This window comes from Chelon labrosus, assembly GCF_963514085.1.
Source record: "Chelon labrosus genome assembly, chromosome: 4".
NCBI lineage: Eukaryota > Metazoa > Chordata > Actinopteri > Mugiliformes > Mugilidae > Chelon > Chelon labrosus.
In genome coordinates this window covers 16,323,819-16,387,565 of record NC_140340.1, presented here as the reverse complement: position 1 = coordinate 16,387,565, position 63,747 = coordinate 16,323,819, and the positions used below count along the sequence as shown (strand labels likewise).

The following is a 63,747-nucleotide window of genomic DNA, read 5'->3' as shown; positions in this document are numbered from 1 at the left end:
GAGAGAGGGCATGAGACGGTGAAATTGAGAATTAAAAAAAAATAAAAATCCCCAAAAAGTGAGAGTGAAAACTGTTATTGCTGAAGACGTGTATGGTGAGGCGGCAGCTGGCGTGGACACCCAGGCTCTTAGCTACCGTTGCTGCCAGGCTTCAGCTGCTACGTGTGCTTAGTCTTCACCAGAGTACACAAGGCAGCCACAGGTATGTCCCCATCGCCTCAGGCCACACCAGTCACAGCCAGGATACTGTCAGAACCTTTCGGGTACCCCGTCAAGCTAATGAGTTGTGACTGAGTCTGTGCTGCCAGTGCACAAGCAATTGTTCCATTCATATACCCTTCACTGATGTATGGAGGCTTTCCTTACCCGGTCATAGCCATTGCAGAGGGACCCTGAATCATGTCTATGTGTGTGTCTGTTTATACAGGCTGTACATATATATTTGAATCTGAGCTATGTGTGCGTGTATGCATCCATTTATCTGTTGGTGGGTTTGTGTCTGCGGGTGTTCAGTCTGGTTTGCCACAGTGGAAAAGATAATCATAAACTGGCGGACCTATGGTAAAAACGCATCCAGGTGGATTGCGCGTGTGTGCTGATGCGTGGGTCTGTGCCTCGGCTTGGCTGGGCTCACAAAGGTCCCAGTGCTTCATGGAGTTTGTGGTAAATAAAATGTTGAGCTCCACACTTCTGCGCAGCCAGTGGATTAAAACTGTCACATAGCAGGCCAGGGCAACAAGGAAAAATGGCCCACAATCATCCGCTCGAGGAATCACGGCAACGTTTCAGAAGCTGAGCCATACACACAATCCCTGACTCATCTGCAGTGTTTCCAAATCCATTTGGACTCCGTTAAAAATAATAATTCCTTTAATTTGGCATTTTATTCTGATCACATAAACAATGACAATAAAAACAAATCTTCTGCTCAAATTCCCTGTTCAGGACCCTATGCCAGACTTCATGGGGTCTTTGCAGTACAAGCAAGCAAAAATCAGTATCAGTATGTGGCAAAAACACAGGAGGGCTAATAACACTGCTCAGACCGAGAGGATAGAAAAAATTAGTTATGGGCAATGTTTCCAATTGACATAATTTTAGCAATGTGAGTTTCAACATAAACAGAAGAAGGAATGAGAAAATAATTGTGGTCAACTAGTGTGTGCGGTAACCCGTTTCAGTCTTCATGTTGGATGCGGTGCGCTTTTTCCAGGGTTTTGGATTTCTCATTATATGTTAGGTACATGAACTTGCACATGGCTTGATGCATGGTGTTAGAGTTGACTGAGTACAGCAGCCTTCCCTGTTCGACTTAAAATCACAGATATAATATTCTTTCGTATAGGAGGCTTTGTGTTGAGGGGAAACGTTGCGGTGAAGGCAGAACTCGCTGTTGAATTCTTGACGTAGATGGGGCTTCTTGCACATGGTCTGATGTCACTTTATCTACCGTAGTTGTCACTGGGAACTATGAAATCTCTTTACAACAGCATTTATATTATATAATTCCTATATGGATCATAGAACCTTTTGGTTCAAAGTTGAATATTTTTGGTAACATATTGCAACACTGAAATACACTGATCAGGCACAATATTATGACCATTTTCCTAATATTGTGTAGGTCTCTCTTGTTCCTCCAAAACAGTTGTGACTCATCAGAGAATGGACATGGGCCTTCTGAGGGTGTCCTGTGGTGTCTGGCAACATTGAGGGCCTTTGGGTTAGTGGGGGCCTTTGGGTCCCGTGGTTTGAGGGGAGGGGCCTCTGTGGATCAGGCTTGTTCCAGTCCATCCCACAGATACTTGATCAGTTTGGGATCTAGTGAATTTGGAGGCCAGCCCAACACCTTGTGCTGTTCTTCATGTGTTTTGGGTTGTTTCTATTTTATTCACTTCTCCTGTCAGTGGTCATAATGTTATGCCTGATCAGTGTAAATACATGCAACTGCAAGGTGAGTAAACCTAGATTAGATCAGAAGTGAAAAGACAATTATAATTGATAATTAGCAGAAAATTAACTGACAATAGGTTTCTTAGCCGGTCATCCAGTCTCTCAGCTAAAAGGATCGGTATTTCTCTCTCTTTTTTTTATGTAAAACTGCTGGCCAGATAAAACAAGCAATCTGAAGATTTCACTCTCTGGAAAGTTCTGGTGGATATTTTTGACTGGTTTCAGTCTTGTGATAAATAAATGCTTTCAAAACATGTTAATAATTCTTAGCAGACCCCTCCCAGGATGCATTCTCTCCTTAAAAATAATCAAATTCACGCTCTCGGCCACCACTGATTTAAGGTCAAATCTGCTAGAAAAAAAAATAGAGATTTTCCTCCCCACCATCCCCCATGATAAATCTGAGTAAATAGCCCTCTGCGCGGTTCCAAATAATTTCCTTCCAGCTCCGTCCAGAGAGATTTCAGGTTTCAGGCATTTTGTTTTTTTCCCCTACTGAGAGTTTTAGCTCGGTTGGCTGCAGGGCTAAGGGTCCGACTCTGTCAACCAGCGCCAATGTAAACACGGCAATTCCTCCCCAATTAGAAACGCTAAATGCATTGGACTCGGTGCAGTACCAGGGCTGATCTGTGCAATTAATGTAGCCTTAGTCTCCACTGGCTGCTTTGGATGGCTGGGATGGTGGAGATGTATACAGTTTCAGTTCAAGGCCAGTCAGTGGAAGTCTGATTAAGCAGGTTGGACTCATCATGGAAGTATAAACATGAGGTTGGACGGGCGCTTGGTTGCTGGGGTGTTCTTTGGGTCAGCCGTGCTGGGTAGCAACACCGAGATATTTGTGTGGTGGGGAGGTCAGTCAGAGGGGGCGATTTGGGGAAGAGGAGGATGCATTTCAGCTGTGCAGATTGTTAGGATTGGGTACAGAGGATGTGATCGTTACAGTGATTACAGCTACTAGCCACTACAGTACTTGGGCAATTAACAGAAATCAATTAGTCCAAAATCTCATCATGTAAAAGTTTCATGAAATACAAACACGCTGTTTTTAAGTGTCAAATTTCATCTTCATCTTTCAATCTTCAAGCTGTTCGGAAATTAGTGCTTAAAGTAGATTTATAACACAAATATTCAGTATTTAATGTTGCTTTTTATTTTATTTTATTGTCAGGTAAGTCAATTAAATATAAGGCAGCAAAAGAACTCTATCTGGCTCTGCAGCAAAACATACAAGATAGGGATAAAAGATCATTGCTCTAGTTCTCTTTTGTCCACCAGCAGCCATTGTGCATTGTGTGTTCCTGAGGTGTTAGTCTCCACTATCAGCTTGGGGCACTGTACTCTCTCAAAGATAGTTTGCTAACAGAGCTTTCACTCCATTGCCTCTAATGAAAATCCATACTAAACATTTAGCTCTGTGTGAGAAAGGGGGGAAATTCAATAAGACACATAACGCAATTTATAAATTACAGGAAGAACCAATCGAACCGACAGACCAAATGGAGAAATGTTTCTGTGTTTATATTTGTTCATTCTGCTGCATTTTGGGAACCTCGTGTAGCGGCTTGCGTGTGGTGAGGGTAAAGAGGTTGGGATCTATTTTTCTCGGCCAAAATGAAGTCCAGTGCTGTGTTATTACGGAGTTTTCCCTTCCACACGGATTATCAGTCATGCCGCCAGAGATGTCTCCACTGAGGTATTCCCCAAACTAATGGTCGCTCTTGGACAGCGCCATCGATAGTAAACTAATCTGCAGCCTGCAAGGCACAGGAAACAGATCTCATTAGCCCTCATTGAACTATCTTCCAAGGAAACTTTCATCTTTAGACCACTCTGACAACAGGCCTGAAAGCCAGACTAATGTCACTTACTAGTTCTAGGTTTAATGGCTGACAGCAAATGTCTACTAGATGGATGGGAGCAGGGTTGTAAAAGAGTGAAGTGAACTGTGGAAGTGAAGTTTTTTTTATGTGTACAAGGAGTAAGGTGCAGAATATATATATATAAAAAAAATATATATATTCATCATATTTTGTGGCTGAAACTTGCGATTGAATTTATAAAAAATATTTTAATGTTTTTAATTGCTTATGTTCATTGTATATTTTTTTTGCTTAGAGTAACAAAATGTTCTTTTCTCCTATACTTTTCTTTAATAATTTATTATATTCTCCTCTAACTTTGCATTTATCTTATCTTTCTATTGTTCTAATATTGTAACCAAACAAATAAACAATATATATATATAAATATATGTAGGCTATGTACTGTATATTCTTAGTTCCTTACTAATGAGGTCACTATGCTTATGTACATATTTCAGCATCCTTTTGTCGGATTATCAAGTCGGAATATTAAGTATTTGTATTTTTCAGAAGAAATAACAATTTTCTACTAGCTCTCCATTCCCCTTGAAGCTGTCTGAACTGATATTTGGGGTGATGCTTCCACGCTGTGGCCGGAGCTACAAAACACAACGGAAGAGTCTGAAGTTTTATTCTTTCAAACCACCAGGGGGCGACATCATATAACTGCCACATCCCGCGAGCTTTGCAGATCTCGTTGTTTGTTTACAACCTCGGAACTTCCTGGCTGCTGAGTAGCTTTGTACGTTTTAGCCTAACTGGTTAGATTTAGCTTTCAGGATGGGATGTGATGGCGGTACGATTCCCAAAAGACACGAGCTGGTGAAAGGCCCCAAAAAAGTAGAGAAGGTGTGTTATTTGTCTTTTATAAATGTATTCGTGTTGGGGACGTGTCAGTCGATTGCTAACGCTAATGTGCTAAACATGTTAAATCATTAGCATGCTAAAAATATTAAGAGGCGAATTCAGTTACTTCAGTATGTTTTTTTTTTTTGTACTTACTGTATGATTATGTATTATATTTGCGTTTGTTTTCAAACAGGACAGTTGGGTTAATCTTAATATGCTAATTCGGCTAAAGGGAGCTAATTAATCTTAACTAGCATTACTGTACGAGTATAAGGCCTCCTCTTACTTACCTCGGTTAATGTCCAGGTTGATAGAAATGCTGAGCTGGCCGCCAAGTGGAAGTACTGTGCCTTAAGCCAGGAGAAACTCAGACGACCCATCGTTGCATGTGAACTGGGAAGGTAAGAGCCATTTTTGTATTGTTAGGAAAATAAGATGTGTCTAGGTACAGCTGTAGCTGGCTAATGATGCGAGTGTACACATCGATGTTGCCACCCACTTGTTTGAAAAATGTATAATAATTACCCAACTAATGTTTGTAAAACACGTGTTTCAGGCTGTATAATAAGGACGCTATCATTGAATACCTTCTGGATAAGACGGCTGAGAGACCCAACGCTGAGGCTGTAGTACACATCCGTGGGATCAAGGTATATTGACACTGTTATACTCTCAGATATTTAGCCATGTGTTTTTCAGAACTGTGATCTTATTTATTACATCGGACCATGCTGGACTTTTATACATTTACAGAGACTGGAGCCCATGCAAATGTTTCTGGATACCTGCTGGACAGCATTTATTTCTTGGTTTCAAACAGTAAATCGGTATTTCTATCCATCTACTTCTTGTGCAGGATATAAAGGAGCTGAACTTGACTGATAACCCTGAATGGGAGGGAGAGAGAAGAAATACTAAAGGAGACAGATATGAGGACATCCACTGTGGCATGTTCATTTGCCCTGTTGTTGGGTTGGAGATGAATGGCAAGCACAGGTAAACAATGGTCCCAAGAATAAATAAAGAGACAGCTGCTTTTTTTTTTTTTTTTTTTTTTTTTTTATAAAATTAAAATAATCCAAAGGATTCTCTGTGTGTTTTGAAGATTGTCTCCACACATCTCATTTGTTAACCGCACAAACATATGGCAGCCTTAAGATGTTCTCATTACTGCAGTGATGAGATTTAATATCATGATATTAAATCTCATACGGTTTAGATCAAACAAGCTTAGAAAAAAAACAGTACACCTCATGGCCAACAGAATCCAGTTAAAGGTTTTGAGTTCATTTTATAAATAATAAGAATAAACCCTTTATTATTATTATTATTATTATTATTATTATTATTATTATTATTATTCTCATGGGGAAGTTCTTATAGTACCTTATAAGCTGCTATAGCTGCTTCTCAAACCACTATGTCAAAGCTCCCCCATATAGAAGAAAAGAGGGCACACAACAGAAAAAAAATAAATAATTGTATCCAACTGTTTCCCTTTTTAGGTTCTGTTACCTGCAGAGCTGTGGCTGTGTCTTTTCTGACAGGGCCCTGAAGGAGGTGAAGACAGAAATCTGCCACAAGGTGAGCAATATTTAATAATTTCTAGACTAAGGTTGTTTCCCCTGTTGTTAGCTACAAGCTATTTTTCCATTTTCTTGTAATCTTTCCGACCATTAAACTGTTCTCTTTCAGCGGGCCTCTTGGTCATTCTTCTTGGTTGATTCACATATGGCAAGCGCTCTCTGCTAATGCTTTCCAAATATGCAGCCTTGATACTAACGTAGATAACGCGATAGTGGTCTGGAAATGACGTTTTTCCTTGTGAGCAGTTTGTTGCTCAGATGCATAAGAATGTGAGTTTAAAGTCTGAAGCCTAATGATTTAAAAGGTTTTGAAGTGTTAAAACATTGCATATTTTAATTAATTGCTTCAGCTATCCAAAAGTATTTTAAAAGAAAACATCACGGTTAGACTGTTTTTTAAAAAAAAAAAAAAAAAAAAAAAAAAAAAATAGCTAGTGATACATAAACCCGAAGTTACAATCAGCTATAAATGTTGGCTTTTAAAAAATAATCTTTGTTTGTTGATAAAAGGTGTCTTGAGCCAATAGACCTGCTATAGTCTACTACAACGTAGGAATGTTCAGATCAGTCAGGTTTTCTAAATGACTGAATGGGACTGATCCTGTAGCTAAGCCTGGTCTTTTGTATGTGTTTCAGGTTCTACATTACTGAGAAGAGATTTGTGTAATTTTATAATACTGATCGAAGCAGCTTGATGTAGTATTTGTTGTGACCGTGTGGATGTTCAAGTTATACACCACAGAGCTATTAAAGTTTGTTAGCTGATTGTTTATTTTGCTAAAACCATCCAGCTCTAAGTGAAGTGAACATTCTCTTTTTTTTAGTGCATATTTATCTTTAGTTTCTTTACTTTTTATTTATTTGGCACAACAAAGAAGGCTCTACTGTTGTGAAATGAGGCATTGATTTTAATACATTGCAGAGCTATTCAACTGTCAAGCATATAGGCCTGCATTGATTTTGAAGTTTGTCGTATTACAGTTTCACAGCGCACATGTGATCTAGAGGAATACTAGTAACATCAGAAAAGCCTTTATGTATCACCAGGGTAGGGCGACCGGTAGTCGAATCAGCCTGTATTCAATATTCAACCATCGGGATCGCATCAGAGGCAGAGAATTAATTGGGGCATCCATTCTACAAAGTATATATATTGCCCATATTTAGCTTGACTGTTTCTCTTTTCAAGATGTTTTCAAGAGCGACCCAATTTGGAGCCACATGGGGATGTCACAGAAAAAGGCCTAAAACCTATTTTGAGCCTCAAGTTTAAGTAGCTTCAAAACTATGCTCAGTGTTTCTCACGCATGGGTTTGGATTAGGGTTAGCAGCAGAGCACTGTTGTGGTATTTTTCGAACAAGCAGAAGCATCACAGATGAGTATGAGATCTGTTGTTTAGCCACAAGGAAAGTCACCACCCGTGGGAAACTGAGTCTCTAGAGCATACGTGTGAAACATACGGCCCGGGGGCCAAAACTGTCCCACCAGAGGGTCTAATCTGGCCCACAGGATGAATTTGCGAAGTGCAAAAATTACATTGAAGACATTAACTGCAATTTTTCCAATAAAAGTAATTGCTATTCCTAGGGTTCACACAGATTTAGTAAGAGTTGTGGACATAACACAACACTGAGACCTAGAACTAAACAGAAATTGCATTTCTTTTTCTTAAGAAATTAAATGTCATTAAATGTAAACATTTTCATAATGTTCTTCTTTGCACTAAAACAAAGGGAAACATTTGGAGTTGTCGTTATTTGTAGGTAAATACGCTATTGGTCTGGCCCCCTTGACATCAAACTGGGCTGAACAAAAATGAGTTAGACACCCTTGCTCTAGAGCCACTAAGAATTTGGCAGTGGTTTACAAGTTTGGTGAACATGTAAGAATATGTAGTTGTTTGACTTCACATTTCAAAGCAAAATCCCTAAAACTGGTTAAGCTGTATGAACCATAGTTATGTTTAACTCCCAGAATAAAAGTTTTATTAGGTTTTTTGCACTGCTTCTGTAAGAAGTGATATTCATTCAGGTTTTCACTTTTCTTTGCACTCAGAAGTTCACATTTGCATCTCTTATCCAGTAATTGAGAATGTGAAGGACTGATCAAATTAATTTGAAACTACTGGGTAGGCCTCTGAGCCATATTCCTTTATTTTCTTACTTTATTTTAGTGCATTTAGACTTTTAGGTTGTTATTTAATATCCAACATGTACCTTGAAATGGCATGATCACACATCTGTTTTCAGTGCTACTAGTGGTTCATTATTCACTTTGTGTGGATTCACCTTGATTATTTGTGTGAGAAATATGAAACATACAGGTTTCTGCCCAGCTTTACCCTGCACACATCCAAATGTCAATCTAGGCTAATTTCTAACCTCTACCTAATTTAACAAAGCAAGTTTTTCTTTGTTTTATGAAGAGAAAACAAGTCTTGAGTTTTTTGTTCATGATAATTTTATTTATTTGTCTACACCTGCCACTAAATCATTAAATAAGAAAAAAACATGTTTCTTTTAAACTGTACAACATGCTGAACAATATTGAATAATTAGATATATTTAATCTATAGTTTATTAAATACTTAGTGTAAATACCAATGGACTTTCATTGAGACGACTACATTACACAATCTTGTCATAAAAAACAGCTACTTTTCAGTCATAAATAGATAAACACAGTAGCAGCTCACAGCATTCACCTCTTCACATTTTGACATAGAAAGCCACGGAATGGTAAAATGACCCACATGTATCCCGACAGCAACTTCATGCTCCAGCATTGCTGTCGAAGTAGCTGCTGTTGTTGCTGCTGCTGCTGCTGTTTGAGCTTCTCCATGTGGCCAGCAGCCATGATGATTCTATGGGAACAGCTGTCTGGTTCAGCACTTTGTTCCTGTGCCACTGCTCCAGGCAGTCTAGTGCCTCAGGGAAAGTATTACTCTCAAACTTATTGGCAAACATGCTGTTCTTATTGATGATCCACGGCAGATCTTGAATTCCGTAGATACAGATGTCTCGTACGTAATACCCTGGGAAATGACAGCAATTTTAGAGGAACAGGTTATTATGCATTAGGCCTCACTTGTGAACATTAAAGCTTTCATGATGCTGTGTGTTTGTTGGTAGGATTGTGGGCTTGTAGATGTATGTGTATATTACATTATTGTTAGTTCAAAACTTTTTAAAAACTCTTGAACCTGTTGGGATGTATGCTATATGAGATAAATCTATGGTATCAAGTAGATCTTGGTTCGCAGTTGGCCAGTAATCCTGTCTGCAGCAAGAGATGCAAACATAACTTAAAACAAGGACTAGAAAAGAAAAGGATAATGTTAAGAAAAATGACAATTTTTAGATTTGAAATGCTGCATTGACATTTCCAAAATACCTGGAATTAGCAGTGCTCAGGTGAACACGATCAAAGGAAGTTAATCTGTGGTGCAGTATCAATCCTTGCATACTCTTCTGTACTGTACCTTTGCAACCATTGTGCGTACGTCCTTCTTGATCCCTCCACTTGATTGCCCGGATATCTCCTTCCCAATCTCCATCAACGTGGCTGCCTGGAGCTTCTTCAAACATAAAATGGGGCCAAATTAATCATTATTGTGTGACTTAATTGAATAGTATAGCCCTGTTTGAGGCTTCTCCAACAATGCTGTGGAAGGTTAGGAAAGTGTTAGTGCTCTTTATCGGAAGTGGGGAAGGTTCAGCGGATGTTGGTTTGTCAAAAAAAAACAGAGAGCAAAAAATTCCCCCGTGCAACTGTGGTTAGAACCACTGTTAGTTCTAGAGTTCTCTTTCTACCGTCCGCCCCAAATGACATCAACAAGCACACTACACAGGCATAAAGCAGAGATATATATTAAAGCATGTATTTAATGAGAAAAAAAAAACAGGGAGCAGGGGTTTTATCTTGTGAGGTACCTGGATTCTTGCAAGTTTTGTGAGATCACACGCTCTGCTTTTATCAATACAGCAACCTTTTTACCTTAATGTTAATGCACACATTACAAATGCACATACAAACTGTGGATGTGATCTTGCTTTTTGGATTGGCCCCAGTCATACTGTAACTCGCATTAAGGGCAACCCAGGACTCTGGATTCTATTGTTTGTCTATTCTATCGGTGGCACTGTTATCAGTTTCTCTCATTTTTGAATTCAAATGGAAATTTGACTCCCACAAGAATGTGCCGTTTGAAAAATGTATTTACTCGGGTCTGATTTCTTACAATTTCCCTGTTTTTGGTGGCATTGGCCGTGAAAGCTTGAAATTCTTAGTGGTGCCATAAAAGCACAGTCAACAAGCCAATGTAAAAAAAAAATTGGTCCGACATGCTGTTTGATCTGGTTTAACCTTGTTGCATTGATTGTCTCTTTTTGTTTAAACATCATAATCACACTGTTAATAATTAATAGTTCTATAGCAGGCTTTGTGTCGCAGAAAAAGGGTTAGTCAGCAGTAGCAGGAAATAGTTGCTTGTCTTTGTACCTTTTTAAAACCTGCACTTTACCTTTGAGGTGGTTGAGGGTCACCCAGAAGTGTTCATCCGGACTGAATGTGTCTTTGGACCATTCCAAGAGGTCATTGGCTATTCGGCTTTTAAGAACAAAGTCTACAAAATCCCTTGTGAGAGCATAGTAAGCTGTTCCAAAATAAATTTGAAGGTTGTGTGGCGAAGGGCCTTTCGTCTGTCCAAATCCTTTCCGAGCAACATGTGACCCGATGATCTCCCTGTGCTGTAGTCGTGTCCTGCTCCTCATAGATGCTGGCTGCTTTACCCCTGGCGTCATATTTCTGTCCCTCCACTCTTTGCTTTTCATGTACTGCACCAGTTCCAGGTTGCTCTTGACAGGGAAATCCTGTCCACACAGATTCACCACCTTCCTCCAGCGTATCTTGGACTTCGCTAGATCTTTCATGCAGTTCAAATCCGCTTGCAGGCGAGAAAACCCAGCATAAGTCACTATCTCACTCTGGCTTGAGAGGAAGGTATTTTGAAAGCAGCCGACTAGCTTTCGTACGGCCGCCTGGTACTCCCATGGAGCCTTAGCATCCACGTGAATGCAGTAGACATTTTGTGGCATGTAAATGGCCCTCAGTAGGCGCACAAAAAGCTCCAGCTCTTTGTGAACAGTTATAATAAAGGCTAAAGGGTAGTCCTCCTCCTCACGACTCAGAGGTCTTGTGATAAAGTGTAGGTCTCTTGTCAAATTAGGACACTGCAGACGGCTGTTCAGAATATATTTTTCCACCTGTGGACAGAACAAAAGATACATTAACACAGCTGCTGTTTATAAAAAAAAAAAAACCAAAACAAAACGCTTTTATTCTTAATTTTTAGAATCTGTATTCATGTATATAGACGGTTACTTGCTCATCTTAATTTCTTTTTTTTTTTTTTTTTTTTTACTTTATTTTACCATGTTGCCACTGCAGATTCTTGTAGATCCTATTTTTGCAAACATACTGAACAAAATATTGTAAATACTTTCTCTAAAATACTTGGAAGTCTTGCTTTTATTTAACCTTTTGTTTTTTGTAGAGTTAAATAAATTTAACAGAGTGAATTTGATGTACCTGGCAATCACGACGGTGCCATTCTTCTCCTTTCTCCGTGCCGGGCAGAAAAGCTTTACATTCAGGGGAGAAGGGTCTGCAACTTGAAACCTGTAGGGGCTTCAACTCAGTTGGCATTCTAGTCTTCAAATAAATGAATGAACAGATAGCAATACTCATCACCAGACACCAGAGGAAGCTGCATTTTGTCCCTTCAAGTCTGCGCATAATATCCCAGTTTTTCTGTAGTCTGCCAGCACCACCACCACAGATAAAGTTCCTGCAATAGAGACATCCAGTTTGGTTATTTGCAGAAGGGTCTCAGACCCCTGAGGAGTATTAAATAGGGTTAAGTATGTGGGTTACGTCTAATTGATATATAATTGATTTTACTAGTTTAGTGTACCAGATCTACTCTATTAATAACTGTCATCTAAGCCGTGCTATTTTAGCTGGCGACACATTGTCTCTGCCTCCTGTTTCTCATATAGTTATATGATATGGTATTGCACAAGTATATGACATTTTAACATAACTCAGTACAGTGTATTTTTATAATAATGCTAGAGTAATGCTCTAGGAAGCTATTCTGACACTACATCCCATCCATACCAACGAAAAATAAAACCAATAAAAGAAAACTATTCAGCCATATTTGATAGATGGCAGTGCATAGAGCTTTAGAACTCTTTAAATGCAGTCATCAAGGTTTTTATTTGAAATACATACATTCCTGATAGGAACATATATTAGACAGAAAAGGATGGTTTGCTCAATAGAAAATGCGCTACGTATAAATTTGCCGTGTGAAACTTCCCGACTGTTGCTCTTGATTTAATATAATGTATATGGATAGATCAATGTGTTTTCAATCAAAAGCTATTTTACTTCAAACATAAAGCTTGATTAATTACAGTTGAAAATACTTGTAAGCAATCATGAAAGCAGTTGAGACTTATTGAACAAGCCTTAACCGATCATCTGGACAATCACTGGAATTCACAGGGATCTACACGTACAAGGTACAACAGATAGCAGTAAGTAAACAAGCAACATTTTGGGAGATAGAAGAATACACAAGCAGACTGTCTAGAAGTTGGGAAAAGGTCGGTACCTTCGTAAATGTGTGTAACTGCTTGTCCTCTAGAGGGTCGCAGGGGGGCTGGAGACTATCCTAGCTGTCATTGGGCGAGAGGTGGGGAACACCCTGGACAAATCTATCGCTGGGGTGTATATTATCAAATTATTATTATCCTTATACAATATTGTTCATTTTAATGTCCAGTAGAATTGGGTAAAGAGGCATTTGTCTGTACTTTTGAAACATAGTAAAAACGTTGTACTCTTGATACTGAAGTCTTTATAGATTTATTCCATGTAAATAAGGCCTCTATTTGACAATGACCCTGTCAAAAGACATTCTTAAGACATCTCAACCCTTTTGTTTCTTTCCACTACCCATTTGACACAAGCTGTCAGTTTGGCGATATACTGTATATGTTTGATTATTTGTAACGGGTAGAAGTTGTATAGCGTAGCCATTTAATAGAAGACCTCAAGCTTGCTTTCTTTTTAGATGTTAGATAAGTTTTCCACAGTTTGCCCTTTCGGGTGTGCGATATTGATATTGTAGTTCAGTTTTGATTAAATTAAAATAAAAATGCTGGAGATCCTTCTTTGTCATGGAACAAACTAGACAAGAGGCAAAAAGTACCCAAGAGAAAAGAGAAGTTTTTTTTTACATATCGGTGACATGTTTTCTCTCGGAAACCCCCAGATGTTGAAACCATGTTGAGAACTGTGTCATGGATAAAAATACTGATATGGGGTTCCGCTGAAATGTGTATGTTTGATCTGTGTTGAGATTCTCCCCTCACAATCCTTTCCTTTTTTGGAAACGGAGTGAAAAAACAACAACTCCCATTTAGGCTGTAAATAAAGAATAGCTCTCAATGTCTGTAGACAGATTTTCTAGGTCACTTGGTGTTCCTAACATTCATTTTGAGATAATGTTTGCCTGTCATTCTTATCAGCTATCTTGATCAAAGATCTAAAACGTATGCCGGTGCAACACATATGAAGACACACAAACATGCAAATAGCGTATGTAAAAGTATATGCCAAAGACGGGTCAAGGTTAGCCAGTTACCTTTGAGACAGCTTCTGTCTATAGTCCACAGGTGAAGATGTAATAGTTTATACATCGGCTCCTATTTGGTTGTTACCGAAACAGCCGCTATGAGCTCGGTTAACAGAATCCCTCCAGAGTCCATCGGGGAACGGTAGTAATTTTCACGGACTCCATCATCAGCAACAGCAGGAGCAGCAGCAGTATCTTCTATGTTTTGCTCTAGGTTCGGTTCGACCGCGTTGCTGTGTCCTGGCAGAAAGGCTGCTTTCTCAGAGCTTGAGATCAAGTCTGAGTGAGGCACAGTGTTTTGCGAATGTCTACGTGTTTTTTTTTTCCTTCTCCAGTTGTGCTCAGTCGCTCCCCTCACATCCCCAAGAGACGAGATCCGTCCCTGCTTGGTTACCAGCAGTAACACCCAATCACACACCTGACACACAAAAACATACTTGCATCTCACACACACACACACTCGCTCTCCTTTTTCCACTCTCCTCCCCCATGCAGTTTCCTACTCACTGGTGCGTTGCATCTCTCTTTTTTTTTGTCCTCTTGCTTTTCCTTCTTTTCCCTCGAATCACTTCAGGCTATTTCCAGTTAAATTCCAAATATGTCCACTTAAAGGTGCACGTAACTAATTATCCACAATGTTGCCTTGTCTTGTTCACCTTCTCGTCATCAAGTCGTTGGGTAACTGCCGAAAACAAGATTCTGGCTGATTTGCTCACCAACGTAATGACAAGGCGTGTGGCTCACTGTCGGTCTGTGTCATTTGTGGTAATGGCAACAGCAGAGTGACTGACTTCAGAGCAGCACGCACAGAGGTTGTTTGCTGCTTGGTCAGCTTCTGAGATTATCCCTCTTGTGTTGAACAGAGCACATGGCTGGTGTTCACACCCACTGAGTCTGCATTACGACCACACAATAGATCCCCTGCTGGTTGCTCACGGGTGTAATATTTGTGGGTTTTTTTTAATCTGGGTGTGTTCTCCTGCTATTATGAAACTGTAATGCCGCTGTGTGATTTTAGTAATACACTAAATTGTGCATTGAAGATTTCTGACATCCTTCCTTAGGTCAGCCTGTCTTAAATGGAGCTTTGTTTATTGGCTGGGCTTTAGGTTTTTGCCAGTGAGGATGACTGAAATGCTGCTGGTGACATCTATCAGATGATCAAATGATCTGCAAAAAATGTATGAAGTCTGCAGCAAACAAGTGAACTTTTGATTTCGTATAACCAACTAATATAGTCTGAAAGTTTCAAGGGTCAAGCTGTGGACTTGGTTACAGCATCCTTAGCCATAGTCACTCATTGATGTATGCGTGTCTGACTGAATGAATTTGCTTGTCTCCCTTTTATTGTTTGGTTTTGTTTTCCATTGTCAACCTACTGCAGCCTGCATGCAAATACAGTTAAAAATGCAGTGATGTGGCAGAGAAATAGTTTTAGATGTTGATCTCTCATATGTGTGTTGACCTGTGAGCCGAGTGTTTTGTTTGCATATTTCATTTTCACTGTAAAAAGAATATGCAGTTGCCTTTATAAAAGGGCCTGATTTATTTTACTGTATGCTTTGTCAGCCTACCTAATCCCTGCCACAGATACCTCACAAACAATTTTTTTTAAAAACTAACCCATCAGGCAGGATAAACAAACCATTGCTTTGCATGACAAAGCAGCTCGTTATATCCTTACCTGTAGTTGACCAGAACCCTGTTAGAGCAGGGTTCATTCAACCATTTACCTTGAATCTCCAAACATATTTTTTTGAAATTTATGTTTGATTGTAGGGGGCAGGGAAAAGTCTTACATTACGTTTAATGTGTTTTCCAGTCGCACGCTGAAATATAGCATTACATCTAATTACATCTAAATATGAACTGCCTTTACATTTCCCAGAAACCTTTTTTTTTTTTTTCAGTCTTATCTGGAATGTGATGTTTCTGTTTTAGTGTGGGGAACCGTTTAAATACGAGGATCTTGTTGTGCTCAATGGCACTAAGGAAGAGGTGGAGAAGCTGAGGGAAAGGATGGAAGAGAGGCGGGCCAAAGCCAAAACCAAGGTAGGATTTAATTTTAACTAATGTTGGATGATGAAATGGTACAGTGGATTGTGAGGCTTGAATAATATACTTCTCTGGTCTACTGTGTTTGGTTATTGGTTAGCGATACATCAGGCTCAGTGATTTTGTCGGCTTTGTAATGATTACCATGCCTCTGTTTTAGAAATCAAAGAAGAGCAAAGCAGCTGAGTCTGTGTCCACGCCGTCGGAATCAAAAGGTTTGTGCAAAGCTTGGGCATTATAATTGAGACCAGTGTGTTCAACATTTACATAAGTAAGACCAAGCAGCTAACCAGCCACCAGCAATGGTACATCCTCATTTGGATAATGTTTTGAATGTGCTGTAGAGTAGTAGTTGGTGTATTCAAATGTTTACTGAGAAGTTTATGATAAGTCATCTGGATTCTGGCTCCTTTCTTTGCGAACTCACGTTAATACTTTAGCTCCTAACAGCGTATGAATGTTTTTGTAAGTAGAAGCTGCTTTTGTTTGAAGTGAGTTGACCCAACCTCTGCTATATAAAGCACTGTACCAGTACCAGCAGAACACACATTTTTTTTGTACTCCCATGAGTCTTGTCCCTGTTGCATAATGTGGTGTGTCCAATATGTTATTCTAAATTAAAACTAAATTTACTCATACCAGTTTTTGGAAATCTGACGAAAACATGGGTATTTTTGGTGAGTCATTTATCCTTTTATGGAAAATAGACATCTATCATGAAGTAACCAATGACTTAGCGGAACTGTTATGGATTAGTCATAGAGCTGAAGATCTAATGCGTGTCTATTACTAATCCCAGCATTCATTTTCTCTCCTGAGCCACATAAACAAGCAAAGACATCCAATAAGAGCCATACTGGTACAGGTATGGTGGTTTTACAGGCTCCCCCTCTGTTTATGAGGCTTAGATCAGAGACCTGCACTGTTATGTGTCCTCACGTAGCATTGGTGTGGTTTCCTGTTTAGTTCTCCTTGACAAACAGGAGTTGGCTGAGAAAGACATGAAGTTTATTTGCTTTACTTAAATCCAAAGTGCACTCCTTCCTTTTCCTGTTAGTATAAAACTGTGTGAATATAAAAGTAAGTAATGTTTTGTTTCACTATTAAGCTGAAACAATGCTTGTCGGTTTGCCATTGTGTTAAAGGCCACACACTCTCCCGCCCATGTACAGGATGCAGTGGTGGAGGATAGAGTAGCTTATTACATATTTCTTGAGTTCATATTTGATTAGTTATGCTCTCTTATCTTTTTTGAGCATTTCACAATATCAAGGGTGTTCCACCCTGTCATGGCTGGTAATGGGCAAGAAATGAAGTAAACCACAGATAATTGCATTATTTTTCCCTACAGAAGACACAAAGTCGACACCAGTGGATGTAGCAGGAACGAGCTCTCTGCAAAATGGAGATGAAAGCGGCCAGCCAGGTAGAGAACCACACTTCCTGTAGCTCTCCTAAATACATACGCCACCAGAGTCGGGTTCCTTTGTGGCAAGTGATAATGCTTTTTTGCTTTTAGACAAAACCTTACTTGGTTCTTTGTTGTGGAATCCCTACAATGCAAACTATCAGTCAGTTCTAAGAACTGTTTTAAATGTGCTCGTTGTTCATACAATCAGCTGGGTAATATCCTCATTGCCTTCATGAATACCTTAAACTTTCAAAAACACAAATTAGACAAATACTTTGGTAAGCCGTTTGGTTTTGAAGCATGAATAGTATGTAAAGATGGACAAACCATGCAAGATGTCACTGAGGGGTTTCCTGAAAAGTACACAGCTAGTCCAACAATGGATTCCAAGGCAGACGAGGTCTCCTGTGGTCTCTGGAGGCAGTGCCCTGTAACTCAAAGCAGCCACACACCTGACCAAAATCCAGTCATTCAGCACTGAAGAAGCCACTTGGATAAGTGGTGAAACCCTCCGACAGGACGATGTTAAAGACCGTTAACAGACACTAGTCATGCGGGTTTCTGATAATCAACAACCACAGATGTTCCTGTTTATACTTCCCTGAATAATCTACTTGGATGAGTGTCAAAACGAAACTGGAAGCTCAGTTGCCCTTGTTCCAGCTTGTTTTTTTGTGCTGTACCATGACCAGGATGAAACCTCCACCGACATATGTCCTCGAGAAAACTCAAACAAGTCCTGTTGCCTTCATTTAAGGGCACCCTTAAATCTTTAAAACATCTTTATTTCTGCTTCAGAGTAGAACGTTTCACAGCTGGCCTCAAGTGGCCAATCCAGGAACTGCAGGTTGAATACTACACACATTAAATATAAACTCAAATGCTCATTCAACCTCAGTCTTTAATCATACTACAATTACATCTCTTGCTTTAGAGTTGTAGTAGCATAGAGCATTATCAAACTAAATGTGATCAAAGCTTTTTCAAATAACCATCAAAATCTAATGAATCTGTTTTTGTTTTTTTTGTTGTTATTTCTCATTCTACCACCAAGCTGTTGCCGGACCTTCTGGAGCTGCCGGCTCCTCCAAAGGCGCCAAGTCTTTGACATCCTCCACCACCAAGAGGTCCATCCAGAAAATGGAGGAGAAGTCAGAGGCTTTCAAATCCTTGTTCACCACCCACAGCTCTGCCAAGCGCACCAAGGATCAGACATCAAACTGGGTCACCCACACCCCGTATCACTTCTAGTAAATATTGCTCAAAGCGGAGACAACCTTCTTTTTTTTCTTTTTCTTTTCTTCTCCAGAAATGATGACCCCTTAAGGACTTGTGAACCTGCTTCTGCATACCCAACACACACACACACACACACACACACATACTCATACACACACATATTACCCACATAACCTCTAATATGTCACCAAATGTGGACTCATTCTCAACTTGACTTGTCTCATCAGTCCCCAGTAGCTCAGTGTTTACATGGTGTTAACTGCTCCCCAAGCTGCAGATCCTTTGTTTTGTAACCTAATTCCTCCCTTATGTATACCACTGTGCTCTCAGTCACTGGTGTTTAGAGAATTATTGCTTGGAGGAACGCTAATATCTCTGTCACTCTGCTGTCTCCTGGTGGACAGACGTCAGCTTCTTTTATGTGAAACTACTGCGTAAACAAGCGATTGGAGACAGTGTGTATAGGATTGATTCCACTTTTCAGTTAAGGCAAACAGGGGCAAAAGGTCTATAGCTGTCACAAGTATTGTTACGCTTTTTTTTTTTTTTTTTTTTTAGAATATGTTTAGCAAAGGATTTTCACACATCTTTGAATGTTTTTATTCCTAGAAAAGGTTAGCAACATTAAGACGACATCTGGTATAGTTATTGAAATTTGTGACGTGCACAAATAAAAGCGTGCACCCAAAGACAAGCAGTAGCTGTAATTTGTGTGTAAAGGATGATAAGAAATATATTTAAAGCTTAAAGCTCAGTGTTTTTATTAAAGCTTCTATATTTTCTTTTTTTCCTGTGATTTCTGGGCGCTTGTCGTAAACAGTTACTCTGTATTTTCTCACTGGCCTCCAATTTGACTTCTCTTATCTGTGCATGTGGCAAGCCACAATACATTTTTATCAAATTACATTTTTTTTACATTATTCCTTTATTCTGCGTTATAGAATGAATGAATGAATAAACAACAAAGTACCTTCATTTTTTTTGTCTCGTCTGTGGTGTAAACCTTGGTTGTACATTGCTACAAGGTGCAAGGAAGAGCAATAATTAGCCAAGATGACTGCAGCAACGGCAACTCCCTGTTGGGCTCATGAAGGGAAAATTCGCACCAAAAACAACCTATAAAAAGCTCCTGTTAGCGTACATCTGTTTGTAGGAGGATTTGAATATGGACTCTGCTGTCAGGTTTTGTGTTCCATGTGACTATCAGGCCCCCAGCAACGGCAACCGCTGAGCAGAAAGGCCTAGCAGTGGAGGACATATTCAGGCAATAAAACACAAAATATATTCATCAAATCTGGCTTAAGTGAATATATTTTTCTCAGTGTTATTTAACGTGGATGTTGCACAGTACAGAATTGTGTACATATGTAGAAGGTGAAGGTTCTTGTTTTCACATCTATCTGCTAGCCTTCTGAATCTCAGTTAAATCCAGGTACTGTACATACGACTTCTGCTCATATATACCTAACAACTAGTTTGGAAAGCAGCCGTGTTCAAGTACGCAATTTACACCAATGCAATGTCAAAATCCGATGCCTGTGGTGTGCAGACACTCATCTAGGAAACACCTTATGTCCGCTTGTTAAATATCTGAAATTTAAACCGTACTAGCCCGCTCAAATGTTCAAATGATACAGCACAGTTTTGTTAGATGGCTTCACACATTCAAATAGAACTTGGTTACAGAGAAGTTTCAACTGGCAATGAATTACTGACTCCATGGCATCTCTCATTTCAGGCCGCAGCATGTCTATCGACGACAGGCTGGGGTAAAACAGCCTTGTGTGCTGCAGTGTTTTGAAAAATTCTGGTTTTTACCCTAACTGCGATCAGATCTTAATGCAAGGTCTGAATACAAAAGCTGGCCACTTGCGATCGGATAACCCAGATCGCATCTTAATGCAATGTCTGAACAGGCCCTTAGATTATCTGTACCACCAGTTCTGAGGGAATGAGACAGCATCAGGCCTCCTATTTGTCCTATTACATCAATTTGCCAAACAAAGATCTCACAGCCACAATTACACTTCTAGCTTCAAAATTGTATGTACATGTTTCTCCTTCATAAATGTTGCTAAAATACGACTTAATTCAAGGTAGACTATACAAGTCAGCCTGTCTCAAGGGGTTTCTTATCTTAGTGGTGAAGCTGGACCAAAACAAAACAGGTCCACAACCAGGAATGTCTCTGACTGTATGCAATCTGATAAAAGAACAAAAAAAAAAATGTATGAAAAATGCTAAATATCAAGAACAAAATCCGTAAACAACTCATAACTTCTACCAAACATTGTCTAAAGGACAGAAAATAGTCTCACAGCAGAAAGTAGGCAAAGAAAAATTCTCCTCTATCTGCATCAAAAATGTTACATGTGATTATTATAATTATACGTTTTTTTTTGTTTGTTTTTTTGCCTGGATACAATTCATAGGTCAAAAGGCTCAATGGCAGTTCTAATATGCATGATGCTTTGTACCCAACTAATTTAAATTTAAAAAACAAAACAAAAAAACAATTGCACAGGACATGCTGTACACCTGCATTGTACAGCAAAATCAACAAAAGCTACTCTCAGGTTGGTCAGGATTCTGCATTTAAGATGGCGTAAAATGAAAAGAAATGGAGTTCACATAGAATTTATTTTTTATCATCATTATTTGATGGAAACTGGTCTTCATAATTTTTATGTGTCAAGTTCCTGCTGGGCCGTAAAGTCTCATCTAAATTTTATACAAAATTCTTCACCAAAAGACCTATGGGGTATCTTGAAGTATTTTTTGTAATAATTATGCGTCAAATGCAGCAACTGGCCTTATGCGTGCGTTATTATTATTTATTAATTATTACATCCGGTCTGAATAGCAGCACTGCAGCTGTTTATTCATTTTGGCATTAGTGAAAATTGATTAAAAAATAATAATAATATAGTCTAAAATCTATTTTTGACACCTCTTGATAGGCCTGGATCCATATTCACTGAGTAACACACCAGCAGCTCTGTGGTGTTGTTCAGATGTGGCCACTAGGCGGCAGCAGAGACTTTCTTACCGCCACCCACCCCTGATTTGTATGAACTGACACTGTGGTCGCAGTGTGAAAAAAAAGAAAAGGGACACACAAAGAGGAGCCAGCCTGCTTCTCATTAAATGAAAGTTACACCATAAATAAACCAATTATTGTGGCTGAATTTTTTAAATAAACACAGCATCGTCTTGCCTTCGGTTTGCTGTTTGTTGTTGATTTATGTATTTCTGCGCACTTAGCACATTGTTAGTTATCATAAATCTCGTTCTACTGATATAGGGAGGCCAAGAGGTGGATTTAAGAGTGCCCCCACCAAAACAAACAAACAAAAAACATATAATTATTTGATGTGGCCTCATAATTTTGGGATCACTACGACGAGACTTCCTGGATTGCTTGGAAGTTAAGAATTTATTTGGCACCGGCTTCATGACGGAGCAACAGGTAAGCACTATGAATGTTTCTTCAATTTAGACCACCTGCAGATCAGTAATTCATTTTTACATTTTACATAAATACTGGAATTTAAATCATTTTTACAATCGTTAAACAGTCGTTTTTCAAGAAATGCCACACAGTCCACACAGCTGCTACTTTGAAATAGGCTCGACCGCTTCCCATATTTTGGAATTCGTTTAATCTTTTAAGCATTATTAATAATAATAATAGTAATAATAAAAAGTTGCTTCTGCTTCTGTTTTCATTTCAGGTGTCAACTTGCGGATCCCAAAAGGTGTAGGCTGCGATTATTTTCTCAGAACGACATGTGTAAGCTAAATTCTCCACCGCACAGCAGAGACACTTTGATCTGTTCATTAGTTAAGCTAAAGTTTAGGTGGAGATCAGATAACAGGAACCATTTTCGGCCTTAAGAAGCTTCGATGGCTTTTGAAAGCAGATTCTTTTGGTCAGCCCGGGGCCATGCGGCTCAGGGGAGGAATTATCTCATCTTGAATTTTCCCCACGTCGTTTTCTTTCACCTTTTCTTAAACCTTAGCCTCTATGACACTCTCTGTTTTACTCGACAGTCGCAGATAATTATGAGATTAGTTATAAATCTTTCTTGGTTATGGGTTTAATCTTGTGAGTCATCAGCACGCACTGTTATTATTGTTATCATTATTATTATTATTTCTATCGTCATTATCATTTCAAAATATATAATGTCTTCCATTCATTCGTGCGCTTCTTTTCTTACCCTGACACTTTTTAATATTTACTTCACACAGAACAGAATCGGGGGCTTTCATCATGGAGGCGACAAGAACTGTTTTGATTTCTCTCATTCAGGTGTTGCAAAGTGAACTGCGCATGCGCACTAGGCGCTCATCAGGTGAAGTCAGCAATGTAAAACTCGCATGGTTTCACTCATTCGCCGCGTCTCAGTGGGATTGCTGCGACTGGAGCCTTGCAGATGTCTGTACTGGAGAGGATAGACTGGAGGGTGAGTTGACTATTTTCCCTTTACGGCTGATTTCCTTTTCACTAAACCTGCATCGTGTTTATCGCTTTGGCTGCCGGGCCTATATTTGTTTTTATTACATTCCGCCATAATCACCTGTTTGCAATCGCGCAGCGCCGAGTGCGCTTTGGAGTAACCCGTGATTAATGTCAATAAGGCCGGGGCTGCTTTTTGTTCTCACAAAAACTTGGAGTAATTTGGTTTGAGGCTACTGGATTATAGGAGATGCTGTTTATAGTTGAAGCAGAAATAGCAGGACTTACAGTAAAATAGTAATAGCCAGGACAGATGACTTTTTTTTTTTTTTTTTTTACATTTCATAATTTCTACAAACAAGATCATTTCTTTTTTATTTTTATTATATAAAATAATATATATAAAAAAGCACAGCCTTAGAGACACCCAAACAATTACTCTAATACACGTGCGTATATGGTGATGTGGTACCTACATCTTGAAAACAATATATTGTTGTACTCTTTGGGGCAGATGACGTTGATATTCAATAAAAGGCGCATCCTGGATGTAAAAAACGGATCCTCTTTATATAGTTGCACTGTATGAGGACTATAGTGGTTTGTCATTTGGTTTCCCATACATAAACACAAGTCACTCATTAATTTGTGTGACATTTTATTTCTTTCCTGGCACGGATCCATTCGATCCTCATACACCTGACATCAGCTGAGCCGGTTGTCACCGCGAGCAGCACCGTCATTAAAATAACAAGCTGAGCATCGGATTCAAGACATCGACGTCCGGCCAAGCGTGGCTAACTTTCTTTCGTCCCGTCCTGCATGTGCCGGTTCCAACGTTAACATTTAATCAGAGCGCATTTAATTTCTGCTTCGCATCACAACAAGCCAAGGACCAACACACACACACACACACACAAAAAGAAAAGATAATCCTCAGTCGCCCACGTCCTGTTGTTCCCATGCACAGCCTGCAGATCATCACAGCTTGGGTGGACGGACGCCACAGGCTGTTATCCTACACGACAAAAGTCTGTTCATCAAGCTCACAAATTAAAATCTGGCATTTATTGTCATACTTGTCAGAAGACACAAACCCAAGTCTTGAAGCAGCTCAAAAAAAAATAAATAAAAAATCACACCGTCGAGGAAGGAAGGGTGCGTTTCATAATGCTGGATTTAAAGGTTTTACGCACCGAAATAAAATAGACAAACTTATCAAACATAATACACGCGTCATTTAAAAGAGAAGAAAGAAAAACACTGATGCTATTTTAGGATTTGATGAATATCAAAGCTTCAAAGTAGCCCTGTTTTTGGCAATGAAAAGCTCAACAAAAAAATGTAAATGAAGTTAAGAAAGAGCTGTTTGTTGAGATCCTTTGAGCTTTGGAGGTTTTTGAGAGAACGATGCTGCTAAGCCCTCTGGGCTTATTGTGGTTTGAAACGAGCACTTAACCACCACTGTGAAACACCAACATTAAAATGCCATGGGCCTGTTTGAATACCTATTATCCTGTTTAGCCTTTCATATTAGAGACATGCATTATCTCGGTAAAACAAATTAAAAATAAACAAAAGAGCCGATTTTTAGATCATAAACTTGACCAAAGTAATTTCAATAAGCACTGTAGGGATTTAGTTAAGGGGAGTTTAAGTGGGCTAATATTCAACATTTGTAATAAAAGCGAACTACTGCTGCCAATAATAATGTAACCACAATAATAATAATAAAAATAATAATAGATAAATTAATAATCAGGATAATTGCAATGATAATCATAATAATAAAAATAGTTATAGATTACTAAGACACTGGTAAATAACAAGCTTTTATGAACTTACTTATTTGTTTTAAATAAAGGTTATTTATCTCTAATAATTAGGCTGTTCTACTCTATTTTCTGTGAGCACCATGAAAATTATGGCACAGCTCGAGCAACGACCCTGACCATTAACCTGGGTGTCAAAACTCATCAAGTAACCCATGTCAACCCGTCACTGCAACAGTATTAACTCCAGTGGGTTTGATTGCAATATATGTATACATGCAGATCTCAGTTTGTAATATGTATTCGAAAACAGGAAACGATGCCGTACAAAAATAAAGGGCCTGTGGTTAAGGTGCGCATGAGACTTGATGAGATTAAAAAACAAACAAACAAGCAAACAAACAAAAAAAAAAACAGTTATGCAAATTAGTTGGTGGTGAGAGGCTTCACTCGCAAGGAGAGCTATAGGCTTTTAAAGTTCACGGATTTCAATATCTGACACCGTACAGACAAAAGACGGCGCACAGACGGACCGAGCTCTGATTGGACCATCGTCCCGCCAATCAGCAATATTTTCATTTTCCTCCGTTTGCTGACATCATACGGCAGGGCGACGCCCACCACGAGCGCCTGTGCAGATATAGTACAGTTCACATGTTTGCACCAGTAAGACTGAACATCGCCGTTTTGTCCATAAGAGGGAGTCGAGTTTCTTATGCACCAGTTTCGCTCACTTTCACAACAGAAGTGCGGAGCACGCTGACCGGAGAGGGGGGGGGATATTGCTTGACAACGGTTATTTTCTCTCTCGGCGGCTGCGGAAACTCACATCTGTTCCCGGAGAGTCAGTCAGTCGGTCGGTCGGTCGGTCACTTCAGCCGCCACTCTCAACTTTGCCTCTTCCCTGCAGCTGAGACACAAAAAGTGTTCATGGTCACCAGGAAGCGCTTCACTTTCTCATACCTGGATTAACTCGCAGGCGGAGGTTTTTTTTTTTTTTTTCTTTCGCAAAGAGGAGCCTTTTTCTTGGTCAGAATGTTGTGGAAATTAGCCGACAACGTGAAATACGAGGATGACTGTGAGGTGAGTTTAGATAAACTTAGGTAAAAGTGGGAGAGGAGAGGCGTCAAACTAAAGTGTGCAGTTTGTCAACAATAATCTCTGTGGGGTCATCTCTTTTTTTTTTTTTTTGTTTTTTTTGCTCGGGCAAATGATATGAGAAGACAAATGAAAATCTTCAGTGGAAAAAGCTGCAAAGAAGGTCAGATTTGAAAAAGAAAATGAGAACTCAAAGACAACTTAAACAGCATACACACGTTTTAAAATAAAATCATTTGAATTGTTTGTAAAGAAAAAAATTCAAACAATACAAATTTCAATTTAATATTATATTAAGGTTTTTAATTTAGAGCGAAGAATAACACTAAAACAATAATAATATTTTAAAATAATAATTAAAAAAGCAAATTGCACAATTATTATTATCTTTATTTGTAACGTTTTTTTATGTATATTTTGTTATATATTATATTATATATTTTTAATACCAAGTTAGCTTTCCTCTCCATTATTTTTCGTGGACACCTCGCCAGCCAATAACTAACTCTTAATTCCATTGAGTGACAAAAGTTACTACCACCTGCCATCTTGTTGGCATCTCTCTAAGCTTCCTTGTCTCTTCTGTCCCTCAGGAAAGGCACGATGGCAACAGCAATGGGAACCCCCGGCTGCCTCACCTGCCAGCTGTCAGTCAGCACCTCTACAGCCCGTCTCCTTCACTCTCTCACTCGGCCAGTTCGGACTTCCAGCCCCCGTACTTTCCTCCTCCCTACCAGCCCATCTCTTACCCGCAATCCAGTGACCCCTACTCTCACCTCGGCGACCCTTTCAACATCAACTCCATACACCAGTCGCCGTCGTCGAACCAGCAGCAACCGTGGCCCGGCCGGCAGGGCCAGGAGGGGCTCGGCGCCCACGGGAGGAGCGGACTGGCGAGCCAGATCCTGGGCCTGGACGGAGGCTCGTCCGGGGTGAGGAGGGAAGGGTTCCGCCGGCCGGAGCTGCTGCCCCCGCACTCGCACAGCCTGGAGTCCTCGGTTATTGGTGACAACATGGGGATGCACGAAATGGGACACGGACTGGATGATGTGCAAGTAAGTGAATTCGATGGCTGTATCACTTGAAATTTAAAGACAAGGAGATGTCTCAGTGGCAGAGGCGTGGGTGCATGCGAGTGTGTAATAACTCTTTTATTGGATTTTGGAAAAAAAAAAAAAAGCATGCAATCATGCAGTTAGTTTATTGCATCATATCATCATATAGGCGATAAATGTGTCACTAAATGCCCATTAAACCAATGTGAAATGCAGTTATATTTCTATACTATGTTGTTTTTCAGTTGTTTGCATAAAAGAGACAGAGAAGGACAGGAATGTTGAATACCAGAAACTTATTATTCTTGTTTTATTTTAAACAATGCAAATGTTTGCTTATTGCTTATTCTTTTCTTTTTCTTTTCTTCTAATCAGCATGTAGATGACCACAGTATTATTATGGCAGATCAGACAGTCATTAAAAAAGGTGAGTTTCTCTGTGTTTATGAGTAATTTAACTGTAAAAGAGAGAGAGAGAGAGAGAATCTCTGTGGAGGAAAATGCTGCCAGTGCTACATGTGCCTTTGTACATCTAAAGATGCAGTAATTACTGACAAGGGCTGGAAATTTACTGTAAGGACTGTATTTTTTTTATTTTTTTTATGCTCTCTAAACACTCGGAAATGTCATCCGTTTTATAGTGGCATGTCAGGGCACTCAGTGAGAGAGTACAGCGAAGGAGGAGTCTCGTGTTTGTACTGTGCACGCACTGCACACAATGATAATCCTCGTAGCCATGAGATGCACTTATCTAAGCTCGACGTGATCCTCGGCCTATTCTCCCGGTGAAGGTGCTTGAATGGGTGCCCAGTGGGAAAGAACTGATCCCTTTCAAATTCGGCAGGCCACAGATGACATGACATGAAAATTGAGCAATCTCGCAGCCTCGGCGTTGACTTGCGAGAGGACAGGAAAGCTTTGGATCACCTTTAGGCTGGTTAAGCTCGCAATTGCAGCCCTTTTCTGCTCACGTTAACAGGAAATTATGAGTTGATCTTGAAGCCGTGTTTGGCTCTGCAGAACCAGCTTTTGGCGGGGTGTGGCATTAGGCTCGCATGTGAAGGACAGTTTAGTAATTTGTTCAGACATGAACTGTTTTGAGGGAGAAACGTTTTTCCTTCTGTTTTGTCATCAGGGCTCCATTAAGCAGACTGAAAGAGAGAGATCAGCCCAGGAAACGTTATGTTAGTTTCGTGTATTTAATTCAATCATAGATAAGGAAATGTGTTTCATTTCATCACATTCATGTGATAGTTTACAGCAAATAAATTGTTGAGTTTTTTTTTTTTCAAAGCAATGCTATCAACGAAAATAAAAATGACTATAACATAATTGCAAGCAGAAAGCCATTTGCACGGCACAATAAACCAACCAGTCTCCATTTGTTACAGAAATCAGTGATGGCTCATTATATTGTTCTCATGCTCAAGGGCACACTATGGGCAATCTAGGCTTTCCACATGTAAACAATGGCATGTCATTCCCAGCCATGTGCCCCAGAGGAGAATCAAAGTACTTACGTGACTCTGTGATTTCTGTCTCAGTATTAGGACTACGAGGTGGCAGGAACCTTGATCGCTTACAGAGGACTTATTATCAGGGGGGCATTCTTGCGGGTGAGGATGAAGATAGCTATGTTTTCTATTGTAGTGTGCTGTGCTGTTTTGTTTGTCTGATGACTGTCAGTGCCCTTTTCGTGGTTGGTTAAAAACTTTAAATCTGTGAAGTAAATGTAATCCGGTGCATCGAAAAAAAAAAAAGTCACACTGTCCACCCAGAACACCCAGAGTCCGCATGAGCAGATCATTTACAGCGCTGAGGTGTACCTGCGGCTTAGATGAGGGGCAGTCTGTGTGCGAGTACCTGTTTGTGGATGGTGCTTGGCATGAGGGCATCGTAGCTGTTTAACCTTCAGACATCCACAGTATTTCAAAAGGCGTCAGCAGTTGTTCCTTGCATTCTTTAGTACAGCAGTCGCGCAGAACTGCACACGCACACACTATTGTGATTAAGAAAACACACATACCCTGTTGCACAGGAAGGATTATGAAGATTATAGCTGATGTACATACACAGGAAAAATGCACATGCAGTATAAACATATGCTGTAGCCCCGGAGTGCCTCAACAATCAGTCTTTCTCGTCTTTTGCATTTCTTTGCTCTTTGACTTACACAGATTCTTTCCCCCCCCTCACCCCCCCAGGTCCCGTCACTCTACCTAAAGGCAACGCACTGGGTCTCCCCTTCCAGAAAGAGTCCCTCCTGGGCATGGTATCAAATCCCACAGAGGTGTTTTGCTCCGTACCAGGCCGCCTTTCCTTGCTGAGCTCCACATCCAAGTACAAGGTCACTGTGGCTGAAGTCCAGAGACGTTTGTCACCCCCGGAGTGCCTCAACGCATCGCTCCTGGGAGGCGTCTTACGCAGGTCAGAGCTCAAACTCATCCAGCGTGACAGCTGGGTAGGATTTAATGTTTTTCCCCCACTTCCCTGCGGTTTGTAAAAGTCTCCAACATAAGACAGGAGCACAGTGCCACTCATTCCCAAAAATTACGGGCATGTCATGCAAATTTAATTCATTTCATTTTAGCAGTGTTTCTGTTATCTGCAAACCTTTGATAGAGTTGTCTGATGACCTCGTATATGAGTAATCATCAAACTGCGGAGCTGTAGCTCAAGTGATCTGTAGTCTAAAGCTCAGCAGCCCATGGGAAAGGCGTTTTTAAAAGCACAGCTCGGCTCAGTTGTTCTGGCTCATCGTTTTTTTTTTTTTTTTTTTTGCAAAGTTCGTGACATTCTTTGTGTGGTCTGCAATTTTGGTTCGGCGGTTCCTTTGGGGATAGGTTACATCAACACAGTTAGTACCAATCTAAAGACTGAGTGGGTGTGTTTTTGCGTGTCTATTTGTGTGTTTTGTCGGTATTGGTACATGCATAGGTTTATCTATGCCAGAGCATGTCAGAGCAGTTGACCTTATGGCGCACATGTTTGTGGCACAGTCTGTTGAGGGACTGTGAGGTTACAGTATGTGCTCCGCACCCCTGACCGGAGCATTTTGTACTCGGAGTGCACGTTTGCCACTTCCCATGTGCATGTCTTAATGCTGACACGCACACACGCATCCACACGCATCGACACGCATCCACACGCACAGTCTCAGTTGATTTTAAGTAGGTCATATAGCAATAGGAGGGGGGGATCGTTAGGAGAGGGACAGGGCGGAGGGTGAAGGGGTGGGGGCACTCATACACAAATGCCCCCCCTAAAGATGCTCCCTCTCTCACCCGCCACGGAGAGGGAGAGCTTGCCTGCCAGTCATGCGTAAAACTGAATTGGGCATGGCAAGTGGGGAGTTTAAGAGCTTCTGCAAATACGTACGTACGAGTGATCTCTCTGCGCGGCCCCTTGAGTGGAAGCGTCAACTGTTTCAGAGTTTTTTAGGTCAAGAGAGGCAGCTTGTGTGATTTGTTTGTTATCTGAAGTGTTTCATGAGACCTGCAGGACAGCGTGCAGGGCCTCCTCTGACAGGTTACTTCTGCTGTACATGCACACAGAAATCCATTTATTTCATGTAATTAGGCAAATACTGGTGATAATCATAATAATAATTATTAATTGCGACATCAGTTTACTAACTCTCCATTAATCGTTATAATTTGTGAATGACTTACTTTATAACTTTGTGTTTTCCTTCTGCAGAGCCAAGTCAAAAAATGGAGGCCGTTCTCTGAGAGAAAAGCTGGACAAAATCGGACTCAACCTGCCTGCTGGAAGGAGGAAGGCAGCCAACGTCACTCTACTTACCTCACTAGTAGAAGGTATGGCATGTCACTCACTAGTGCACAGCACCTTCTCCGCTGTAATTGCTGTTTGCACTGACTGGAATGTCGCTCTAATGGTGTGAGAATGTGGGAACGTTGGCCTCATCGACATAGTATGCTTGTCTCGAGTACAGAACATTGTGTCAAGCCAATCTTTAAGCGCCATTCACTGTGGAAATACCCAAAGACATTTTTTTTTTTTTTTGAGAAACGTGGGTTCATTTTGCAGCTCGTCACCTCCTGTTCCCACAGGGATTCTTTCCATTCGCTGAAATTAAAAACAAATGAGCTGCTGTTTCAATACAGTCTAACTTTACTTTAGCATTAAAATTAGCCCTTAATCATTTCCAACTCAAATTTTTGAGGTTGGCAAATGTCTACATAATACTAACGGAGGTGCACAGTAAGTCCCAAAATATTTCAGCATTAATTCTGTCGCTGCTGTGAGTCTATAATCTTGGATTACTTTGTTTGCCCAGTTAAAGTACAAGAGGAACAAGATACACCTTACATTAATTGTTCTTTCAAATCTTTGCGTCCTGTCAACTCATCACAAAGCTTTAGACATCTAATTTAAGGGTCCAGAGTCTCTTATCTGTACTTAGAATGACAAGCGACACCTTTGTACATAAGAAATTATAGCTATATAGCCTATATTTATACACTTCTTTTAATCCTTGACTCCTTAGCAAGGCAGTGATGCTTCTTCGTGATCACAGTATCATTGCAATCACATCTCCCCGCTGCCGGGCAGAAGTCGAATATTTTTTTTCCTCTCCTGCCCCCCCACACGCCTAATTTTTTATAAATGGGCTGATGATTCTGTGCAGGAGAATGACTGGAGGCTTGTGTTATTTAGAGACCTTCAAAGCTGAATTAAGCCTTGTTATCTTGTGTTCGGCTCGCCAGGAGGGCCAGATGACCTTAAAGCTTGTGCTTCTGAATAGCTGCCTGCATCCTGAAGTGATGTGCGTGTCTATCAATAAGTGGTGCTGTTGGCGCCTTGGGCACCCTCTGCTAGCATTTATCCACATAAACCCATTATGACCATGCAAGTCAAACCACCCTCAAGATGGGAATACATTCATCTCACTGGCTCTTCTATCCCCGAGCTAGAAGACTGAGCACAGCTGATTATTCTCTAGTTCGACTGTTTTCACTTCTTGAGCCTGGGTTTTTCAGCATATAAGCTCCAAAATGGTGCTGCTAGTGTAAACTGTTCCTCTGTCCAGTGTGTCAAAGGATGTGCTGTGGTAATGTCTTGAGTGTTTTTCATTTCCTGAATGCGATTTATGCTTTTTCCTTTAGGTGAAGCTGTTCATTTAGCGAGAGATTTTGGTTACGTGTGCGAGACTGAGTTCCCTGCAAAGGCAATTGCTGAATACCTGGGCAGGCCGCATGTCGAGCGCAACGAGGTCAACTCTCGCAAGAACATGCTCCTCGCTGCCAAGTAAGTGTCTCTCCTTAATTACTTTCAATTAGCATGTATTCATACACCTCTAACAAAGTACAATTTCACAAGTTGACACATCTAGACGTATGTCAAAAGCTGGTTTCGCTGTGCTCTACTCGAGTAGTTTGCTAACCGGCTCACCTGCAGTGTTATCCATACTATTTTCTCTCATGCCACTATGAGTCGGCATATGTCCTCATTCTGGTTTTCTACCTTCAGGCAAATCTGCAAGGAGTTCACTGACCTGCTCACTCAGGACCGTTCACCTTTAGGAAACTCTAGGCCTGCTCCGATTTTGGAGCCTGGAATCCAAGGCTGCCTGACTCACTTCAGCCTCATCACTCACGGCTTTGGCTCTCCGGCCATCTGTGCCGCCATGACCTCCCTCCAGAACTACCTGAACGAGGCTCTGAAACAAGTGGACAAGATGTACCTGAGCTCCGGCAGCGACACCCAGGGATCCTCAGACAGTGGGAACAAATCTACCGACAAAATGGACAAGCACAGGAAATGAGAGCTCAGAGGAGAATCCCTATGAACTTCAGAACCCCCCCCCGAGCCCCTTAATCCTGCCGCCCTGTCTGCCCTTTTTGGACTTTTTTAAAATCAATATTTAGTATTGTCATTTTGAGAGCTGACTTTGTGGGTGAGTGTGTACGTGTTCCCGCACTGTAACCTTATATTTTTGAGAAGTTGAGGATTTTTAACACAGCTTGTTTCAAGTCAGTCGGTGTTGGCGTTTGTGGTGAATGCTGTGGACCGGTCTTAATGGGAGCCTTCTGTGTGAATGAGTAATACACACCATGTCATACTAACCACTATGCAGTTTTATACAGTTGCTAATGGGCTGATCGTACAAACATTGGACCTATACTTTTACCGACAAAAGGAGGGAAAAAAACCCCAAAAAAACACAGAGTGCATTCTGTGTTTTTTCTCTCCCTAGAGGACATCATTTCAAGATGACTAGCTGTGGCTGTGAATTCCTCTCAGCTTCCCCCCCTCCCCTGCTCTGTCTGGGGGCAAATCCACTGATTTCCTGTGTCTCAATGGACTTGCAAAGGACATTTTTTTTTTTTTAATATGAGAACGAGAAAGAAGAAAATCCTCTGCATTTTCTTTATTTTTTAGTGCTTGATTTGTACAACCACTTCATAATGGCTCCAGTGTTATTGTTCTTTGTTCCTGGGAGATGATCTGAAACTTGTGTAGGGCTGGATGAGAAAAGACTATTATTGGTTTGTCAGTCTGTGCTCGGTCGGAAACCAGAGACTTTAAAGTTGCTACAATAAAAGCCTCTTCAGTGTTCGTGTGGATTACAGGCATAGCCGTGTTTCCATTGTTACTCTATCTTTTAAACATGGCAGTGAGAATACAACAGTTTTGTGACCAACGTATTCATCATCCTAAGTATTTAAAAAAAAAAAAAAAAAAATGTTCAAACTACCAACCAGTTCAGTCCCGCCAGAGTGTATGTATGTTGTGAGAATGTGTGTAAATGTACAGATTTCTTTCTTTCAAAATGTTTTTAATTAGACATTAAATTCCAAACATAGAATTTTATCCAGTGTCTTGTCCTGGATGTAAATATTTTCTAATTTATGTTGTAATTTAATGGGCTTGTGTAAATAGCGGTATTATTCTGGTGCACGGTTTAACTTTTTATGACCATGTGTTTTATAAATGGGTTAGTTTTTTATCGAGTAGAGGTTAGGAAGTGGGCATGATATACTTTTTTGGAAAATATGTTTAAAAAAAAAAAACAACAAAAAAAAGCTGTTTCAAAGTTGCAGGAAAAAAATAAAAATAAAAACAAAAGCCTCAAGCCTGATCCAGTGAGTCAGTGATGTTGCCCGAGCCGTACAAACACACACTTATTTATTTATTTTTCGTTAATGGATAGCACTATTGTTCTGTAGCCTCCTTTTTAGCAATATTTCACAGATGATGGTTAAGTCATGTGTTGGATGATGTTCCTATTAATAAACGGCAAAGAGAAAAATCCCCTGCTAAACTAATGGGAACAGTAGCCATCATTATCGGCTCTCACTTAGCTTCACAAATAGGCTGTGGGGCTTGGTGAAGGCACAGACCTCAAAAGTGCATCATGTGATGACTAAAGATGTGCGGCTGAAAGCAAGACAAATGGCTTGTTTATGTTTAAACTTAGGAAACTATTGACACGTGCTGAACGGGCTCTACCAAGGCTCCATCGCTTGATATCCTATCTTCGTGCGCTTGTAGCTCACAGATATATAATTTCCGTTTCCTGTGTTCGGAGCGTAGGGTGTCAAGTGTGGGTCCTTTTTTGGCTTTCGATTGGGAATTCCATCTTTGGAAATGTGATGCGGCAGGTTTCTCGGCGCGGATGACAATTCCTTTGAAGTCTGTGAGAAAAAGACGAGTAAATGGGACTAACATGTGGCGCAAGGGTGCTTAATCATCACTTGCCCAGCCGGTCCTTGCTGATTCATGTGGTATGTCTGTTGGATGTGTTTCACCAGCCTCTTACTTAGTGCAAGACATTATAACACCAAAACGGTGCTGATCGAAACACATCATCGTTGGATCCAATTTCTAACGACTGCCACACTTGTAAGCCACAGCAACATATTGCGTCAGCTTTTCTCTTTATGTACTCTAGGCATGAGTCTTGCTTTAAAGGTCAGTAGGTGAAAGCAGGTATTCACAAGGACCAAGCTACAGGTTCGAAAGGCGGCAGCAGCAGCAGCGGCAGAAGATTAAACAAGTAGAAGCCTCTCCCTCAGAACCTGTTCAACCAGACCTGTCAACCCCGTGGCTCACTGCCCTCACAGCGGTTAACTTTAACTGCCTTCAGTTGCTCGCGTTAGCCTGTGTGCTGAAAAGAGCAGATAATGGGAGGAGGAGGAGGCGACGGTGAGAGAGAGGGAAGGTTGGTGGAGAAAGAGGAGGATTGTTTTAGCGCCTTTGATGACCGGTTGAACACGGAAACACCTCCCCGCGTCTGAGGATTTGATGGGAAGTTATTCACCCTGTTCGTTTTTCTGTCTCTCTTTCTTGTTGTCACTCTCACACATCACAGGGTTTTGTTTTGGTAGCCGCGAGCTATTTAACACATGCATGTCCCGTTGACTCTTTATTGTCTGTGAAGCGGAGTTACTGTTGCTCTGATGAGCAGTGCAGGTGTTCAATCATACTTTGGATTTTAGGAGCATATAGCCTGCACTGTATATACACACAGTCATAACCTGCCTCTAGGAAATGATCATGTTTTGAATCACACCACAATGCACCTGCTTAATATGTGTCATCCCCTCTCCTGTGTTTTCCACAGTCAACTCAGTCTCGGCCAAACATTTTTCTCCAAACTGTGAGACAGTGTGAGTGATTCACCCACGACACACCTACAGCGATATATCTGGGAAAAGAAGGCGAGCATAGACTTGTTGAGCGTACCTGTTACTTCACTACTTCTATGCAAAAACAGAAAACTCATACGCTTTTATTGGAGAGCTTTGGATCTCATTAGGATGCCCACGGCCTCTTGTCAAAACTTACTGAACTGTAGGTTTATTTCATGCTAGATCTGACTGAGTGACCTTTCTATGTAGGTCGCGCCAAGTCACATGACAAAGCTGTCAGGAAAGAGGAAACGTGAGACGAAAAGCCAAACTTGATGTCGCATTTAACATCTTATGTGAGCATAGCTTTTCTCTTTTTTGTTTCTCCGCGCTCAAACGACACATGTGCATTCCCTGACTCCTACACATCTCACAGAATTTCGCCCAACATGTTCCCAGCGCGTTAAGGCTTTACTTTTCAACAACTTTCTTTGAAATCTGTTACACATTAAGGCTCATTTGCAGTCAGACTAATCGCTTGCTTGCAGTTCCCAACCGCTGAAACCACTTTATGAGTTAAACCATAGCCTCAACATTCCAAGTCACAGGCGACAAGTCACACGGGCGACTGTAGTAGGTTCTCATGTGTAAATCAGGAGCCAAATTCAAGACGTGACCCCCTCCCCGCTTTGTAAATACAGGAAGCAGATGATCGAATGCTAAATGTGTGTCTCTCATTTTGGAGAGCAAGAAAAGAGGCACGGGCGAATCCACTCTGGTGCCTCAAATAAATAAGATCCAGTGGTGGAGAGATACATTAAATATAAAACGAGACGACATCAACGGTGGAAGAAAAGAAAAAACACTTGAATATTATATTAAAGAGGACATACTGGTATATTTCCTAAAATCAATCATGTAGAGTTAAAAATCACATGAAATCTTCTGCTGTGACCAAAAGAACGTATTTTACCCTAATTTAGCTTGAACGGTCATCGTGTACGGGTCAGATAAGGCCTTGCAAATTCAGGAAAATTATCGTCATCATTATCATCTTTAATGACTCATGAGCTGTTCTTTACTTGCCGGGTGTTAAAAGTGGATGGTGACTCCGTGTGTATAAATGTATCTGTAGAGCAAGCCCGTGTTCGGTTTTGTAAATTTTTAACTGTATTTAGTGTCTAGTAAATGCACGGAGCATGGACGCCACATGAATTCAGGAATTCAGTGTATTCACAAAATGGCTTGTGAATGGCAAAATTGGCTTTATTGAGACTTAGTAAGGTTGTAGGTGTAGCACAAAGAATGCAATGAACAGGTCATTGCGAACTGAGAGACTTAACGGGAAAATGTAATAGATAACTAATAATTTCATATATTTTTAAAACAAATGAAGCCTGCGTGATTCATTTCCACCAGGTCTTTTCTTTTCTTCCCTGGATTTATAGTGGGTCTAGTATTTACTTGTTGTTTTGGAGAACTTGTGCCTACTCCCAGTATGACTCATGGGCATTAAACCAACACTTGAGTTACAGTAAGTATACTCTGTTGATATTTAACTGCTGTGCTGCATTCAACGGCAGTCTCAGAACACGGGAGAAACTCTTTGGAGGTTGTGGAGGCCACAACCAGGCTTACATACAGTACGCTCATACTGTGAAATGGTTGTTGTGGTCTCCGGACAACTGTGCTATTATCACTATTCAATTCAGTAATTCTTCCCAAAGGGGTTGCCATCTTTTATTTATTAGGAAATCCTTTAAAAGATGATTAAAAGGGTCCAAATGAATGTTTTCCATTAAACAGAAAATGCTTCTCATTCCTCCGTAACAAACCGCTTTGGTCAGTGATCACTGCCACTTTAAAACTGTACGATAATTACCAATACATCTGTTGACAGCATTTTAAAAAAAGTTACAGTAACTCTGAGTTGACTCTGATTCAGACCATATTTCACCCATGAAGCTAAATAAGACATAATAGTTTCATTCGATGATCAGTGGAGTCATTTAATGACATTAAACCGTCAACGCTGAGCTTTTTTTTTGTGTTTGTGTGTGTGTGTGTGTGAAGGATAGGGGGTGGGGAGGGGATAAACGTGAGGGTAGCTCAATAATGAGAGCATTAAGCAACTGGGGGTGATGTGTGTGTGTGTGCGTGCGGACACGTATGTATGTGTGTGTTCGGGTTGGGGAGGGCGGGAGTGGGGCTGGGGGGGTTGCAGCTTAATCCCTGAGGAAAATGTGGAAGAAATTAATCTAAATTACAAGGATGAAGCTAGTCTGGAGTCTGAGTCTGGAAGGGCTACAGAGGGAAGGGAAGGAGGGTGAGATGGGGGGAAAGAGGGGAAACAGCCATTATTTCTGTCCTTTTTCTGTATTTTGGTTGCTCTTTTCTTTCTTTCTTTCTTTCTTTTTTTCCCCTCATCCTGTGGGAATGAAGTGGCCAGTCTTCCTTCCTCTTTGACTTGCCATCCAGACAGCCCCTCCTTCACTTGCTCACGCATAGGCCTCTTACCAATTAGTTAGCAGTGTAGCCACTGCCGGTGTGGACAGGACTGTGGAGACCCCTCAACCCCTGCTCTCCTCCCGGTGCTCTCTTCTCACAGACAACAGATGTCTTGGGTTCTCAGGGAAACATGCATCTCTTTGCTGGCCTCTTGCAGTCTTCGCTACAAGGCAAAGATCGTTTGCGTTCTCTCCAAACCTGCTGGTGCTCTTTACGAACTGGAAAAGGATTAGCTGCTGTGGAGGCCTTGACTCTCTCCGACAAACAAGCCCGTTTGAGTCCACCACCAGCGAAAGGCCCTTATTTTTTCATAGTCATCCTTACACAAAAACAGATAAATTACACAGGATGGTTGCCGCCGCTAATCTATCTAATGAAAAGCATCTGGCGTCTCCCCCTGCTAAACAACATATAAGCAAGTCTTGTTCACCTATGTCTGAGTGCAGTAATCAGAACAAGCTGTTTGGTCAACAAACAGGCCTGTAAACACTAAATGTACTGTTCCTGAAACACAGTATCCTTTACTGGATTACCAGAGTCAGGAATCATGAGCATAGCCTGTACATATGGTCCCACAGGTCACTCGGGGGCTTCTAAGATGAGTGTCCTGTACATCAGGGGAACAGAACTACAATGTCATTTTCTGCTCTTTGTTGTCAATGTTGATGGGATTATGTCTTAGCAAGGATTATTGATCCGTCTGTGTCTCACTGTTCATTAGTTTGTCATCGTCACTGGCGTACACATGGCTGATTCCCAAGCTCTGAGAATGGAGCCTGTGAATGCACGGCTAAAATGCAGGATAATCTCACAGTTGCTATGTTGAAAAAAAATAAAAAATGACTGAAGACAAATCGAAGCAGTTGAAAAGAATGGTGAGTTCTGGTCATTTTCCTCTATTGACTGAATGTCCTTGTTGTTTGGGAAAACAAAGTTTGGTCTTCTGTTGTGTTATCGGCAGAACCACTTTGTCAAAAAGGCACGTTAACACATATGTCTTCAGATCACTTCATTCATCATTTAGCGTACATTTAAACAGTTCAGTTGAAATCTCTAATCAGAAAGATTTGAATCACGATGGAAAAATATTGTCAATGCAAACACAATCAGGAACTGCCTGCTGTCTTCACAGTGCTCACATGCTGATAAAATATACCCTCTTTATGATAAAGAAAGAAAATATGGGCATAGAAACCTGCTAGCGTGTATGTTTAACAGCGATTTTTAGTTCACCGTGGAGGACCCTTTATAATACTCCGATCAGGCATAACATTATGACCACAGACAAGTAAACAACATTGACCATCTTGTGACAATTCAGTGTTCTGCAGGGAAACTTTTAGACCTGGCATTCATGTGGATGTTACTTAGACATGTACCACCCACCTAGACCAGACCAGGCACCCCCACCAGCAATGACACTCCTTGATGGCAGCAGCCGTCCCCAGCAGGATGCAGCCTGACACAGACACACACACAAATAAGTTTAGGAACAACTAAAAAACAAACAAACATGAAAAACAGCACAAGGACCTGGCCTCCAAATTCACTAGATCCCAAACTGATCAAGTATCTGTGGGATGATCCGCAGAGGCCCCTCCCCTCAACCCATAGGACCCAAAGGCCCCCCACTAACAACATTCTGTTCCCAGACACCACTGGACACCCTCAGAAGACATGTCCATTCTCTGATGAGTCACAGCTGTTTTGGAGGCACAAGGGAGACCTACACAATATTAGGAAGGTGGTTTTAATGTTATGCCTGATTGGTCCACATACTGACTATTCTATACATATTGAAGACCCTCAGGCAATTGCTCAAAAGAGGCAACAAGCCACATATTGTAGACTTTATTATCTTAAACAATTCAACAACAATCTTATTTATTAAATATCTGACATTTGCTGTGTGAATGCTAAAGTGTTTTTTTGTGTTTTTTTTGTTTTAGATGAGGAAAAGGATAAAAAAAAAAACTAAAATGTACCAAAAAACAATTCACATATATTGATCTCTCTTTTTTCACTTTTTTTTTAAATTTTCCTTGTCAGTCGTTCATGCATATTACATGCAAAATAAATGAAATTGCTCAGAAAGCACAAGAACAATCACAAGACTCAAGAAACAACTTAACAAACGTTGTCCTCTGACGACATAAAAATCTGCATGCATGTTGCACCTCTTCCGTCACGCTGCGCCTGCTTTATGCGCTGTACATCTCCCATTATCATCCTATCACACACACAGCACATGCACATGCTGTGTCATCAGGCGGTGAGCAGTGTTAGACAGATTTATAGACGCCTTGAAATTGAACACATCAACCTTTGTGGAAGGATCGGCAATTTATGGACGTGCTGCTGGTCACACGGTGTCGGCTGTGAAAAGAGTTGCATTGTTTTAGTGATCACTTGACGCTGTTTGTTGTTTTCGGTGCAAAGAAGGACTCCACATTGCACAGTTTTTTGCTGACCGAATGGTGACAAATGAATGTGCCGCTCAGTATATCCTCAATTCACTCTTCAAAACGGAAGCAGATTTGCAGCCTCCTCTGTGTGTGTGTTTATGCCATCATTGTTTCAGACGATCCCTTTTTGCAATGTTGTATGATCTACTTTTCATCTCTGAGTTTAAAGCTGTCAAAAATGGTCTAAAACCATTTGCTGGTGAAACCATTGTTGAAACCCTTTGTAGCGCACATCGAGTAAATTGTTTGCACCAAGAAAAACAACAAAAGAAAAAAACAGTCGTTTGAGGGAATATGAGATCTAAGTTGCTAAATGCTTGTTCACAGCTAGCTGCTCACTTTGTCTGGGTTTTTTCATCTAAAACAGCTGCGGTCAGAAACATGGTCGACGACAGCGCCGAGAGGGAATGAAAGGCTTGAAATCATAAGCTGTAAAACCAAAACGGAGAGCTAAAAGGTGCCAAAAGAACTGGGTGGGTCAATCCAAGTGACACATTTCCCACACACTTATGCATTTGAGTACGGTAAAAGTTAATGTAAAAGATTATCCAGGGTGGCTTTAATTGTCACAATAACACAATCTAGGTCATGAAACTTAAAAAATAAACCTGAAAAACAAAGATAAGAGTCAATAAAAATAATACAATATAAATAAATATATGCAGGACGTCACAGTAAAAATAAATAAATAAATAAATAAATAAATAAATAAATTCCTGCAGCAAAGTTCACTTAAAGTTCATAATGTCAAATTTACAGGGAGGCTGTTCTATATTTGAAGGCGTTTAAAATTTCAATTAGAAAGTCAGCTGAAAGCAGTGGTCTGTTAGGGCTGTGAGCTACTAGGAGGTCATGTTGCGTTCGGGAGCGAGTTCATCAAGTGATTTGAAAACGTGAAAACTGTTTTATTGTGTACAGGCGGTGGACCAAAAAAGATAATTGTGAGGCAAATTACGGGTGATCTGTCACAAACGGAACATCTGTGGAGAGTCAACTCTTCCAAATTTCACGCATTTCACAACTTGATTTTTCACCAATCAGCAACCATGACTGGGACCTTGCTGTCCTAAGTCGTACGTGATGAGGGGAAACATTTAAAAGCTTGAAAGTGGCAGTTGTTATAAACCCAGAGATGGTGCATTGAGTGCGCACGTGCATGTGTTTGCGCGTTGTCCTCACTTCAGAGCAAGAATGCCCAAAGGCAGGAACCAGCCTTTATGGTTCAGCTAAAGGTAAAGCTCATTACTCTGGCCGACAGTACCCAACCAGCTGTACTGCATGGTTTAAGCTCTGGCCTCGAGCACTTTGACTTTCCACTAATAAAGATAGCAGAGCAGAAGATAAACATGTAGAAATGTGGAGAAGGAAAGCAAGAAAAAAGGCAGAAGGAGGGCAAGAAGCATACATTTTGTAACATCTTCACTGAGAGGCGACGGCTGAAAACCTTTTCCTTCCTTTTCCTTTTTGTAGGAAAAACTTCAAAAGTCAGACAAAGCTACCAAAATTAGAGGGCAAAAATCAAAACGTGTCCCCGGTAAGGTGCATTTTAGAGGTAGGAAGCAGCCAAATGAAAAAGATATGTATTTTCCAAAGCAAGAGAAAATAGTAAACATGTGAAGCCAAAGCTGCTTTGAATGGATTTCTTTGACAACAAATGCTTCCAGTATGGAGTGAATCATTGTAAAACCACATTCATTTCCTGCCTGTGTTTATCCAAAGAGGGATGAGATACAAAGCTGTCCAGACTTGTTTGCAGTGCGCAGGATAGTGTACAGAGCAGGGGATGCGCTCATCTCTGACGGGGAAAGGCCATACTTAAGCAACTTGTTAAACTTACATGAATAGAAGTTTGACAGCTTGGTGCTACTGGGTAAGAAATTAACAGATGCCAACAAGCTGCTGCCTTCGAGAGCCAAAAAAACAAACAAAAAACAAAAAAGCAACTTTTTTTTCTTCCCAAACTTGAATGAATGACTCGTGAATGACTTAATCAGAGGACGACCGTCTTCTCCTTTCCTCCTTCTCCTCGTTGCTTCCTTTCCAGCCATTTATCCGGCCCGTGTTTGGCATATGGCAGCCACAAACTTGCACGCCTCGATTATGTTGGACGCTATTGTGTCGGAGGGAGGGAGGGAGGGAGGGAGGGAGAGAAAGGGAGCGATGTTTACAGTACCTACCCATGGCATCCGGCCACGATGCTGTTTTTGCATAAGGAGGGAAGGTGGTGATGAAAGGTGTCGGTGTCCATTGTCAGATTGGCCGACCTCCTACTTAAACAACACAGAGAGAATGAGAGAAAGAGAGAGAGAGAGAGAGGACGAAAGTTCCTGGCTGCAGTGCCTTGTGTTACAGACAGAAGCGTGCAGAAAGGACTTAACGTTCTGATATTGAACCACATGTAGAATGTAAAGTATAAACTAATAAACTTATCAAATCTGGTTTGACAGGACGTTGAAAAGACCTGAACTCTGTCACAAGTATACGCAGACGACTGGATATTTACTGGCATGAATTAAATTTCTCTTGGCTGTATTGCTGTAGTGTGTGTGTGTGTGTGTGTCTACGCTAAACCGGGCAAACACACATTTGAATAAAAGCTCTCCTCTTTGTACACATGCTTGTTTTAAATGTTTAAACAGTGTTCAAAACTGACAAATCCGTTCACACCAAACATAATTATTAGAAAAAAAAAAAAAAAGAAAAAAAAAAAACTTCCAGAGTGTGTTCTGCTTACTGATGTGTTTTATATATGGCTGTTTGTGTGTGAGACAGAGACAAAGCAAGTGAACGCCTAATAAGTACGTGTTTATGTGTACACCAACATGCACCTGCCTCTTCGGGAATAGAACACAGAGAAGCCAAATTGGCGTGACTGCTACGGACAACCGTTCTGCTGACTGCCGGAGAAACTGACACATAAAAAAAAAAAAAGGAACAAGATGAGCACCAGGGAGGAGGAGAGAGAGTGGAGAGATCCCAGATGTCAGATATGAGGGCGATAAAGCTCATATCTCAGCATGTTTACGCTCACAGAACTGCTGCTGTATACTATCTGATTGTTTGGTGAGAAACAGAAGTGTCTCACTTATCAAGGCGTTCCCTTAAAACAGATGCAGCGTGCTTTATTCCAAAAGTCAGTATGTGCAGGGCCTGGACGCTGCACTGTACTCCGCTTTCTCAAGTGCCATCAGACCGGATGAAAAGCAACACTCATGTTTTCTTTTTTCTTCTTTTTTTCCATATGAGTTGCATTAACAGAAGGTAGCCCTGCCAGAGCACGGGAAGGAAAAATAGGATGTTGGCGACATATTTCATCATTTATATTTGAATGAGGGATTGTCAGAGACCGGGAGTTGCACAGTGTAGATCTGGACAAAGAATACTTGTTTTGTGTGTGTGTTATGTAAATATAACATGCTTTCGTATATCATTACATTCTCGTAACTGTCTCACATGAAGGACAACTTTTTTGTGTGCAGTGTACTTTGTACATTTAAATGTTACGTTATTGAGTTATTGCACATAAATTGATTTTATTTTTTTAATATGGCCATAGCACAATGAAGTCAGATTAATACTGAAAAAAAAAAAACGTTTTACTGTAACCTACACTGTAACACAGATGCAAACGTGAACTCTTTTAATGATGAAGCTAGACCTTATTGGCAAACCTCATTGTTCGTGTGGTGTGTTTTCCTTCGTCTGTTCATGCATGAGTGACTATGAATAAGAGCATTGAGTGTGTGATTACACAAGTGTGTATGTAAGAGTGTAACTCTGAATTTATGCATGTGTTAGAGTACATTTGTGTGTGTGTGTGTGTGTGTGTGTGTGTGTGTGTTTGTGCGTGTTTAGTTCGTTGTCCAAACAGACAGACAGAAGTCTCCGGCAGGGAGAAAAAATGTGCAGCTTGAAAATATCAGTCTTGTTCTGACATGTCTCATCATTTTCTGCTGTACGCCAACTGCCTCCCTCAAAACACGGCCGTGTACCCAACAGCCTGACGGTAGCAGCGTTCACGCCACCAACTGATCAAATGAGACAACTTCAAATATATTCAAATAACTTCTGGAAATGACTGCGATGATTGTAACACCCTCCTAAACGTAATCATTTTTGTTAAGATGGTTCTGTATTTTGTACAGGAACACATTTTCTTAGTTGGACCGGAGTAAATTCACACTCGGTGTTTAATTTTTTTTTTTATAGGATATAAAGGTAAATAGCCATTTATAAGTAGGCACAGTAAATTAGCTCTTCTGTGCTTTGAGTTTCCCCATTCCCGCTGTCCCTCTGCCTCGTCTCTTTACATTACCTCTGAAGGGGAACATCTTCCTTACCGTCTAATCTCCATCTGATTCAAGTTTCCACAAAGTTTCATCTGAAAACAGTTTAATTAAAGAACTTAATCTGCATCATGCGTACAATCTTTATCTGTTTATTGTGATGCTTCACTGAAACTGTGAGGGGTTAAATCAGCGGTATTACTGCGGGATTATCAGAGTGATGAGAGATTTTAAATTATGTTCCTGATCAGATCAGACGTTAGGTTACACTATAGAGCGGCACCCCCGCAGCTGGTAGTGAATCGCTTGCTTATCGCCAATCTGGCAACAAGGATTTTATCTCTGAGTCTACAAACCTGCATTTTAGGAGGTCTGAGGGTTGGACAACCCTTTCCTACTCAGAGACACTGAAGCGTAGTCGGCTGCCCGTGGAATCATACGTGTCCTTCCTGACCTGCGGTCAGATCTCACTAGCGATTTCAAAAGCCAAAATATGGCTGAAAACTTCCGGATCTACCCCACTGGCAAGGGATTGCATCCTGCCAGCTTTTTTCTCTTCTATGTAATTACGTTCTGGGAAGATGCCATGATAAAGATGTTGATTCAGCCTGGGCTAGGCTAGAGACAGCCTGGATTGTGGGGTTAGACTTTCATACAGAGGATTCCCTGAAGATGTAAAATCGATACCAAAAGATAAATTAAGCTTCTACATGATGGTGTTTGGTGGGGACACCTTAGAGGCCTGTGGAGCATCTAAGGGCCTGTTCAGACCTTGCATTAATATCTGATATGGGCTATCCGACTGTAAGTGACCAGCTTAAGGTACGCGTGTTCAGACCCTGCACTGAAAATGCGTCTCCAAATGCATCTTCAGAGCCGATCTCAGTATCGCGCTCTGTATTCAAATAAACCCCGACATCCTCTGGGGCGCAGATGATTATTTTAACAGCGGTTATCTCTAATGGATCACTACCGCTGCTCCAGAACCGAGAACAGTGTTGTTTTATGTGTGTGTGTGTGTGTGTGTGTGTGTGTGTGTGTGTGTGTCATGACTTGAGCACTCACGTTAAGTTGCTATTTATTGATCACTGCTCCGACGTTAGTTAGACGAAATTCAGATTGTAGCGATCATTCATAATAGTGGTCAGGGATCTCAAAGTGTGCTGGGGGTGTTCACACCTGTCTGATCAGATCGCCCAGATTGTCTCTTAATGGAAGGTCTGAACAGGCCCCAAGTCAAAGGTCAGTGGAATTTAACACACTGGTCGTCACAGCACAGCTGTAGGACACAGGACTAAGTGCAGTCTTTAACAAAAATAGTATTCTTTCATCTTGTTTAAAGTGTGATGGTTTTATATGTATTTATATATTTCTAATTGCCAATGAATATAATAAAAAGACAATTATGACGTTATCATACTATCCCTAGGACCAGTTGTACTATTTTCTCTGTGCCATGGAACCATTGCTGCCCAAAACCGATTAAAACATTTCAGTCTCAAAGGACTTTGTGAAAATGGTTTACATTTTTAGACACAGATTATCCTATTTTGGTGGCACATAGTAATGTTTTTCATCTGACACTGACTTTTGTTCCTGCACGACATGGTATATGAAATTAATTTTAATCTGGATCAAGATCTGTTCCTCCAACTAGCAAAGCGTTTTCTCTGCCTCGACCTAACAAAGTGTTTTTGTCTGCTAACTAAAAGCAAGCGAATGGAGCAACATTCACAGAGACTGAAAACAACAACTTAAGTGTAAAACTGAAACAAAAACAGTCCCACACAGGGCTCAAACCACAGTCTCCTGGATGAAAGTCCAGTGCGTGACAGGAGACAGTACCACCCGTCCAGGCTCGTAATGTGGACTCTTGCCGGTCTCTCCACCTGAACATGCTGTCCTTTCACACAAGTCATGGTAAGTGTCATGAAAAGAACATTAAATTGTGTTCATGGACATGAATCAGTTGATAAAGGTTGCCATGACACTGTGCTGCCTTTCAAAAATGTAGTACAAGAGGCACTTTCAATTGAAATGATTAGTTTCAAAGCTGTGCTCACTATCCCAAAAAAAAAAGAATGCACATTTTGGCTTTCCATTGAAGGAAGCACAACAGCCAGCTGAGCAGCTGTTAGTGTGACATGAAACAGAATCCTATAAAGTTGCCGCTCTCGCTAAGTAAATAACATTCTTGCTGTTCATTTAACACATGCAAAGGCTCTGTTATTTAACAGACATGACATAGGTTATTTTCTCTGTGCTCATCCACCTTCAACATACTTTTCAGCTGAATGGGAAAAAAATAACGAAAAAACAAAACTCAATATGCAAATAAGAAACTTACTGTTGAACATGACAGCAAAGGACGCTGTTACAAGGCGCACCGCACTCCCACGGCTGTTATGCGTGCATCCACATGTACATGACCACACAAACGCTGGCATCCAAAAAATGGTCATAAAGTTAAGATATACTGTAAATGCCGACGGTATGTGCACAGGAAGCGCACAAATAGACACAGGCATTCTTAAAAGAACACAAAAAGAAATAAAACTTGCAACTATCAAAGGCAAAACGAGTCAGCTTTTTTTTTTCTAGAGCCATACATAGTCTAATGTGACCAGTAGCTAAAGTTAGCAAATGTTATTACTGTTGTGATCTTCTAAGTCACTCATCTGACCCTCTGCTTGTGCAGAGACAGGAAGTGTTGTTACATAATGTCGCAACATGTCAGAAAGAATCAATTTCTTTTCATTTCAGAAAGTGACACGAGAAACAAAAATGTTCCTCATTTCGAGGCATGTTTGAGTTTTGTTGCCCCATTTCAGCTAAATAAAAGTCATTTATTGACTTGTCTTTAGGATTACTGACTCAAGAGAGTTCTGTCAAATAATCACATATCGCTGGTGATAAACCATGTTGAGCCCCCTGTCACATGTGAGGATTTTAAACATATCTTTTGAAAAGATTATTTTTCTTCAATATGTCGTGTGTTTTCTAAAAGGGCATCTGCATAATTACGTATCATAAATGCTGCTTGCTCCTGAAATACCAGTTTTCTGTTGTATGTTTTATAGCATCTAATTGTCCTTGTCTTTTCTATTTGGTAAAACATTTGTATGTTTTATTGCACCTGTCATTTACAACGCTGAACTATTTGATTGTGATTCAATAAATTTGAATCAGGGTCAGTTCAGTGTCTGTTGAAATTAGAAGAGGTATCTTTGAGAATAAATTAAAATGATAGGAAATGTAGTTGGAGATTTAACTTTTCTGTTCTATATTAGCTAATTTCTGACTTCTTTTTATTCACAGTAACAGATTAACCAATCAACCATCTTGTAGACTGGTTATTAAACTGTAGCCACGGCAACCCAATCAAGACTGCAAGGTTAAACGTTCCGAGAAATGTGGACAAACACACACGGTCTCATCTCCATGTTCTTGTCTATGACAGTGACATCACAAAACAGCTGTTGGCATTTATCACCTGACTGGCGCACACACACACACACACAGACACACACACACACAGGTAACAGGGAAGTAAAGCCAGCAAAAGGCAGCAGACGAATGCTGATGATCTGCCTCTGCTCAATCACGTCTGTCACACCGAGCCAAGCAGGATCACAGCGGAGTGTGTGTGTTTAACGCTGCACATGTGCTCACGTACGTGTGTCACCGCGCTCAAGTGTGTGCGAGTGTGTGTTTTGGGAGGTAGAGCAGCGTGTACACACATAAACATCCTCCAGGCAATGGGAGTCATCCTGGGAATATTTATCTTTGCTGGTAATGCAAAGAGGCAGCCAACCTCTAATCTGGCCCTCAGCTATTTTCTCTGAAATCTCCAAAAGGGAAGAGGGGGGGATAGATGAGAGGAAAGAGGAAGGAGAGAGACAGCAAAGTCAGTGGGGAAGGAAAAATGAAATCTCTGAGATTGTGGTGGACGGAAGGACAATAAATTGGAGAGACAGCGCTTGTCTGGTGCATGTGCATGTGTATCAAATATGTGTGTTTCTTGGCATCCTCGTGTGTCAGCATGGGGATCGTAGGTGTCTTTATGTGCATTCCTTTTAGGCGTGTGTGTGTGTGTGTGTCCAGGCAGGTCAAGAGGGGTGGCCAGGGGCTGGGCGATGAGGCGCGTTGGGGACCTTGTGTTTGGTGTGTCTGTGAGGAAGGATGAGGTGGGGTGATAGAGGTGTGTGTGTGTGTGTGTGTCCATGCTTACTGCCACACACAAGCCCTGCAGGCGGAGCTGGATCTCTCAGTGTGGGGCTGATTCGAAGTGAATGGCAGCGTGCCGTGTGGCTCCATCGTGGCCAAATGACTTCTGACACTCCTCGCCTTGTTCTTTGATGTCTGAGGAAAGAAGGCGACACACACACACACACACACACACACACACATAACACACACAATGCCGTAACTGGAACACCAACGTTAACCCTGAACGGATACAAGCTTACAAACACTCATGTGGACCAGGAACATTTGACAAGATGTTTCACGTTCTGACGCTAGTTTCCCCTGATGGAAAATTCTATGGAAAATGTTGTTACCCCAGTGTCTTCCAAAGCAGCAACATGATAGTCGGTCACTCTGTTTGCTTTCATTTACTTGTATCTATTTAGTCTACATGTGTTTTAATTTAACATCCCTGACCTGAGCTAGTTTGGGCTTAAGGGAGAAGGACTGTCAGGGGACAGGAGGCACACAACGGGAACAGGATTTTCTCTGTACTGCTTCACTGCTCCATCTTTACATGTCTGTGTTGTATGTTTCTACATACAACACGCATTCATCTTTTACTTTTTCATGACTGACGATATGACCGCCGATCCACACACACATAAACTATTTGCCGTGGCAGCGAATGCGTGTCCATTTGGGTTCGTCTGGAGCTCTGTCATGTCACAAACAGTCTGCTCGGTGCTGCCTGCTTGCCGTTGCCTCGGGGGGGACTCGTCCAAGACAAACACTTGATTTGACTTGGACCATGTTTTCTGGTGCACCACCGCGGCTCATCCTTGCTGAATTCTTTGGTTCTCAGCTACAACAGACAAGGGTCGTTTCATGGGGTTTTGACGTTCAAGAAAAGGAACAAGGCGTCTATAACTCTTTCCAGTCTGAAAAATATGACTCGGAAGATTTGCATAATGCAGCCAGTGACACTGAATAAAGAAATCACACTTAAAGCAAGATAGATCACAATACAGCTTGTGTAACTGGTAATTCATACTGAAATTAAAACCGCATAAGGGGCTGTGCAGATGAGTGTTGTTTGAGTACCGGTGGAACATGATCCAGCAAGTCGAGGAGTAGCAGATTAATGTGTTTATCATATGGCAAACCGCTGTAAAAGAGTTTGAAACTATCTCAGGCAGCATTTTAAAATTCAGAAACTTCACAAAAACAGCAACTTTTGCAGCAATCATTGGAAGAGAAACAATAGAACAACCAGGAATGTGTGATCACACGTATTCGACTGGCCCATGCTGCATTGTGACTTTACATTGTAGTCCATCTTCGCCAATGGACTGGCTCTATTCCAACATGGCCGGCCTAAAACTGGTGAGATTGGAGCAGGTAGAACAGAATGTCCATTGATATAAAGGACTGCAAAAAAATATACACAATGTTACACCAAAACTTTTATTTCTGTTATAGTGAGCAGACATAATGAGCAAAAGTGTAGGAAAAGGAAAAGAAAAACAACAAAGCTTCAAAATGATGGTAATTAATTTTCCTGCGATTGTAATGTAAGATGGTTCTGCGCGTAAATCATCACTCTGATTATTTTAGGTTGAGTAAACAAACGAAGTGTGCAACTAAAGTAAGATTTTCCATGTAACCGTAGACTTTATATCTGAGTGTGAAATTAAAAACAGTATTGTGGTAGGTGGTTTAGCGGTTGCTGTTTGATTTACGGTGCCACGGCGTGACAGCGATGAGTGAGCCAAGGCCAGCTGGCTGCATATTGTGCCATGCTGTATTCGCAACCTGAACAGGAGAAGAAGATCTGGGTGACGGCTTAAAATATGAATGTTGCCATTTTTACAGGCAATTTTGTGGTTTTCTGCTGAGCCGCACCCCGAGTCGCTCGCTCTCTTTCATTCACACACATTGTGAGCTTTGTTGGCTTTAAAGTTGTCAAGTTTTAGATTATGTAATCACAAGGTGATTATGCTGCCTAAAATGCAGTTTTAAATTGACTTGTTTTCCAGCTTGGAGAGACATATTTTTTATTCACAAGTAATAGTTTTGCTTTTTCATTTGGTTAAAAACAGATCAAGTGCCAATATTTAATTAAATCCAATTGTATTATTCCTAAAATACTATGTTAAAGTTCAACCTTCCAGATTTGTATACAAAATCCTTGACAGTGCTACGGCTGTCCCCAGTTATGTATCGTACATCCACTGCATTGTGCACGGCACCAGAGATATTATGTGCTGTTTGTTTTACAAGCGGTGTGAATGGGATTAGAAGTGTATGTAGAGACTCCCTCAGTCATCAGAATCTTTTAAGTGCATTCACTGAACCTGTTCACACACACGCAAGACAACGTTCAGGCTACATTCCCCAGTGTGTGCGTGTATGTATGTTGCAAAACACACTGGGTATGGGCTGCATTGTTCTGGTGCATCCAATGCTGCAATGATTTCCCTCAGTGATTTCCATCATGTCTGCGAGCGTGAGGTCATTTTAGTGGAATGAGCGCAATGACTCCACAGTGACTCACTCTTATAAAAATCCGTCGGCAGTCCTGATCAAGAGGTTTGGAGGACGTCGCACGGTGGTCAGAAGTTGCTGCTTTGCTAAATACAACAGTCCCCTTCATACAATAAAAAGCTGTGGGATCGTGATGCCAAAATAAAATAAAATATATAAAATCACATATATGAGTCTAAATGATCACAAAAAAAGTAATGAAAGAATCTGACAAAGGTTACTAGTTATTTCTACCAAGACGTGCACAAATGTTCCTAAAGAGTAAAGTGAAATACGTCCAGTATTTATCCTACTTTAGTGGAGTTCACACATTTGCTTAACAATCCTTATTTTACCCCATGTGACCGGCATATTATGCAAGAACAGAATATGTGCTGCGCTGCATCTAAGGGCAAATTACATAGTTGTCTCTTTCAGTGAGTATCACCCAGACAAGCACTATACATGGCTGCCCTTCCCTCTAGCCCACTGTAACCCATCTCTGCAAAAAACAGAAAGAAGAGGAGGAGAAAGAGAGAAACAAAGATAGAAGAGGGTGTCAACGGGGAGGAAGGGAAGGGAAGAGGAGTGCCGGAGCAAAAAAAAGTTTCACAATCAAAACGTGGGATCATGCAGAGATCTTGCAGAAAAAAAAAAAGAAACAGACCGTTTCAGACTTAGTGAGAAACATGTGGCGCTTTAAGGGATAATATCCGCTCTGACGCTGCTGATGTCACTGTCAAACTTGCCTCTCCTCCCCGTCACACACACACTCCCCGACATCCCTCCAGCCCTCCGTCCTTACCTCTCTCCCTCCTTCTCTGCTCTGAGTGCCCCCGGCTTTGCAGGCGAGTTCTGTAAGGATTAATTAACCAATTAGGAGCGGAGCCCCTGGGAGGCGTTTGAGGGTCCGGTCCCCTCATTGTCATTAGACACACAAACACACACTGAGAGGCAGAGGCCTCAATTAGGCTGTGCTGTGATAGGTCTCATTGACTGGACGATGCATCTCTGGCAGCAGTGTTCATCCCCCCCTCGAGTGACTGAGTAGGTGAGTAACCTTTTAATTGAATTATCATTATTATCCTGATGTCCACTGTTTCTGTCCTCTCTGACTCCTCCTCTCACCCTTTCTCATTTCCCCTGAGGTGCTGCTTGATTACAATTAAGGAGGAATCCCCATATGAAAGATCTACCGATTTGCCCTCCTTTGTCGTCAACATCATGTTTCTCACTGCAGAGATCGATGTTCATTGCATAGCTGCAAGCAACAGGCTTGAAAGTTTTGTGTCTGCAAATTTACCCACAGGGAACGTCTATCTCACACTCTCTGTATGTTCTTATGGATGTGGAATAGAGATGCGGTGATGGAGAGAGACAGGCTACAGAAGAGGAAACAAGTTCTTAAACTGTGGAGTAAGAGGCACACCTATCTGTGTCAGGTTTCGAAGGTTGATTTCTTTCTTGCCCTCCTTCACTAAACTGACAGGAGCTGAGATACTTTGGGACTGAGGGCCATGCAGCGCTGCAGTACAGTATGCTGTGTGTCACCGCTGACTGGCCTGATTAGGACAACACCACAGACAGCCAGAGACACAGCAGGGGGAGGGATGATGCTGCTGGAGACAGGACAAGACAGGCCCCCCGCTTCTCATCATTCCCTCATTCGTCTGCTCACTTGGCCAGCCATCACAGCAGATCTCTGCGCCAGCATGTGACCTGCACAGGATGGGATGCAGATATGTTTGTTAAATGATGGCCTGACCTCTCGGTCGAGACACTTAACCTCTGAGGGGGAGTCTCAGATTGGTCTGTTAGTGTGTTGACCCTGTTAAAAGGAGAACCCTTAGGGCCGGTCCACGAGGCTCCATTACACTTAATGTTTTCATAGATAATGTTCAGGCCTGCACACATACAGTGATCAATGAACAACTTTTTGGATACCTTGTAAAGATATTGTTCTTAATGTTGTGAATATGTCTTGTTTGCAATTGTGCTGCTTCCTTAACGGAATATTCTTCAGTACTTTTTAAGATTCTGCAACAAGAAACTGCAAGTGAAGAGGAATAAATCCTGTCAGACAGGATTACTCAAGAAATGAAGTCAAGAGGTGACTTAATATGCACATAAAGGTTATGTTATTTGTCTAACACATGAATGAAAATGAAATAAGCCTTGTCGGGGCATAATAGATACCACAAAGTGTATTTCACAAAAGAAAGAAAGAAAGAAAGATCCTCCGCAAATAAAACTTCTCCGTTCACACATACTTCCTTATCCGTGTCTCTTGCTCGATGATAAAAATAAATCAATAAAATAAATCAAAACTAGATTACAGAATGGACATAACAGACCAACAGCCTGTTCCTCTCAGCCAGCTGACAGGTTAGATGATCACTGTTTGTTAATGTTTACATTTTTCACGTAGCTACCATCCGCTGCTCTGAGGGGCTGCCATGTTGGCTCTGACGTGAGTCATAGATGACTACATGCGCAGAAAGTATGCAAGTAATCAGAGAATTATTCAGCATCTCAGGATTTTAAGGTTTTGTGCATTAACGTGCAGTTAAAATAGGGTAAGTCTCACACTTTGGAACCGTTCCCTCTGTGTGGCTGTATCGAAAAGGCAACTGACGAGGATGTTTTGTCCGTCACCAAGTGATCCTGCTCTATCTCCTTTCCATCTGTTTGTGATCTCCAAGAGCAGTGTGTGCTGTGAATAAGCACAGAGGAGAGGAAAGGAAAGTAGAGGTTTTACTGCATCCTGGTACATCCTGCCTTAATGAGGCCCCCCCTCTCTGTCTGCCCATCTGTCCCCAGCGGGATTGGCCACACAAGGCCCCCATGTCAGTGAGGAGGTATGTTTGTGTGTGTGTGTGTGTGTGCGCGCGCGTGTATGCATGGGGAGATGTGCTTGGGACTAACAGACTCCGCTGAGGTAAGGACAACCTCCACGAGAGGTAATAACATGCTGGAAGTGACAGAGAGTAGGAAATCGTCCATGATGGAGTCTTTTAAATGTTACTCTCTGTTTATGTATTCCTCGAAACATGAGTGAACAACACATGTCTAGGATTCCCCTCCATCTCATTTACCACAGTAGGAAGAGGACTGAGTCATCCATCCTTACCCTCGCCGCCCCCACCCCACCCCGCCTCTGATGACCCCTCTCCATGGTACAGTCTCATTAGCCTGAGCTGCAGAGGCTTGTTAACCCCACTAATCGAAATAGGAATGAGCATAAAAGAGCTCAAGAATTTACTGCCGCGTCCACACTTCAAAGGGACAGTGGGGAGGGGGGCATCATCTAGCAGACGGAGACCGCGCATAGGTGTTTGCGTGCACTCGGAAGAACGCTAATGCAATTTGATGAGCCGGCTTCAGTTAACCTTAATTCTTAAGACAATTTGCTTCTCACCTTTCATTATGAAGAAGACGTTGCCATAGAGAAGCAAAACAAACTCAATTTTGCAATTTTCAGCGTCAGATTAATTTTTTTCTTTCCACAAACCCGACACTCAATGTTCCGGTTTTCCCCAGCCTAACTACAAAGTGTGTGCGCTGCAGTAGGCCGGATCCTGTGTCAAATTCCCACAGTTCTTTAAATAATGCATGTGTAACAGACATGCTGCAGCGTGCCCTGCTCGCATCATCTCTAGCGGAACTGCCAACGCAGACTAACATATAACTAATATCTCCGCCTCAGCGGGTCAAATCCACTTTACAGATTCTGCAACGGCTGAGATGAAGTTAAAGAAATAGTTTATAAAAAAAATAAATAATGCTGTGGTTGTTTTCTCTCTAATGCTTTATTTGGCTTTATATTTTAATCTTACTCAATAACAGAAACCAAATAGCTTTTAGCAACAAGACTCAAAGGTGACTGAGTTTGACAGACTGAGAAACATGACTTTGTGAAAAGCATATTGAGTAGTTTGTATATTCATGAACTTAGTAAAAAAAAAAAAAAAAAAAAAGGGGGTTATAGTCAATAGGAAAATATTACTGACTCTACTTTGAAAGCTCTATGGATCAGTCAGCGCACCCCCTCTCCTCCAAATCTATTCACTTGGCCGGGCGTGGCACTCAGCACTTGGCAAACTCCAAAATCCCAGAGGTGCAGAAAGCTACTTTGTCAAGGGGAACATGTAATCCATTTATTCAGTCATACATGTTTATTTTTTGGATCCCCTGTGTCACTTACACTGTGCGTGTTTGCTTTGTGTCATTTTCAGTGTCAGCACAAACTTCTCTTTTTATATTATTCAAACAAAGTGAGACACTGCGGTTTGGTTAGGTAGACCCAGAGAGGGATTTGGCTCATCCTGATTCACGGTGCACCACAATAGCTGGAATGAAATCTGTTAATACCGGCCCACTCAGTCCTGCCTGAGCCCTTGGGTGTTTATAGATACGGAGATGGTGGGAGCAGATGATATTCCAAAGAAACTCTTAAAAGATGATTAGAAGTTTGTTTAGAAAGCTTGACTTATTTGTACAGGAGCTGAGTGATGCATCTGCAAATCAACACCGAGTTCAATCGTGATCCACTACTGAAATCATCCCACATCTGAAGCACATGAAAGTATTAACAAAAAAATAAATAAAAAAGCGCTGTTTTACATACATTTTTATCCGTACATGTTGACGCGCAATAGCATTACATTAGTCCTCTCCAGCCTGCAGCACTCCTTCTACAGGGTGGCTGCAAACCCTCAGAGTCCGCTGGCCTGTTTATTTTCAGTCTGGAACACACCAGAATGACTGGTTAAAATATCTACTTGTTTGATGTGCTGCTTTGAAGGTCTTTGAGCAGATTTGGCTAGTTACAGGAAAATGGGGGTAAGAGACAGAAAGACAAATGGTACAAGAAACAGTAAGACACTTGTGTGGTTTGGCTGGTACCAGTTCTGAATGATGCCACTAATTTTCACCACATGCTATTTACCAACTTATATGAGCCTCACAATAGGAGGGTAGTAATCCGCCAACGGATGGGCTCTGTGTCATACAGAAATGTGGACGTATTAAAGTGTGCACATTACAAGAAACTCTTTTTCGGCGGACACAGTGTGCTCTGGAAAACAAGTCGCCTTTGTTAAATGAAACCTGTTCAGACAGTCAAATAGCTTTGAATTAAACCCATATAGGGTAGACAGACAGTAAAGTAATGCACTAGTGCATATTCAAATTTAATGTATCTGTATTTTACAAAATCTAGGTTAAGAAAAATAATATCGGACTCCGTAAATGTAGAAAGAGATACACTTACATGCGAGAATTGTGGTGCGTATTCTACCATCTCTGTGCAAAATTTTTTTTAACTGCCTTTCCAGACTATCATAAATAAAAAGAATTGAAAAGGGCAGAAAAGTTATTTTTCCTACTACTACAGGCATTGCCTAAATGCCTAAATGACAAAAACATTAGATCACTTGTCAACAAAGCGGCATTATCTGGGCCAAGCAGTCAAACCATAATGGTTCTAATTCTTCCAGAATGAAACCAGAAAGGATAATTTTAGAAGTCTGTCATGTGGCTGTAAACATTAAACAGTGAAAGATGTTCTACGTATTCCTGTAAATGATTACGAGAACAAACTGGGTGGAAGGGATCAAATGGCAAGTTTGTGGACAAAACAGATAGATTGATCAAGACACTGAGAAAGAGAAAGATCGTTGAGATCAATACTTAAGACCACTAACGGAATACTGCAGGTTCACGGAGACTATAAAACAAAACGCTGATAACCGTGACCTTTCCTGAGCCTATTCCAGAGCTTATATGAGTAATACCACAGCTAAAAATATTTTCTGTCGAGGCTGTGAGAGCTTCAATTTCTTTACCACTGAGTTTTCATCCAAAACGAAGCCACACAAGTATGTGTGCTGAACGTCAGACAGTGCCAGGGCCTTGTCAGGTAGGCTGTATTTGAATAATCTGATGAGACAAGGAAGCAATAACTCCGCAGACGGAGCAGCCAAAGTGGGAAGATTCAGCCAAAGAAATGTAAAAATATTTTCACACCCATGTTTCGATCTTGACTGAGTGATGAATCCAGTGTACTCCAGTGTGTACTTGGTGTTCAGTGTCTTTGTTTTTAACACCTGTCACGGCCGGGACAACATTCGAGTGCGGGCTAATCTTCACAACATGCGAGACATATAGATCTGTTATTATCAAGACTTGTAAGTCTAAAAAATCTCAGTCATTTGGCAAACACGCGTTTTCTTTGTGAATGCAAATAATTCATTACTTTAATTCATTCAAGCCTTCTAAGTTGAACCCTCCATGGGCTATGTATTAATGAGAAAGACAATTAGAACAAATTAAATATATAAAAATCTTTCATCTTCTTCCATCATGTCTTCTTTTTGCAATAAAAAAAATAATATATAAATAAAAAAATCTGTCATTGCACTTGTCACATTGTGGCATGTCAAGAGCAGAGAATGTATTCAAGCCTTTGGCAACGTGTGACCTTTTAGGGAAGCCCAGGCGCAGTTTCTCTAATTAACCCGTCCTCTTCGTGCACACAGACATTCACATCCACGCAGCACAGCGGCTTCTTCATTAGGCAGACAAGGAGATCAACAGATTAATTTAATCTGCATAAATGCAAATGGCCTCCTTGAGCGTCACGGGCGTGCGGGGAGACGGTTAACGCAGACGACAGCGTTTGCTTGCGGAATTATGCAGGTTCATGTAGCATGTGTAGAAGTTACACGGATTTATACTTTCTGGATTTTTTCTATAAAAAAAAAAAGAGAAAGAAATAATTCACAAATACAGAGATTTTATTGATGAAAAACACTTACCTGAAGTTATTTATCTTATTTATTTATTTTTTTCATCACACAGTCATATGGGCACGTTTCAGCAAGGCCTGCCATTAATTATTTTGAGACAAAGAACACTGGCGGTCTTCATTAACAGCCTCATTAGGACATACAAAATACACTCATTATTAGCGCAAATTAACCTAATTCGGGGGGTTCCTATAGGGGGCTTTAGGAGCCAGGGATCAAAGCAGTGACAAGTCTGTGACGGAGTCCAGGCTTGACAAACGGGACAGGGCCGCGTCTTCCCGCCGTGCTGCACAAAGTCAGCCGTGAAAACCCTTCTGTTATTAGACATGCAAAACAACTAAACACATGTTTACTCTCATCATAGACTGCACCGCATCAACAAAAGGACGAGAATTTGCACTGAAAGGGGCCGTAATCTAAATGAATGTATTCAGTGAATCTGTCAAACACGGTTAGATGCTTTTGATGTCTATGCAGGGGAAACAAATAGAGATGAAGATATTAATGTGAAGTTTCCAGAAACAATATCTGCAAAATAATGTGTTGCATGAATATTATGTAAAACACGGTGGCAAATGCTTGCTTGGCATTTTAGACAGACGTGAACTAATTGTATTCAGTGAATGGCGAAAATGTCACTGGCTGTATTAACTCACACACAAGTTATTCTTGGAAACCGGAAAAAAAAAGAAACAAGAAAAACAAGTCACACTGCAATGAAAAAGGCCGCTTGGTTAAGAAAACCAAAAAATAATAATGTAGTTGTCACTAATAATAATAATAATAATAATAATAAATGTTTAAAAGCTTTGGTAGCATTTTAAAAGGCTTTAAGCGCCTGAGTGACAGTGATATCTTAGAGGCCTTCAGCAGCTCCTCTCTTCCATGTCCCGGTGTGTAAAGAAGGGCTCCTCTGAGCTGTATTTAACAAGTTCCCCCCACGCTTTTTAAAGACTTGTTTAAACAAACACCGCTCTTTTCTACGTCCCCTGCCAGCCAGGGCTTTGAACACGGAGCGATGTGAAAAGGTGAAGCTGGGCTTTGACCGTTTGTGTGCCACAGCAGGGAGAAGGAGCACAGAGGGGCAAGAAAGCAAGGGAGGAGTGGAGTGTATGCTGACTGAGGACTGTGGCCTTGGTCTTCGGTAAATACATGGTTTTTCACAGAAGGATGGGTGGGTGAACAGGAGCTGCCCTCCTGGAGAATGCAGGTACCAGGCCTGTGCTCATTAGCCTCCTTGAACTGGGGCTCCAATATAAAAGAAGGCAGGGCAGCCCCTGTTCCAAATACAAAAGAGGGCCTTCATGAGTATGTGTATCCCTGCTGGGGTCCCAGTGAAATGGAAATGCAGTAATTGCCATGATCTGATGAATGGTCAGCTCCTCCCAGGCCGTATTGCCCGCCTTGTCCTGCTGTGATCACATCATTGGGAAGAGCCAGGGCCTTGAGAGAGAAAACGTTATACCCCCAACAACTGAGCTTGTATCAGATTTAGGACACTGACATGATCTAGCCTGGGCATCCCCATGCTGTATAGTTGAAACATCATCTTTATGATGAAGTTATAGGCATGAGTCCATAGTCGTTTCTCTGAGTTCAGCCTTTCCTCCCTTCTACATCACATGCTATGCGTGGAAAAAAAAAAAAAAAAAAAGCATGAAAACCCTGTGATCTCACATGGCAACAACACAGGCTGACATAAGAAGCAGTGCCTGGCACTTAAAGCAGTGGCAACAACAAGTCAATGCTGTTTTTTTTTTTTTTTTTTTACAATTAATTTGGTTCACAGAACCGATTGCCTGCCTTTCTGAAAAGCCAACACCAGGCCATGTACATTTAGAAACGCAAACAACCTTAATTGAAGTTGTTTGCTCATAATTTATCATTGGACCAGACTTTAAGGAGTGTGAACAACCTCTCTGCCCCCGACAAAGCCTTTTTATAAATCATGCTAAACAAGACAGACATGCCTGTGAGTTTCTTCTCTCTGCTCCTGCGGCACATCTAATTTACCCACTGCATGAAGGAGCCACAGGCTTTGTTTGCATTGTCCCTGCCTTGAGACAGAGCAGCTCTCCTGGACTACACTAAACTGCCTTGGCAGCCGGCGTGTGTGTACTGCCAGGCTTGAGGGAGGGTGTGTGTGTGTGTGTGGATTTGTGCACATGTATACCCATATCTGCTTGGCCTGTGCAGGGATGGAGCGCTTCAGACGCTTCGCATCATGGGCCTGCGTGTGCTTCGCTCTGCGTGTGCTCACGATTGTGACCGACACACACACCAGCTCTGAGGGAACACAAATCAGCCGAGTGAATCCTCGTACCCTCTTTTGGCACTCATCAGTTCGTGACTTGTGAAAATCGCCAAAGTGAGGATTGTAAGTGAGCAGGACACTCGTCACAGGTCCGCCCATGAGACTCAGTGACACCTGTCATCACAGCTTACTCTGAAGACCTGCTACACACCACCCCCAGCCTCGCCTCGCCTCTGCCACCGACGAATAGGGGGAATGGACAGAAGTGGGGTAGGGGGGTGGATTTATAGATCCCCTCTTTCTCTGTTCTCCGTACTGGTAGCGAGGTTAGAGGGCACAGAGCAGGCGGAGAGCAGGGTAGGAGGGAAAGGGATGGAGGGATGAGGAAAGTCTGCCTGGTTAGCGTTTGTCCTTCAGATGAGCATGCTTCTCTGGCCCTGTGGCGAAAGCTCTCCTTCCCGCCTGACTGCATACTCAGGACAAAGAGGCTGTGTGTGTGTGTGTGTGCATGTGAGTGTAACACAGGATGCTTTAACTACTTAACAGTTCCATTTTCACTTTGGTATTGAGTCTATTTCCACGTTAACATCTCTTTTTAAAATGTAAAGTGAACAGAATTTTTAATGGGGGAGTTATTTCACTGTGGAAATGTTTGTTTCCTCTACTCCGGCTTTATTGCTGGGTAGTTCATTACTGCATATTAAACTACAAGGACAGTACAAAAAGTAGCTGAGAAAAGAAAAAAAAAAGGGGAGAGAAAAAAAAGCTTGTTTGGTTCAGAAACCATTTAACAACTTCCCCTGGAAATTGAAAGAGGAAATAGTTTTGGGCTGGATTGCAGTAGGGGGGAATGAAGCCCATATGAGGACCAGATGAAGAGAGTATAAGCAGCCAAGCAGGACTGACAGTGGGAGAGAGAGAGAGAGGGAGAGGGAGGGAGGGGGTGGTGGTAGAAGAGAAGAGGGTGGGGGGGAGGTCTTTTGATGTTCTTCATTTACATCTCACAACACAACAGAAAAAAAACAACAAAAATCATTGTCAAAGGGTGACAGAGGGAGAGATGAAGCTAAAGAGAGAGAGAGACATACAAAATGTGAGCGAGTGAAAGAGAGAGAGAGAGAGAGAGAGAGAAAGAGAGGAGGGGGGCTGGGTGTTTATGAGGTCATTTACCAAACTTGTGTTTTCGACGTTTCCTCCCCACTTTAATTTTTCAGCTTTGTTCTACTCTAATTACTTCCATCCACATGTGAGAGTGTGTGTGTGTAGGTTTGTGAGAGTGTGTGCAAGTCACTGAGTGTGTGTGTTTGGTTTTGTAAGGATCCCTGCGCATGTCATTGCAACTGTGCCTGTTGCAACACAGACAGTCTGGAAACATGTCCACATGAATCCGTTGCCGTTACTGTACGATACTTTTTAAAGCTGCCATAGATGTAGGCCTATTTGTCTCTTTGAGGGTCCAAACCCACCATCTAACTCTTTGGGGAATGACGTACCTTCAAGAGCCTTTTTTTTCCCTGTTTGCATGTACACCAGCAATAGGAACACCAAAGTGACGCAATAGCTGGTGATTTGTATGGCAACAAAACTTTGTTCCGTGCGACATAAAGCAGCACATAACAACGTCGCATCAAAGCTTGAAACAAGTCTGGACGTCACTGTTGGCCTCTTTCTCTGCGTCCTTTTTCAATTTTTGCATGCTAATATTAAGAGCTGTTGTTTACATGGCTAACATTTTACATAAATCAACCACAATCACATACAAGCCTGAACATCAACTTAGGTCCATATATCCCTGTGTTTGCTTCAAATTTTAATTGAGCCTATCCCTTGTAGCAAGGCGGCCTTGTTGCTAACGTGTGTGTGTGACAAAGCGAATAGTGAATATGTGTTATTGGAAATAGTCTCCCGGGAAGTGTGTAAGTACTAGCATACGAGACCGCAGCGATTTATGTCTACAGGGTAACGTTTTGTATGCCAAAATGTGGCTACACAACAAAGTTATTGTTTAGCAGCTAACCAGATGCAGCGCACTTACGTTTACTTTTTAGAGAGAAAAAATAAAGGCCCAGTTCACGGTTACGACAGTGCCCTTTCACCCTCCACGCTGGAGTTTGTCTGGAAGTTGTTGCTAGTTACCAGCTATGTGCTAGGTCAGAGCAAGCTAAGCTAGCATACAACCAGTGGTTTCCTTACTATGGTACAGAGACGCAAATCTGGAAAGGTAACACTGGCTAACCATTTTATAAGGACAAAAAATTCAAACATTAAGAGCTGTATACACCAATCAGGCATAACATTATGACCACGTGCTTAATATTGTGTAGTTCTCGCAAAACAGTTCTGACTCATCAGAGAATGGACATGGGCCTTCTGAGGGTGTCCTGTGATGTCTGGCAACAGGATGTTGTTAGTGGGGGCCTTTAGGTCCTATGGGTTGAGGGGAGGGGCCTCTGTGGGTCATTCTTGTTCCAGTGAATCCCACAGATACTTGATCTGTTTTGGGATCTAGTGAATTTGGAGGCCACATTGTCCTGTTTTTCATGTTTGTTTTGAGTTGTTAAACTCTTTTTGTGTGTCTGTATCCTGCTGGGGATGGCTGCTGCCATCAAGGAGTGCCATTGCTATGGGATGGGGGTGCCTGGTCTGGTCTAGGTGGGTGGTACATGTCTAAGTAACATCCACATGAAGGCCAGGTCCAAAGGTTTCCCAGCAAAGCATAGTATTGTCACGAGCTGGTCAATGTTATTCACTTCACCGGTTATGCCTGATCGGTGTAGCTATATGTCTTTTCAAAATACCAGTCTGGTGTTCATGTGTTCAACCAGTCAACGTACACTTTTGTCAGTTAAGTTTCCACTTTACCTACCATAAAAACATAGTTTTATGAACAATGATTTTATTTTTTATTTTTCAGGTTTCATTTTCTCTAACAGCTGGCATGCAAGAGTTCCCAAAGTTCTTGTCTGGAGCAGAGGTGAGAGTAGACGAAGTTGTAGTCAGTCTGTCAAAACCTTAGGTGGGTGTATGTTAGTCAAGCACATGACTTTATTCTACCAGCAGTCA

General features: G+C 41.3%; 3 protein-coding genes across 5 annotated transcripts; 2 read left to right on the top strand and 1 right to left on the bottom strand.

Moving 5' to 3' along the window:
- Positions 1-4,507: 4,507 nt before the first annotated feature.
- Positions 4,508-19,244, top strand: rtf2 (replication termination factor 2). The gene is made up of 9 exons (XM_084542275.1): positions 4,508-4,664; positions 4,971-5,065; positions 5,221-5,314; positions 5,521-5,660; positions 6,170-6,248; positions 15,901-16,011; positions 16,175-16,229; positions 17,366-17,440; positions 18,480-19,244. Exons 1-9 carry the CDS (start codon positions 4,596-4,598, stop codon positions 18,674-18,676), a joined length of 915 nt encoding a protein of 304 aa, XP_084398401.1. The 5' UTR covers positions 4,508-4,595; the 3' UTR covers positions 18,677-19,244.
- Positions 6,263-15,894, bottom strand: gcnt7 (glucosaminyl (N-acetyl) transferase family member 7). Its single transcript, XM_084542274.1, has 4 exons — positions 11,841-15,894; positions 10,774-11,515; positions 9,733-9,828; positions 6,263-9,285 (listed from the first exon to the last, which is right to left on the bottom strand). Exons 1-4 carry the CDS (start codon positions 12,045-12,047, stop codon positions 9,023-9,025), a joined length of 1,308 nt encoding a protein of 435 aa, XP_084398400.1. The 5' UTR covers positions 12,048-15,894; the 3' UTR covers positions 6,263-9,022.
- A 3,830-nt stretch (positions 19,245-23,074) lies between the features above and the next one.
- On the top strand, positions 23,075-34,156 carry tfap2c (transcription factor AP-2 gamma (activating enhancer binding protein 2 gamma)). Of its 3 annotated transcripts, none has more exons than XM_084542355.1 (8): positions 23,075-23,133; positions 26,590-27,051; positions 27,427-27,478; positions 28,596-28,667; positions 29,256-29,478; positions 30,751-30,869; positions 32,181-32,322; positions 32,545-34,156. In XM_084542355.1, the coding sequence occupies exons 1-8, from the start codon at positions 23,104-23,106 to the stop codon at positions 32,837-32,839; spliced, it is 1,395 nt and encodes a 464-aa protein (XP_084398481.1). In that variant the 5' UTR covers positions 23,075-23,103; the 3' UTR covers positions 32,840-34,156. The 3 variants fall into 3 exon arrangements, with proteins under 3 accessions (XP_084398481.1, XP_084398480.1, XP_084398482.1); XM_084542354.1 differs by lacking the exon at positions 23,075-23,133 and adding an exon at positions 25,050-25,981; XM_084542356.1 differs by lacking the exons at positions 23,075-23,133; positions 28,596-28,667 and adding an exon at positions 25,055-25,981.
- Positions 34,157-63,747: the final 29,591 nt, after the last annotated feature.

Bases quoted from the DNA above. Each gene is read 5' to 3' on its own strand.
- rtf2 (XM_084542275.1), top strand. From the start codon at position 4,596: ATGGGATGTGATGGCGGTACGATTCCCAAAAGACACGAGCTGGTGAAA. The intron at 5,315-5,520 runs GTATATTGACAC...CTTCTTGTGCAG, and splicing joins TACACATCCGTGGGATCAAG to GATATAAAGGAGCTGAACTT. The intron at 16,012-16,174 runs GTAGGATTTAAT...CCTCTGTTTTAG, and splicing joins GGGCCAAAGCCAAAACCAAG to AAATCAAAGAAGAGCAAAGC.
- gcnt7 (XM_084542274.1), bottom strand. From the start codon at position 12,047: ATGCGCAGACTTGAAGGGACAAAATGCAGCTTCCTCTGGTGTCTGGTG. The intron at 11,516-11,840 runs GTACATCAAATT...TTCTGTCCACAG, and splicing joins GGCACCGTCGTGATTGCCAG to GTGGAAAAATATATTCTGAA. The intron at 9,829-10,773 runs GTAAAGTGCAGG...TTATGTTTGAAG, and splicing joins GACCCTCAACCACCTCAAAG to AAGCTCCAGGCAGCCACGTT.
- tfap2c (XM_084542354.1), top strand. From the start codon at position 25,934: ATGTTGTGGAAATTAGCCGACAACGTGAAATACGAGGATGACTGTGAG. The intron at 28,668-29,255 runs GTGAGGATGAAG...TCACCCCCCCAG, and splicing joins TCAGGGGGGCATTCTTGCGG to GTCCCGTCACTCTACCTAAA. The intron at 30,870-32,180 runs GTATGGCATGTC...TTTTTCCTTTAG, and splicing joins ACTTACCTCACTAGTAGAAG to GTGAAGCTGTTCATTTAGCG.